Here is a 59,776-nt window from a genome sequence, read left to right as displayed (position 1 = left end):
CCAGGCACTGGTGTAACGGCACACGTTGGTCAAGGCTGTAGTGAACAGAACGGCACCTCACACTGCCCTTCTCTGTACCAGCCTTCCTACACCTCCAAAGCTGACCCTAAGGATACTGGTGGCACTGGGGAGAGACAATCATACTCCTACTGCCACCCCTACAGCCTGGATTCAGGGAAAGAAGGGAGGGAGCAGGAGAGAGAGAGAGAAAAGTATTGCCTATGCACTCTACAGAGAACAGGTCAAGGTCTATATATACAGCCAGGAAAATCCAAGTGAGAACAGGAAACAGCACTCGCATCCCAGGGCACTAGAGAGGGCACGAGGCGGGCACAAGCCAGGTGCGTGGCAGGGAGAGCATTGGCACACGTACAGAGTAAGACAGGAACGGGCTGCTGCGAGCTTACCAGCTTCTCTTTAAATTAAAAGCAACACATACACACAAGTGCTTTGCGCCACATCCCACCGCACTCATCACGCAGGCTCCGATCACACAAGCAGGCACTCTCTTCCCATACAACTTAAAAAAACAACAAAACAACTCAAAAAAACCCAACAACAGGTCCCTGGCTTTGATTTAAAGATTAAAAAAAAAAAAAAGCAACGCTTCTTCCTCGCTTTAGGAAAAGAACCCCCCTCTCGCCCAGACACGGTGTTTCCCCCCTTCCAGCCAGAAGAGGCCACGCGCTCTCCAAAACACGGATCCACAGGAGCATCTCAACTGCTTTTGTCCTCTGGAAGACTCCAGAGTAACCCGCCTGCCACAAACAAACGGCACTGTGGGAAGCTCCACATGCACGGTGGTGGTGGCTGGTCTTGTTTGGTGTTTTTTCTTGTTTTAAAGACATTGGTTTTCCTCTCTGTTAACTAAAAGGATCAGCCCGGAATATGCAATAACAATTTTGGAACTTTCTGAATGTGCTCCCTCTAAGATGGAGCCCCTTCAAGTCTCCTCCAAAGTTTAGAGCCCAAAAAATGCAGTTGTTTGAAGGCAGCTGTCAAGCACGCCAAAAATCAACCTTACGGGAGTGACTGTATCAAGTACTACAGTACGTATTTGGGGAAAAAAAAAAAGGAAATTAAGCAGTTCTCCAGTTTCGTCACACAACGGGGATGCCCGGCTACAAGTAATCTAATCGTGGCTTAGATAATCAGAGAGGCTAACGCCCAGCCTGCAGTCTAGCCCCCTTGCACCAGTTGTACTGACCAAGTCTGGCTGGCTCCTGCCTCCAAAGGTGTCCATCCAAGGACAGGGGCACCCAGAGCAGCACGTTAAACCCGTTCCCACAGAGGCAAGGAAACTCTCGTCTCTCCCACGAGGGGACAACACAGCAGCTGGGATGGCCTTGGTCCGGTCTCCATGGTCCATGCCATACAGGTTTTCTCCAGTATACAACACGAGGATTGGAAGATGCTGGTTTAACATTTCTCTTGTACCCGTTTCCCTTTATGAAGGATGAATCCATAAACCTTGAGTAGTTCCCTCCCCTCCCCAGCCCCATCCCAAATACTGCCCAGCGTGGTTCACAAGCACGTATTTAATTAGCATCCGTTGGGTCCATCCTCCAGTCCCACTGGCACTTCCTCCCCTTCTGGCTGATCGTTTGGGGTTCCATGCACACCAAGGTAGTGGTTTTATCCTGGTATGTCAGGCTGTAGTCTCCTGGGCCACAGTATCTGGGGTTTATCGTATCCTGGTGAAGAGGTTGAGAACGGATACGGACTCCTGACAAGGAAAGGCAAAGCAGGTGCTAAGTGCTCCACAGTTACGTTACTCCACGTGCTTTTGTTTATTGAAAAATAAAACCAAAACACAAGTGTGATCTGGTGAGGTATCTCCAGCTCAGGGCATGATCTGAGCTCACCACTCAAAGTCCAATGCTACAAATATTCCCATGGGTTTTTTCCAACTGGTAACAAGGAGCATGGCAGGCAAGTGTGCCATTCCCATAGCTCTGCAGGAAGCTGTGCCCCAGAGCTGGCAGAAACTGGGGGGACACCCAGCAGTGAGCAACGCAGCTGCCCACAGCTCATTCCTTAAGATCTCTCTGCCGTTCTCCACCGCACCAGCCAGACACTCGGAGGAGCTCTCCGAGCACCTGGCACAGGCCATTTGTGGTGACGGCAAGTCATCAGGGGCAGCACCCACGACCCTATCTCCATCCAAGCCAGCTTTTTAAGCAGCTTCCTAAGGAACTCAGGGATAACCAGCTCTGAGGGCCGGGTCAGGTCACAGCAGGGAAGATGGTGGGCTCAGGGTGAGCTCCCTGAAATGCTGCTGTGTTCAGCGGCCCTGTAACAGAAGGATGTTCTGTCACACTGCCTTGGGCACACAGAGGCAACCTTTCCTTTTATCTGATGACTCCAAATCCCTTTATGTCTCAGCAAAGTTTAACCCTTCACTGCCTCCAGCCCTCAATCTGCAGGATGTGGTGAAGAGATCAGAGGCAAGGCAGCAGAACAGAGCAAACTCGGACCGAATGCACCCCGAAGGCTGAGCCTCCTGCAGGACACAGCTGCAGACATCCACACAACTCATCCTTACCTTTGTTGAGCGAGTTTTACTGAAGACATTCCAGAAGCGCAAGGTTTCATCTCCAGCTCCTGTAACTATGGCCTCCCCATCAGGGGACATTGCCTAAGGCCAAGAGAGAACAACCTTTAGCATCTGTTACATTTTTGAGGTTGGAAACAAATCCTCATTGGAATGCACGAGAGATATTTAACTCTCCTTCCTACTTGGCTGGCAGTGAGAAACCAAACAGCTACCTCAGCTTTCACGTGCCTGTTCAGTCTCCGTAGGTGCCAGTTCAAGCACTTGCATCTTACTTATTCAGCTATGGAACACAGAGGTGGGATAAAAAGGATTCTTGTGTAAAAAAAATCCAAGCCCTCTGTAATTGGGGCTATTCCTCCCTGGATTACAGATGTGTGTTAAGGCAAGAAGTGTGATACAACTGGCATTTGCCAGCTCTGTTAGTCACATCGGGATCAACCTCACAGAGCAGTATCAGCATTTTTATCATCTGTTACAAATCTGCTGGAAGCCCTGAGTAACAGTGAGAAAGTGAGTACGAGATCAACGTGGATTAACTGCACCAAGCGTTTTAATGACAAATTAGGAGGACTGAAAGCACCAAATTCATCCCCTGCTGGCGGTCACCAGTGAAGAAGTGTACAAGTCTTAAGGGAACAAGAAGAGATGCTTGTGCCTCCTCAGAAGAGTTTTGGCAGGCTTTGCTGTTCTATAATCAAGCCTCACATTTCCATAGCAGCGAAGCAAAGTATCCCTTGCAGGCATGGAAACCGGATACAGAGCACTTTTCATCGCTTGTAGGGCAGCATTCATATCTCCACCCAGACTAGAGGCAGCTTCCAGTGCCCCTGGCACTGCGGCTTTGGGTCCCATCTCAGCACGTGTGCAGCCAGATAAGCAGCTACAGAAGCTTTCGGAGACACGGCCATCACTTACCAGGTATAAGACTCGGTACGAGTGCCCTGTGAGCTTTGCTACTTGAGTTAACGAGGGGTACTTCCAGACGAGGATCTGGTTCTGCGAGTATCCATGGGTACTCACCTGAAAGGGGAGAGGGAAACATGCACCGTGCTTCTTACCACATGACAGCCAGCAGCAGAACTGCACAGGGAGGAACTTACTAGCTCGTTGGCGTGTTTCGACCAGGCCAGGTTGCACACTTGCGACCCAGTGTCGATGCACTGCAAAGGCTGCCCGGTGAGTGTGTTCCAGAAGCGTATGCAGCGGTCAGCCGTGCCACCGCCGGAGGCGAGGAGCCCGTGCTGGTGTGGAGACCAGGCAATAGCTTTCACTGCTGCAAGATGCTCTGTGTATTGTTGGACAGGACTCAGGCTGGAGTGATTCCAGACGAGGAGCTGGCAGAGAGGAGAGACATGATGAAACTCGCAGCACAGTCATGTGTCTGCAGCACCCGCAAGCCACCAGTTGCACCGGGACTGACGAGGACAGTTGGGCAACCAGATGATTTCCCACAGCTCTGCCCAAGCAAGCGCATCTCCACTCTGCACTTGCAGCTCTGCCACCACACCCAACTGAGGAGCCGTTCTACCACTGGGCCCCAAGGAAGCTAACAGTCCTTCAGTTAAGCCCGTGAAGCCAAAGACTGTGTCATTGAACATGAACTCAAAACCTTCTTTTGTCTTTACAGGTGTGTTATTCCAGAACACATTTAGAAATCTGCTCAAGTTCATTAGATGTTATTCTGAGCAGGAGGAACTCGGTACAACTATGCTATCACACAGACACTGGACAAATTCACTACCTAGCAATTCGCTCCAAAGGGCTCTGAGCACTGCTTCTCCGTAACAGATGGTGCTCAGTGAACTACAAGTCTGCGTTACAGGTATTAGAACTTATACAGCTCTGAACTCAGTTTCCTTCTGCATAAATAAACATTATTGCAACAAACTTGACCATATGCAATCTAAACGAAGTCAGGAAGTACAGCTTAGCAGTAGCTTTGTTGAACTCAAACCCCTGAGTCAAGCTATAGATTTAATTAGTCAAACACAGAAGCAAAATTAAATTTGCTTTTTAAATTTTATTAGTGAGAGGAGACCAAGTAGAAGCTTAGCATGAGTTATGTTTGGACACAGTCCAACAACTGAAACAAAAGCCCCTTTCAGAGAGGTCAAAGATCGTTAAAGAAAGGAGGTCTGACATTTCTTGGTGAAGATCTAGAGACACTGAGCCTCACAGGACTCGTTGGAAGCACTATACCTTGTTATCGTTTCCTCCAGAGGCCAGGAGCTGGTGGTCCGTAGACCATTTGAGCCCACAGACCTCCTGCCTGTGGCCCTGGAGCCGCCGCTCAGACTGTAGGGGTGGGGTGCGGATGTCCCTCTGAAGGATCATCCTGTCTCGGCTCCCAGAAGACAGCTGGTCTGCATTCCACGCCAAGGCACCTGTAACGCAGGCAGAGCAGGAGAGGATGTTGTGGGAGTCCTGCAGGAGCGGGTAGGCAGAACACAGGCACCACAGTGGCCAAGATTAAAAAAAAAAAAAAAAAATTAAAACAAAATGCTTACAGACTTCCCTCATTATCCACTGCCTGAAGTCCTAGAATAGTGTACAAAGAAAGATTAACCTGCACAAACTTACTGAAGGTACCACTAATCCCATTTGTGATAAGCATAGAAATAGAACTCAGAAGGTGCCGACTTCCCAAATCTCACTCCAGTGTTCAGATTCACAACGCCTCTGAGCAAAAAAACCCAAACCATAGTCCCCACAGAATACGGGAACTGGAAATCTCAGCATAGCAGCCTGCCTGCAGGGCTGACACCGGAAGCTAGTGGCAGTGAAAAAAGATGTTGTAACCAAACCTAAAATGGCTCAGACATGGAGGAAACACCTGCTGCAATACTCAAACGCCACCACACCCAAGATCAGAACACCACAATTACTAGATGATAATATTTTGAAGACTGCTCAAGACACAGCAGGGGATAAATGTCCATTCTGGTACTTTCTGAGCTCTGCTATTTCAAGCAGATCCCTCGCTTACAAGGGAAAAAGTTCAGTCATGAAGAAACAAAACATGAAGCCTCTGCCTCCCACCTCCTTACCGACTCTGGCTGTGTGCCCCTCTAGCATGGAGAGTTTTTTTCCTGCAGCTGCATCCCAGATCTGTACAAAGCCCTTGTGAGTGCCAACAGCTACCAAGTTTCCCTAGACAAACAGAAAACCATCATCAGTAGAGCCAGTAAGTAAAGACAGACGTAAAACAAAAGCTAGAAGCTGAGCGTAAGACTTAAGATAAATCCCACAAGGTGGAAAGCATCCAGAGTTCTTACATCTTTTCCCTACTGAGAAGGCCAAGCAGCCTGGCTGAAATATATTTATTGTAACATTTTATTGCCAAGAGCTGGAGACGTGAACTGGCTCTTTCTCCCTCCCACACCTCTTGAGAACCTCAGGATACAGGAGGTTGCTCTCTATTCCCTCATTTAGCAGAGAAAACTAGTGCAGAGGGGAAAACACATTTGATTTGTGACACATACAGAGAGTTTGGGGAAATACAGGAAAGTATCCCAAGAAGTTAAAACCTGTGAGGAAGAGCTACACAGCTACAATGACAGTGTCTAAACTGCAAGTGTTTGGGCTGTCACTGCTGACAAGGTTATACTGACCCGTTCTGACCAGCCCACAGATGTTACAGAATCTCCTTCCACGGAGAGATCACAAAGTCGGGTTACCTTGAAAGCAGGACAGAAGAGAACAAGAAGCACTTGTTATTGTCATACTGCACTATTAGCTGTCTGATAAACTAATACCTAGTTTGGGACAGAGCATTACAAGCACTGAGTCCCTCACACAGAATGTTCCATAGCTCTGAAAGATGCTATGGCTGGAAGAGACCTTCAGCAACGAGTACTTCACTCTCCAGACACTGCTGATCATTTACCTGGCTGGTACAAGCGCTCCAGAGGTAAACACAAGTCCCAAGGCCAACACTGAGGACATTAAGAGAGGACCAGTCCACCAGGTTCAGGTAGAAGTCGTCCTGCAGCTCTGGGGCATCCAGCACTTTGAAAGGAATCTTTGAGATTTTCCGAGTTGGTTTTCGAGGTGATCTTAGCAGCTTCTGACTGTTTTTGTAAACAGATACAAATACAACTACAGGATCTTACACATCACAGCAGATGGGAGACACAGACGCAGCCACTCTTTAAAGCACACCTGCATTTCTATGAAATGCACAGGCAAAGAGGCCACAAAATTCTTTCCAGCAAGTAAGCGTGGAAGGAATTAGGTTCTGCTTCTATAAAGGAGCTAGGGAACAAAAAGGTAAACTGACTACTGAAAGCTGGCCAAGACATACGAAATATCTAGGCAGGCTGGGCAGGAATTCTTAGAACTTGAATGTCCATACTAGGGAGAAAACATTCATCCCAGATTTTCAAAACCAATTCACATAGCAGTTTTGGATGCATCAGGAAGCCCCAGAGAACCTCCGAATCCTCTGTCCCAACCCTTCCCTTCTCGCAGTCCATGGAGAATCAGCATTACCTTTTGTTGCTGACAGGAGACAGGGAATACGGTGAGACCTCGTTGCCATCATCTGGACTAGAGCGTTTTGTGCTGAGCGAATACTGCGTAAAGGAAACACATCTAGTAAGAACCCCAGCACGCCCAAGACCTAAGGGATCGCTCTCAACACGCGCTGCTGCCCAGTGCCTAGCTAACTCCAACACCCACAGTCAGATTCTCCAGACTTTTCAGTTCCTTCCTTTCCCTGGTGCTCCAGAACCACACAAAAACATCCTCATCTCCACTGAAGTCTAAAAGCTTCATTTGGTCATTTACCACACTGTCCAAAAAAGCTTGGTTCCAACTCAGCTTCCCTGCCAGTACAGAAACAGGTAGTACGTAGCTTGCTGCAGATACTTCTGTTCTCTTCACAGGCCACGAAATTTTCTTATCAACAGCTTATCTCAGTCAAGACACGCCACTAACTCACACGCACTAGCAGCTGGCAGAACCGTGTGCTTTGTTCCTGTGGCACACACGTGCCACCTCCGTTGGTTTTAATGCCAAGTAACCAACTTACAGTGAAGAGGGACTTCTTCTCCGGGGTGGACGGCTGCAGCCTCCTGTCTTCTGTCTGTGGGTCTTGCACTTTCTCGATCCCTGCTCCCAAGAGTTCATTCTTCAGCAAGGCAGAGTAAGCAAGGCCATCTGTGAATTCAAACACGTGCTTAGGCAGAGGACTCGGAAGCAGCAAACAGCTCAGCAGGGAGTGGCAGGATCATGTCTGCCTGACTTGTACGTTCACGGGGCCTCTCAGTAAGCCTGGGGCCCCAGTCTGGAATCAAGATTAGCAGCAAGCTTCCCTTCCTTCCACTCCATCACAAACGTGCTTCCACTGCACAACAAATCAAGGGATACAAGCAGCCTCTCGCTTCCCAGATGCTCATCAGAAGCCTGTTGAGGTGACCTGGTATTCACTCTCGTCATGTGGGCATTGCCTAAAACACCAGCATGAGTTTTTGCATAAGCACAAAAGCATCAGTGTTCCCTTGATTTCCAAACTTGCCAACAGTTTGAAATAAAAGCTATAGGTGTGACACATGCAGTAGAAAGGTGATCTCACCTTTGCCATTGTCTGACGTAGCATCCTTTGCTTTTCTGTTCTGACTTGGTGATTTTTCGTTTTCCTGAAAGGAAAATATGATATATGGTAAAATAACAAATGAAGAAGTCTCCTGGACCACAGGGGCAGCCTGTTTGAAGAAATGCATTCAAAGGAATGCTTTTGGGGCAGCAGAAGACAAGCAGAGCAATCATGGCAGTCAAAACAAAATGCATCATTTCCTCAGTTCTAAGACTGAGCTGCAGGAGAGGGGAGCAAAACTTACATTTATTCTGTGGAAGTTGATGCTCCAGTTGGCCCCAGCTCTTGAGGGAATGAATCTGTCACCATGCTTACTAGGAGAAGACATTGGCGAATTGGAAGGCGTCAGGGTTCTTCTCATCTCTGCTACCTGAATTAAAGAATAAAAGACACACACGAGAACAAACGTTGATCACAGCAGGGGTCTGAAAAACATCAGTGAGGTCTTGTCAAAGCTGAATATGCCTAAGTAGAAGAGCCCAGCATTAGTTTACTCCCTTAACAGAACTAGTAGGCACGTCAGAGTCCACCTGTTGTGGAAACTTCTGTCAAAAGAAGCAATTAAATAGCCTCTTTCTCAAGCTGACATTGTCAAGGCAAGCACGTGGAAGACTGGAGTGGGGCAAACTGCTTGCAGGATGAACAGCAGATTCCTCAACTGCAGTCACATTCTTTTTAATAGAATAATTTATGTTGGAAAGAAGCCCAGCTCAGAACAGGGCTGATTTCAAAGTTACACTGAAGGTCACAGCCTCATCCAGTTGAGCTTTCAGCATCTCCAAGGACGCTGACCCCGCAAGCTCCCTGTTGCAGTGTCTGGATGCCCTCACCGTCAACATTTTTTCCTGCTATCTAACTGGAATTCCCCCTGTTGCAGCTTGTGTCCATTGCCTCTTATCCTTCCACTGTGTATCTCTGAAGAGAGACTGGCTCCATTTTCTCCATAACCACTCACCAGGTAGTTGAAAGCAACAATTTCAATCCTCCTCAGCCTCATCTTCTCCAGGTTGAGCAACACAGGTCTCAGCATCTTCCTGCTCCAGCCCCTCGACCATCTTGGTGGCCTCTGCTGGATTTGCTCTATCTTGTCAAGCCCTTGTTTTGTTAACCCTCAACTTTTTACGTTCCATATGTACTTAGTGAGATTATTTAGTAAAAAGGCATTACTGAGCCACATAAAAATATCTTAACTCCTTTTTGCAACCTGAACTGAGTTTATATATTCAAAGCTTTGCTGAAGTCAAGTTATTTGGTTATTCCTGGAACAGCTCAGGAACTCACACCTGCTAGCAGCCCAACAAAAGAGTAAGGTTTGCTTCAAAGAGGTCACCTGCTTTTCCAAAGCTCAAGTGAAAACAGTCATGGGCAAGACAGACAACAACTTAATAGTCAGACCGAGACCGTTTCACAGACCACCTGTACTTACACAAGGCATTGTGTTTTCATTCTGTATGTTGATTTGGCGAAGGAGACGTCTCTCATAATCCTGGTCCATGGTGGAAAGCAGAGGGGCTGGGGAGTCCAGCAGGCTCAGGAATTTATGATCATCAAGCCTAATCAGCAATCAGTCTGCTGCAACAGAAAGCGGAAGAAAACATCGAAATATTACACCCCTTCACAGAGAAACAGCCTCTCTGGAATCTCCTAAGCCTGTTCTTTAAACCTGAGACTAATTTTACTCTCCAGAGCATTGGTATCAAACTTGCGTGACACAGCACAGGCTGCTAATGAAAGTGTTTTCTGTATTATTGCCTTTGGTTGCTGATTCACATGAGCAAGCAACCAGCATTTTGTGTCTGACGGGACCTCAGCCACCACAACTGGAGCAGAGACCAGCCTGTTCACCTGAGCTGTAGCAGCAGTTTATTGAACCTTCAGTACCTGGGCATGGGAAAACCAGACACCTACAGCCTATCCCACCACAGCCAGATCCACACCTCTGGCCAGAGGCACAACTGCAGCACACACCACTTGGCTATTATCATATTATATTCCATATTTTTAATATACCAGCTGCCTCATCCCTGGCAGTGTTCAAGGCCAGGTTGGATGAGGCTTGGAGCAACGTGGTGTAGTGGAAGGTGTCCCTGCCCATGGCAGGGGGGTTGGAACGAGATGGTCTTGAAGGTCCCTTCCAACCCAAACCATTGCATGATTCTATGATACATATTCACAGTTCTTCTCCATGCTCTGAAGGGCACAGACCAGCATTGTTAGTGCCCAACCTCCTCAACTCACACACACCTCATGCTCTGTTCACAGCTCACATTGACACAAAAATACCAACACCAGAAGAGACACGCCAAGCTGCTCTTTCAACCCAAGACACAAACATCTCTAAAGGGAAAGGTGGAATCTAACACACATGCCACACAAAAATCCCAGTACACAGCTATTTGGAAGCTGTGCAGAACATAAAGGGGTTTTCATTCGCTGTTATTGTAGAAACATTCACAGCATTCGGCCGGAGTCCCGGCTACACAAACGGTGTTGCCTTGAGATACAAACTCGTGGCAAAATCCAGGAGGCAACTGCGCCCAAACGGCTGTGCTGGGAGAAAACTGTCCAGGGACAAGCTACACAGTGCCACGCTCAGGGCCTGCCACGAACTGCCTTCGGCTTCCTCCCAGCACAGCTGAGGTTTGCTGCGGAAAAGCTTACCTGCAAGAACAGAGAACCTCCCCAGGGCTCACCATTAAAAACCAGAGGCGAGTTACCGAGCTAAGAGGGGTGCAGCAGCACACGCTGTAATTCGGCGAGGTGTGATTAGTTATTACAATATCCTAGGAAATCGGCTTGCAAGCAAGATGAAGTACACAAACTCTGGGCTACAGACATCTAGTGGCAAGCACAGCTAGTTTCCTTTTATCTACGCTGTTTGTTAGCACTGAAACTTGGACTTCTTACAAACACTGAAACGCAGAGGCCTGTTTTTTTCCCTTGCCATTAAACATGCCAACACTTTTACAGGAGCATCCCTGAAAAAGAGAGCGCCAAGCTGTCTCTGAGTACACCTGCTTACCTCTGCCACCTCCTCCCCTAAGCTTTTTTCCTTTTTGATTTAATACATTTCTCCCATATGTTCTTTCAGAGGCAAAACTGGAGAAAGCTACCGAATTTACCATAATCAGCTTCCACCAAACGAAGGGAAGAGTCAGAGATGGCATTATTGCGACTGAAAAGTTGCAAGAGTCTGGGATGTTATCAACCAAGGAGGTTAAAAAAGCGCATTCCATGACAAATACTCTCCCTCATTTTGCAGTTTACTTACCACTATCCACATAGTATACTTACCAGTATCCACGTAGTTTACTTACCACTTATCTACCCACGAGCTTCCAAATCCACCTTAGAGGTTCACAGGACCTCTCTAATCAAGCATTTCAAGAAAATGCTTCCCCCTCCTGTTTTTTTGTGTTTGTGGGAACACCATGAACAAGAGAGGTCAGCTTGCAGAACCCACAGGAGGAGCGTGATCAGTTGGGGAACACCACACGTTTGAAGCATCCTCCCAAAATGGCTCAGCACAGTATTTGTGAGAGATCTAGATCCAGTTACACAGCAACGTGACATTTTTAATTCTGGATATGAAACACAGTTGGTTTTAGAGCTTTTCATTTGAGTACGAATTTCAGCAGCAACTTCTAACCAGACATACAGCACACAGAGTGAATAACAGAAGAGACTGTATAGGCAGAACACGGCAGTAACGGTCATAAGCCCCAAACAGCCTTTTTCAGGCTTCAGATGCTTCAAAATAAAGCATCAACATAACATTGATTGTGTTTGAATTATCAAGACTTCCTCTAACCACTTTGGCCCTGTCGAAACTTGGAAATATATTCAGTTTTTACATTTAAAAAGTTCTCCTGCCTTTGGTGTTTGAGGAGTCTCTCACTTTCATCAGCACCTCTTGTGTTTAACACTTACCCACCCAATCACCTTCCAGTTTTAAGAAGGGCACAAATGATTTCTGGAACCAAAAAGAGGATTGTCTAGCTCTTGCTCTGCTCATGTAGGTCACATCTTGAACTGACAGAGCCAACACAGCCTACGTTGGTTCCCCCTACTTCAACACTTGCTGAAAAATCCAAATAGTTACCGACTGCCTCTCAAACGACAAAGAAACAATATTGCAAAATAACTGCATTCATTTCCCTGCCAAGCCCGGCACTCTGCACGCTGGCTTATTAAAAACACATCCATACCACGAAAAACACTGAAGTGTTTGAATACATTAAGGTTGGGTCAATAAAAAGAACAAAATGCACTTGTTCAGCACCATAACTCCTTTACAATACAAGGAGCATTGCTCTGCAAGGAACGTGTACTGTGGTAAAATTCAGGAGTTCGAAGACTGGTGCGTGAAGAAAAAGTCAGCCAGAAGACAAATTCTTCCCCAGCAATCAAAAACACTCCACCAAAACCCACCTTTCTTCTCCAAGCATAAGCTACATAATTAGTAACAAAATACATCCAAAAAAGAATATGTTACACGCATAGTTCTTCAAGATATTTTATTTCTTCAACCGAAGGAGAACTTACAGTCCACGTACTCCCAGCTCTTATGGCAAAGCCTTTCCTGTTGGCTTCACGGGAAACAGAAAACTCACCTACTTCCCACAGACAAATTTAGAGTCAGCAGGAGCCTACCCAAACCCAGAGACGCTACCTCCTCCTTGGGCCTGTATTTAACAGCACAGGTTTTGAGGTAAAACACATCATTATTCAGGTGCTGAACACTTACAAGCCCTCAGGAAGAATCCCATAATTTACCAAGGGAAAAAGGATGGAGTAAACAAGTACTTAGTCCTCTAAGTCACGAGCAGCAGGATCTGAAATCAAACCCAGATGTCCTGCTTCCCCAAAGCCCAAGTTTTAATCTTCCAGTGCTTTATCTAAAACCCCTTACTAGGCAACACTTGCAAGCCAACAAGTTAAGATCTCAGCTGGCAAGAGAACTGGTAGCCCATCTAGCCACGGTAGCTAAAGAGCCCCGCATCGCCTTGGTGCCAACTCAGCCCTCGTCTGACCACACCACGCACCAACGTGGCTCACCGAGATGACAAAAGACTAACTCAGCCTCAAAGGGCAGATGTTTTCTGCTGACTTAGTAAACAGCACCTCCACCTCAACCTGGAGTACTGTAAGAATAGAATCATGGATTGGTTTGGGTTGGAAGGGACCTCAAAGACCATCCAGTTCCAACCCCCCTGCCATGGGCAGGGGCACTCTCCACTACACCAGGCTGCTCAAAGCCTCATTCAACCTGGCCTTGAACACTGCCAGGGATGGGGCAGCCACAGCTTCTCTGGGCAACCTGTGCCAGTGCCTCAGCACACTCTGAGGGAAGAATTTCTTCCCTAGATCTCATCGAAATCTCCCCTCTTTCAGTTTAAAGCCATTGTCCCTTGTCCTGTCACTACACGCCCCTGGAAAAAGTCCCTCTCCAGCTTTCCCGTAGGCCCCCTTTAAGTACTGGAAGGCTGCAGTAAGATCACCCCGGAGCCTTCTCTTCTCCAGGCTGAACAGCCCGGAGAAGATATGGATCCTATAGAAGGATCCAATAGCTATGGATCCTTCTGTTTCCCAGAATTTTGAACAAGCTGTAAGGCAAAAAACACCTTAACCACAGCATTTCTGCTCTGTACTTGTGAAGCCTATTGCAAATGCGTCCAGAACACCAAAGCCAGCTTCACACTGACGAGGAGCGAGATGCTCTGCACTTGGCCAACCTCAAGTAGAGCTCGTCCACATTTAGCTCAGAGGAACAGAGTTTATATATTATGCTAAACAATCCATGCTTTTAAGTAACTTGCCTCCTTTCAAAAACAGCAGTAGTACAAAAAGCTAGAGCCTTGTGTAAATTTGACCAATATTTACTTTTTTAAAGCTACAAGTATGCAACTTCTTATCCAGCAACTCACTAAGGTATTAGTGTGAAAAGCATTTATAAAATCAACCATTGACAAAAGTAACTCCTATAAAATGGAGCCAGGGAAAGCTGTACTTCAAAATGAAATATAAACTTCGCTGCCTTGCACTCGCCAAAGAAGATTGTTCACAACTAGGTATGGCACAGAGCCCACCCTAACAGCAATGACAAAATTACTTCAGTGTTAGTGACAGACAAGATCTCCACCACCCTTAAGCCTCACTCCTGAAGGCTGCAGAGAGATTCAATACTCCACCAGTAAGTCAAGACGCTGGATTACTGCAAGAATCGTCACATTTTATCAGAGTATTTCAGAGCGTAAAATGTAGGTGACTACTCTTTGCTGAAGGTCCTGCAAAAATCTGTGTTATTTCTGCCTTTCCAAAGCATCCCACAAACAAGCACCTTCCACCGAGGGAGCTCGCTCACCACCATCAGTTCTAGAACGCCCCTATTCCAAAAACGCCAACTTTTAGTGACCAGCAACAGGCACAAACTGAATTCCAGTTCGATTCGAAAGGCAAAGTGGCTCAAAGGCACAGCAAAGAGTCGCTGTCATCCCCCGTCTGCAGTCAGCCCCTGAGTTGTAACAGTACTCCAGAAGCTCCAGCCGCTGCAATTCCACACTCAGCTTAGGAGACAAGTGGTACGCTCAGCTATTTGTGCCTCCTTTCACCTCTAGCGTCACGAAAACACCACCCCTTCCTCACAGGCAGGGCCCCAACCTGTAATTCAGATTGGAGGTGATGAATGTTTGACTTTCTGCAGCTCACTGCACCTCCACCTGCTCCCACAGACAAGCTACAAGGCGTCCCACGGCCCTCCAAGCCAGCTTCCAAAGCTAATTTAGGGGTTTGTACCTACCCTTCCCAACCAGCGTGCAGTCCTACCAAGATCAGAGGGGAACTCTGGCCAGCAAACCGCGGGCATGGCACTAATTTAGGACACTCAGGCCGTGGAGTGCTGCAGGAAGCCTGCATGAGCCAAGGGTGAAGGACTCACAACAAGGAGCTCTGTACACGTCATGGACTTTCACGGGTCAGCGGAAACCCAGGCTTGTAACACCTTCAGGAAACAGCAAAATCTCTGACTTTGGAAGAGCCTTTACTAAAAATAAACACCTCTCACAGGCTAATAAATCTTTTCAGTACACTATCACAAGTCCAAAGGTTTTGCACCAGGATTCTCATCCACAAAATAGTTGCTCTTAGATGGAAGCCCTCATCTGAGGGGAACACTCCAGGAAGTCTACCAAGAACATTGCTACTGCTGCCTCACTTACACAGACGATGCCCAGACATCACCACCGCTTTCAGCACAGATACTTCTCCCAAATCCCCCCTCCTCTCCACAACTGGAAGAAAAGGGAAGCTGACAAGAGTCAAGCCTGCCACACTGTACTCAAAAGACAAACACGTTTCCAACTGGCCAACTCAAGACTCAAACGCAAGCGCAGTGGTCAACAACAGAGATCAGAGTGGGCAGCCCCCTCTGCTGTCGTACCCACGCAGCAGCCAGCCCCGAGCTGAGGGGCTTCCGAGTTTGCTTCAGTCAGCTTTTAATAAATTAGGAGAATTGTAGGTTTGTTACTTTACCTTCATAAACGATGTTTTCATTCAATACACATCTCACTGCAGTGTACAGTAGTCCATTAGGACCGTAGGGTTTATCTAAGCAAACACGACAATCATGTACTCCGCAGGGGATTTCTCAGAAAATCATCACCATTAAAACCCTTTTTATTGCCTGCAGGTAGTGATTATTTCATCTTTTCACCATGCTGCTCCATAAATAAGAGGGCCACGCCTGCTCCCAGGGAATCCGAAATAAAATACAAAGTCTTCAGCAGTGCAGGAAGCCGTATGCTGGGAAACACACAGAGCATTAAAACATCACACACGCTCAACGAGGGGTCACCTCTGTGCCACCTCTTGGCAGCGGGTCAAAAGGCAATCTCTGCAGCTAATTAACAGAAAGTCTCATAAGAGGTTCATCTGGTATGAAAGAAAAACAAACAAGAGGCAGCAGAAAAAGCACTCCCTGGTTTTAGAGAGGCAATAATGAGCAAAGGTACATGGGTTAAACAGCGTTCGAACACCTCTTCCTTTCTGGCTGTGACAAAGGCTGGATTAAAGCTCTGAAGGCTGAGTTCAAGATCAGGTTCAGCTCTGGCAGGTGGTGCTTGAGAAATACCAAGTGCTAAACAAGTCCTGCTACTCCCATTTGCCCCGCTGCTCCTCAGGAAACAGGTTCCTGCTGGCTGTGCCTTTGCGCTCGGGCAGAGCGGGTGGTAAAACACCACCCCTTTCTGCAGGTGCCAGATAACACACACGCTGGGGAAGGGTTAACCTCGTCACATCCTGCTTTGAGATTTCACCTCAGTCCGTGACGTAACCTGTGCCAAACTGGTATGCCTGGGTGCTGGCGGAAGGAGTGATCAAAAAAAAAAAACCAAACAACCACCACACAGTCTTCTCTGTGCTACCTGGCCACCAAACGTCCCCTCGGACTCGAGAGCTGAGCTACTGGTAGTCACTGGCCTCGGCAGAGGTAGCTGGCCCAGGAAGCAGAAGGCAAGTTGCAGCAGCAGCACTTCTGTTTCCACGGTCACCTGATGGCAGTTTTCCCCACATAAACACACGTTTTGGACAAGTTGCTGGGCCAGACGGGAGAAACGGAAGTTCTCTTTTCGGCTGCTCATCAACTAGCACGTGATGGCACTCATTTTGGTGATTACCTAGAAGATATTTACTCATTTATTTATTCTGCACACCACAAAGTGTTTAAGAAGGAAGCAGGGATGGATGAAGCGAAGTACTTGGACTTTAGGGATACGGGGTCTTTATAAGGGTGGAGTTTTTCCATGTTAGGGATTCTAAACTCAAAGAGGACTGACTTAGGAGTAGAAGGAAGCACAAGAGAAAGGCTACTGAACACATTTTGCACCATTTTACAGAACCTTCAGGGTGCTTTTTTGTAGTTTTTTTTTTTTTTAAGTAGTTTACACGCTCTGTCTGAGCATGGCAATTTTTCATAAAGCTACTCTAATAATAGTCAGTTCCCCTTCAAAAAAATAGAAAAAACTCACAGAATACAGTTGTTTGATTTATCTTACACCTCAAAAGGGAGTACAAACAACTAAAAGCACCAGTTCTAGATAAAAGGTCTACTTTATCAGAAGCCTTATCAGAAGTCAGTGCACTAAAAGCTGGGATTAAGAATTCACCAGCCACCTTGTCCATGAAACTTTACTGGAAAGGCCAGGCAACTCAAGTCTGCTTCACCATAACACTTAAGCTACTGAAGGTGCAGTGGTGCCCCTGGTCAACTCACAAAAGTAAGTCACAGAATTTGGTAAATGCAGAGGCTTCAGTCTACAGCCCCCCAAAAAATCTGTTTCTGTATTAAAAAAAAATAATGAAATAAAAATCAGTCTTTAATACGAGATGTTGCTGCCAGCAGGGGAGTTGCTCTGCACAAAACACTACGCTAACACCCTTAAACACACTAACTCGGCAAGAATCAGCGCTTCGCAGGACAACAAGCGCAACAGCTACAAATCAAGGAAAAAAACTAACCCACGCCATAAAGCCTGCAGCACCTTCGACAGACGACTCCAACATGACCTGAGGGACCTCACTGTGCTTTCACGACTCCTCCAGCAGAACACCTCCCATCTCGCCAGGCGCAGAGGATGCTCAGCTCAGATTTTTCAGACCTCAAGCCTGTACCTTGCTGAACGTGCATACTACATCCATTTGCAAAACGTCAACAACATATTAAAAAAAAACCTAACGAAAGCCACGGTGATATTTAGCTCACCCAGACCCCTAAAAGCCATTGGACGGACAATGGCGCATCACCAACTTGTGTTGCCCATCAACGAGCGACTTCTGATAAAAGCTTCTGTTGCCATTTGGTAGTTCTGTTTAGTACTAGAGTCCACGCCACAGAAACCTCAGCTGCTGTTCGTGTTATCGATGGAATAATGAATCAATGGAATTCCAATGATCACGGAATCACGAACTCAGGAAGACGCTGCAGTGGAATCCCAGCATGTCAGGGATTGGAAGGGACCACAAAGGATCATCTAGTCCAATCCCCCTGCTGGAGCAGGACCATCTAGATCAGATCACACAAGCACACGTCCAGGCAGGTTTGGAACATCTCCAGAGAAGGAGACTCCACAGCCTCTCTGGGCAGCCTGTTCCAGTGTTCTGTTCCCCTCACTGGGAAGAAGTTCTTCCTTATGTTTAAGCGGAACCTCCTGTGTTCCAGCTTAGATCCATTTCCCCTTGTCCTATTGTTGGATGCCACTGAGAAGAGCCTGGCTCCATCCTCTTGACAGTCACTCTTTCCATATTTATAAACATTAATGAGGTCCCCCCTCAGTCTCCTCTTCTCCAAGCTAAAGAGACCCAGCTCCCTCAGCCTTCCCTCAGAAGGGAGATGCTCCACTCCCTTAATCCAGGAACCAGCCTCTGGCTCTCATGGCACCTTCCCAAAACAGGTCGGGGTACGCTGACCAGATAAAGGCTCTACGGCGAACAGCTTTCAGCCGCTTTGGATACACACAGGCTACACGACCCCCCTGGGGGCCCAGAGGATGACGCCCGGGAACAAACGCGTTAAGGCACATCTGGAAGCAGCTGTGGCAGCGACTGCGGCACCAGCCCGCTGCAAGGGCCGCGCCGGCGCGGGCGGGACGGCTCGGGGTCACCCAGCACAGATGGGGTCTAACAAAGCGCCGTGAAAAGGAAAAAAAGCACAAAAACAAAGAGGGGGAAAGGCGCAGCGGTCACGCCGGGCCGCGGAGCGCCGGCACTGCTCGCTCAGCACCCCCGCGGCAGGCCCAAAGGCCGGGAGGCCGCTGCCCTCCGCCCGCCGCCCCTCAGGGCCCGAGCTCGGGCCACACCGCCCCGGCAGTGACCGCGGAGGGAGGGCGCTCCGAGCCGCGCGGGGCACCGGCTGCCCCGGCCCCGCGGCCGGGCCCGCTCCGCCCAGCCCGGCCCACCGGGGACTCGCAGCCCCGCGGGAAGCGGCCGGTCGCAGCCCGCCCCTGTGACACCGGCGCAGGGCCGCGGCCCCGCCGCCCGCCCTACCTGCCCGGCCGGCCCGGCCCGGCCCGGCCCAGCGCCGCTCCGCCTCCTCCTGTCAGTCTCCGCCGGCCTCAGCGCTCCGCAATATGGCGGCCGCCCCCGCGGCGGTGCCCCCGCCCGCCGGCCCCGCCCCCGCGCGCGGCAGCACGGGAGCGCGCCCCGCCCTCCCGTTCGAATCCACACAGGAAGCGGCCGCGCGCGGCGCCATGGCAACGGCCGCCGCCCGCCCCGCCCCGCCCCGCCTCCGCCCCGCGCCGCGGCGCGGCGCCTGACGTCACCTCGCAGCATACTGACGTCATGGCAGTGAGGGGCTTCCCAAGGGGGGGAACGCACCCCCCGTTCCTCACTGCCTGACATCACCTCGCAGCATACTGACGTCATGGCAGTGAGGGGCGTCCCGAGGGGGGAAAGGCACCCCCCGTTCCTCACCGCCTGACGTCACCTCGCAGCATACTGACGTCATGGCAGTGAGGGGCATCCCGAGGGGGCAGAACATGCCCCCCACGCCTCACCACCTGACGTCGCCTCTCAGCATAGTGACCTCATGGCAGTGAGGGGCGTCCCGAGGGGGCGGAATGTGCCCCCCGCACCTCACTGCCGCCACGGCTCCAGGAGAGGGGCCTGGGCACAGCAATGGTGGCTGCCGTCCCCGGGGCCTCGCGCCTCGCAGCTGCGCTCCGAGTGCGGCCGGCCCTGCGCAGCCCCCGGCTGGGCGGCTGGGCTCCGGGGCTGTGTTCGGCGGGAGGCAGCGGTTCGGAGCGGCGCTGGGCCGTGGTGCCAGGTCCCACCACGACCCCCCCGCGCTGCCGCCACTCCCGGCCAGCGGCGTGGCCGAAACCCCCCAAGCGCTCTCAGCACCGCCGTTCCCGGCGGGCACGGCTTGGGGAGGGCAGCGAGTGCAGTGGCCTTGAGGAGCTGCCCCCAGCCCGGGGCTGATGCCCGCTGGGAGAACTTGCTCCCCCAACACGGGCACCTGTAGAAGAACCCGCCTGAGCTGCCACCTCGGCTCTGTGTGCCCCGTCCCCTTCTGCCAGGCTGGCGCGGGGTGGCTTGGTGCGTTTATCGTGGGCTGGAGGAGGCAGAGGGTCGTGTCTATCTGCAACACTCTGGTGCTTTCCCGACCCGATGCCAGTGTCCCGCTGACAGCCTGCCCCGTGCCAACGACCCATCCGGATCCCCCCTTTTACCCAAATCCCTCCTTTTACCCGGATCACTCTTTTCACCCAAATCCCTCCTTTTACCCAAACCCCTCCTTTTACCCGGATCCCTCCTTTTACCCGAATCCCTCCTTTTACCCGAATCACTCTTTTCACCCAAATCTCTCCTTTTACCCAAATCACTCCTTTCAAAAAAACGCTGGAGTCAGGGCCAGGGGCACCCCAGCAGCCTCCCTGCAGGGATATCCCCCATTCCCCGTTGTCACACAGGACCTCGGGATGTGGAATATCCCCCACCATGGCGTATCCTGAAAACCCAAGAGGCTTTGGGGAACTCGGGCACCGCTCTTGGGGCACCATCGGGGCATCGACACCACTTCGTTGTTGTTTTTCGGGTTGTTTTTCCGGTGCACGCCCATCCCCCGGAGCGAGCAGAGCCTTTTCGAGCCTTCCCGCAAATTAAACGGGGATTAGGACGGACGGGGCACCGGGCTCCATCCCTGCGGGCGCTGCAGCCCGCAGCTCCGGGGGAGACCCGCAGCCTTAACCCGCGTGCCCGGTGCCCGGGCGGGAGAGAGGAGCGCACCGGGGCGAACCGGGCGCTGCGCCGGTGATGGCCGCGGGGGGAGGCGGCGGTGCCGCCCCGTCCCGCCCTCCGGTCCCGCCGTGACCCCGCGGCCGATCACTTCCAGGGCGGCCTCGGCTCCCGATTTGAAAATGCAGGAGCGGCTGCTGGTGCTGCTGTGCGCGCTGGCGCGGCGGCGGCGGGCGGGCGGGCGGCGGGCCATGGCCGGGGCTGGCGGCGGCGGCGGCGGCGGCGGGGCCGGGGCGTGGGACGGGCCGCAGCGGCGCGCCTGGCTCCGCCACTACTACAGCCAGCGGCAGAAGCGCCTCATGACGGTGACCGGGGCGCGGCCGCGGGGGGACGCCCGGGGAGCGCCGAAGATGGGGCGCGATCGGTGGGGGACGGGAAGGTGGGGGTCGCGAGGGACACAAAGGATGGGAGACACCGGGGACGTGTGGGATGCGGAACACGCGGGCGGGAAGGATGCGGGACGCGAAGGACACGGGGGGTACGCAGGTCGTGGGGGGCAAAAAACGGGCAACAAGGGATGTGCAGGGCACAAAGGACGGGAGTGGGAAGGATGGGGGGCGCGGGGGGGACACACGGAGGTCACACAGGGCACAGGGACACAAAGGGTGGTGGCAGAGATGGGGAATATGTGGGACACGAAGGTGGGGAGGCAAAGGAGGGGGGTACGTGAAGGACACGGGGCTTGAAGGACACAGGGCGTGAGCTCAAGCACAAAGGACAGGGGATGCAGGGGACATGGGGGCGTGAAGGAGGGGCTGACATCAAAGATGGGGGACACAAAGGATGGGGGATACAAAGGGCTTGGGGACACGTGGCAGCAAGGATGAGCTGTTGGGGGGGGAACATGAGGAACCCGCTTCCCTGGGCAGTTGCTGAGGAAGGTGAAAGGAGCCTCTCTTCGGCTTAAACATGTTTTTTAAAATTTAATAACAGAAAAGCAACTCCCATGGAGAGGCCAGGAGCGCAGGCACTTGCTCTCCCTCCCAAATCACGACCGAGCCCGCAGTTCACTCGGTTGCAGGAAAACGAGTAGTGCTCGTTAAAAAATAAAACCGCAGAGTAAGTGGCTGCCCTGAAAGGGGACTTTTCCAGGAGGCTCCACATCTGTGGCACCTGGGCATCCCGTCCAGGGTCACAACTGTTGCCTAGTGGGTTTCCCAGGAACAGGATCATTTGATCAAGCGGTAGCCCACTTGGGAGCACCAGCCATGTGGCACTGGGCGTCCTCCCTGCCTTGAGCAAGTCGCTTGAGCTGGATGGTCCTCAGGTGGGGAGGGTCCCAGTGGAGTGCAGGGTGGGGACCAGGGAAGTGCTGTCTCATGCCCCTCTTGTCTCCCCGCCACGCTGCAGCTCCTGATCGCTCGCCGGAGGAGAACCAGCTGTTACTTCTACCCCCGTGCTTGGCCCAGTGTCAGGAGCGCGGACTGGTGGGAGCGGGTGGTCCTGAAAGAGTTTGGACCCCAGGACTGGCTGGAGAAGTTTCGGATGTCCAAGGAGACCTTCTTCTACGTCTGCAACCAGCTGCGGCCTGGGCTGGCTCCGCACAGCACCCACTTCCACCCCACCCTGCCCCTGGAGAAGAGGGTAGCCGTGGCCCTATGGCACTTGGCCACCAACGTGGAATACCAGACTCTCAGCCCGCTGTTTGGTGTGGGGCCCTCCACGGTGCAGATGTGTGTCCGGGAGGTGAGCTATGCCATCGTCTTGCTGCTGAAGCCCCTCTACCTCCGACTGCCCAACGAGAAGGAGCTGGAGAACATGGTGCGCATCTTCCGCACCCGCTGGGGCTTCCCGCACTGCATCGGTGCCCTGGACAGCCTTCATATCCCCATCCACCCACCCCTGCGCCTCAGCGCCGACTACTGCAACGGCCAGGGCTGGCACTCCATCCTGACGCAGGCCACTGTGGACGGGCTGGGTCAGTTCTGGGATGTCTCCACCGCCTTCCCTGGCAGCATGGAGAACAGCGCAGTCCTGGAGAGCTCCAGCCTGTGGGTGCTGGCCAAGGAGGGCAGGCTGTGTCCCAACCCTCCCAAGCACTTCATGGGGAAGGCGCAGAAGTATGTGCTGCTGGGTGATGCCACCTACCCCTTGCAAGACTGGATCCTCAAGCCCTACCAGGAGGACGAGAATCTCACCCAGCGGCAGCTGCAGTTCAACTACCGCCTGAAGCGAGCGCACAGCGTGATCGAGAACGCCTTCCTGCGCCTGAAGGCGCGCTGGCAGATCCTCCTGAAGTGCGATGACTGCAGCCTGGAGCTGCTGCCCACCCTCGTCCTCGCCTGCTGCATCCTGCACAACGTATGCGAAGCCCACGACAACCCCTTCAACGAGGAGTGGCTGGAGGGCACTGAACCCACCGAGCTGCCCAAGCCCTGCCAGCCTGCGCCTGCTGCCATGGAGGATGGCCGGGCTGAGCAAGTGCGTGAGCTGATGTGCCAGTACTTCGAGAGCTGCGGGGAGGGCTGAGAGGGCCAGTGGGGAGAAGCAGCCGTGTGCGTCCTTGCTCACAGACTTCCCACAGACTCCAGCAAACGTTGGCGCAGTGGTACCGGGCAAAGGACTGCACCCTCTCACCTCTGCCAAAGGCTGCTGGCAGAGTGGGGAAGGCCGCCGGCTGCGCTGGCTCTTCCTGGGGTGGGGAGTGGGGTGGCTGCATTGCGCTCGTGCTGGTTTTGCTGTGGTGGTTTTGGGCAGCGGAATGTATTTTGTGCCCTTGCTCTCTTCCAGGATTTGAGTGGTCTGGTGGTGTGTTGTGAGTGAGTAAAGCGGGCATCGGGGCTGGGCGAGGCAGAGAGCTGCCTGGGTCTCCCTTTTCTGGGACCGTGTCCCTGTCCTGAGGCCTTTCCGTCAGGCCAAAACCAGCAGGAGGCTTGAAATAAGGCAAAACCCCTTTGAAGGTGCAAAACTTGCTGTGTGAACCCTTGGGAGAGCGGAAGAAAGAGGCAGAGCAGGGACTCTGGAGGCTGGCACCAGCCTGGAATGAAACTGCATCCGCAAACTCGTGCCCCGCTGCTGCTCGGGCAGCGCGTGCTGCCCGTGGGGGGGCGGGGCTGCGGTTTATTCCCCTGATGCCCTCCCGCTGCAGGCCGGAGCCCGGTGCCACGGTGCAAGCCCCGGTGCCACACTGCAGCCCGGTGCCACGCCGCCTCCGCCGTGCCAGGGCAGGGCCTGCCGGCGCAAAGGCACCTCTGTCAGCACGGGGAGGGGGGGGGGGCAAGGGCACAGACACGTCCCGCCGCGCCGCCCTTCCCGCGGGGCCGGGCTGTCCCAGCCGGAGCACTGGAGGCCGCGGGCAGAGCCCGGTGTCCGCGAAGGCACCTCGGGGCTCCCCGGGGAAGCGGCCCCCCGGGCCCGCCGCCATGGACGGCCGTGAGGTGACACAGGCCCCAGCGCAGCCCAGGCCTGCGCTCCGCCGCCACTGCGCATGCGCCGCCGCTGGCCCCGGTCCCGCGGCCGCTCCCACTCGGCGGAAGCGGGGGGGGGGGGGGGGAGGACTCAAGGTCGTACCCCCCGTGTGGGCGGGCCCGGCGTGGCCCCGCCCTCCCCGGAAGAGTGGTGGTAGGAGCCGGCGGGGCGGTCACGTGACAGAGCAGCATGGCGGCGTTCGGTGAGTGCGGGGCCCGACGTGGGGCGTCTCCGTTTCCCCCCACCTTCCTCCCCCGGCTTGGGCCGTTCCCCTCGTTCCCTCCGTCCCATCACGGCGCGGCGGCTCCGACTGAACGGAGTCCGGCGGGGCGGGGGGGGGGGTTCCGTGCCCCTCCCGGGGATCCGGTCACGCCGGCTCCGGGCGCTCCCCGTGGGGTCAGGCCCTGCAGCGCGGCCCGGCTCTGCTCGCTGCGCCGGCACGGGGCCGGGGAGCCCCCTGCTCCCCCACGGCAGCCGCCGGGCTGCGCCGGGACCCGCTGGCGGCGGAGGGCGCCGCGCCCGGGCCTCCCCCGAACCCCCTTTCCCGTTGCGCAGGAGTGTGAGCGAAGGGAGCCCCGCGAGCGCCCGGATCCCGGCGCCATGGTGACGGAGGAGGAGGTGGAGGCCATCGGCCGGGTGCTGGTGGACGCGGCGCAGCCGCTGCCCGCCCGGTTCCGGGCCCTCTTCACGCTGCGCGGCCTGGGCGGGCGGGCGGCCGTGGGCTGGATCGGCCGCGCCTTCGGGGACGGCTCGGCGCTGCTGAAGCACGAGCTGGCCTACTGCCTGGGCCAGATGCAGGACGCCGCCGCCATCCCGGTGCTCGTCCGCGTGCTGGAGGACACCGGCCAGGAGCCCATGGTCCGGCACGAGGCAGGTACGGTGGTGGCAGCTCCTGCGGGAGCGGGGGAAGGAGCCGCTGGAGAGCGTTGTCCCCTTCCCTTGGGCCGGGCGGTGGGTCTGAACCGTGCCTGGGCTGTGGCCTGCCCCTTCCCCACTCAGGAGATGTTCACTCCCCTCTCCAGAGCTGTTCCCAAGCTCCAGGACAAGGCTGGCAGCCTGACTCTCCAGGATGGGAGAGCAGGACCCTGACACCCTGGGGCCAGGTCCCACCAGGAGACCCCAGCCAGCCTGCCAGTGGGACTGGGAGTGCTTCCCTCCCCGTACCGAACAGTTCGCGGTGGCCTGATCCAGGCTTGGAAAGCCCTGAGGCGTGTAACCAACCGCCTCACCACGTCCTGGCTGGACTGGTTGGCCGAGCCTTCTCCATCCTGCTGGCCATGCTGGCCGCTGCGGTGTTTATTCGCCTGGCTGTCTCCTTTAGGATCAGTCAGAATCAGGATCAGGCCAGTGTCCCCGCTTCAGAGCCGGGCAAGGCTTTGCTGGAGAACACAGCAGCGTCCTCCTCGTCTTGGCACCTTGATAACATCCTGACACGTCCTTCCTTCCTTCAGGTGAAGCCCTAGGAGCTATTGGGAATCCCAAAGTCCTGGATATCCTGAAACGCTATTCAGAGGATCCCGTGGTTGAGGTGAGGCTCTTGGGGGGGTGGGTGTCGTTTCCCCTGGGGTGCAGCACTGCTGGTCCAGGAGAGTGAGGCAGGTCTTTCCTGGGCAGCCCCTGGCCATCGAGTGGCATCCTGCTGTGTACTGGCACCCAGCTGCCGTCAGGAAACCCTCGGCACCCTTCCGGCACAGTGAGGTGCCATCCTGCAGCCAGGGCTGTGTCCCCATCCCTGCAGGTGGCAGAGACGTGTCAGCTGGCAGTGAGGAGGCTGGAGTGGCTGCAGGAGAACAAGCAGGAGCCGGGCACAAGCCCCTACCTCTCTGTGGATCCTGCTCCCGCTGCGGAGGAGACGGACGTTGCCAAACTCCGCGAAACTCTCCTGGATGAGTCGCGCGTGCTGTTCGACCGCTACAGGGCCATGTTTGCCCTGCGAAACCTGGGGGGCCGCGCTGCCGTGCTGGCGCTGGCGGACGGTGAGGGCCAGCGTGAGGCTGCCTGCAGTCTCCTCGCTGTAAATCCGTACAGGTTAATCTGGGATTAGCTCTTCCCAAATCCACGGCTGCCAGAGCTGCGGGACTCCTCGTAGGCTCTTCACGGGTTTGTTTCTAGAGCTGCTGTCCCCCTGCTTGCTTGCAAGAGCCACGTGGCAAAGCACTCGGTGCCCTCTGGAGTTTTGCAGCCCCCTTGCTGTCCTCCAGGCCTCCTTTGTCTGTGGGTCAGCGTGGGAGAGGGCACAGTCTGAACTGCTGTCTTTGGACCAACCAGTCTGACCTGGGGTCTCCTGGTGGGACCTGGTCCCAGGGTGTCAGGGTCCTGCTCTCCCATCCTGGAGAGTCAGGCTGCCAGCCTTGTCCTGGAGTTTGGGAATAGCTCTGGAGAGGGGAGTGAACATCTCCTGAGTGGGGAAGGGGCAGGCCACAGCCCAGGAACTGTTTGGACCCAGCCCCAGGGAAGTGGACAACGCTTTCCAGCCATCTGGGACAAGTCAGGCGCGTGTCCATGCTGTGAGACAAAGCGTGCAGAGATCCGTGAGCTCCTGCAGCTCCGTGAGATCCTGAGATCTCAGTCCTGCAGCACGAGAGGGCTTCAGACTGTGGCTGTGCTGCCAGTCCACCCCAGGCACGTCGTGCTGGTGGGACAGGGCCCGTGAGCAGCACAGGCTCCCCGGGGCAGGCACGGGTGCTGGCAGCCCTGCTGGGAGAGCATGAGAGGGCATACGGCTGCGGGCGTGCGGTGCCAGAGCTGCCCCGGGTGTGCGGGGTCAGGGAGCAGAGTGGGACACCCTTCCCGTAGGTATTTTGTCCCCTTCCCCAAAATCTCCTGTGGGTCTGGGGTGGTGACTGCTGGCTCTAACCCCCTTCCTCACAACTTCCCGTGGCTTTTGGGTGGGGGGCTCTGGCCAAGCATCCTGGCGTGCCCTGGGGACAGCAGCTGCTCACTCTCGCCCCTTCCCCGCAGGACTGCGCGCCGGCAGTGCCCTCTTCCGCCACGAGATCGGCTACGTGCTGGGGCAGCTGCGGGATGAGGCCTCCATCTCGCAGCTGACAGCCGCGCTGCGCAGCCGCTCCGAGAGCCCCATGGTGCGTCACGAGTGCGCCGAGGCCCTGGGCTCCATCGCCCACCCCTCCTGCCTGGAGACCCTGCGTGCCTTCGCCCACGACGAGGAGCGGGTGGTGCGAGAGAGCTGCGAGGTGGCGCTGGACATGTACGAGTACGAGAACGGCACCCAGTTCCAGTACGCCGACGGGCTCTGCAAGCTGCAGGCCTCTGCCTGAGCCCCTGGAGGGGCACAGGCTGGGCATGCTGCCTCCCACCTGCCCCCCGGCCGTGCTTTCGTGGCCGCCTCCGTCAACATGGATCCGTGCCTTGCCGCAGCGGAGGTGGAGGAGGAACTGGATTTGCTCTCTGGCACAATTACAGCCACCTTCTCCCTCCAAATCTAGGCTGAGCTGCTACTTGCCCCCTGCTGCCACCCCCCACCCTGTTTCCTGAGTCTGCCCCTTTTCTCCTGCCAGGATCAGCACTGCCTGCCCGCAGCCTGGCTCGGGGCTCGGACCGGGTGGGCTCCGCTCTGCACGTCGGAGCCTGTCGCAGGGCCTGGGGCTGCTTTGGGCTCGTGCTGCCGCGGCGGCTCGGTGCGAGACGGCTCTGCTTTCCCTGCCCGAGCTTCGCTGGGCGCCAGGGCTGGCTTGGGGCACTCGCTCTTGGAGGGTGTAGCAGCGCGATGCCTCGGAATAGCCCTCGGTGCTGGTGCTGAGCCGGGTTCCTCCTCGCCGCTGCGGTGGAGGAGCTGCGGTGGGTTTGGCCTCTCCTGTCGGGGCAGGCCAGAGCCGCGCTCGCGGCAGCCTTTGCCCTGGGATGGGGGTTGTTTCGTGGCAAAGCTTAGAAGATTTGGCTGCGCTTTTTCTTTCTGCAGGGAACGGCGCTGCCATTAGGGCATGTAGGGTGAGGCAGAGCCTGCCTGGACTTTCCCCCGCCTTGTACCAGACCTGGGAGGGCTGAGGCTGGTGTCTGCTGCCGTCACCCAGCACCCAAACCCCTTGGGCAGCTCAGTGTGGGCACGGGGGGGGTCTGGCAGGGAATAAAGTGCTGGTGGGGGGAGCTGCCATGTGAGTGGAGCTGTGATTTAGCCCTTGCCTGGATGTGGGGATGCGCTCAGCGGCCCTGGCGTGGAGCCCCGGGACTGCTGTAATAGAATCCTAGAACAGAATCATTTTGGTTGGAAAAGACCTTTAAGATCATCGAGTCCACAGGACGAGAGAGCATAGGATGGGGTCCCTGATGGTGTGGGGCAAAACCCCCCTCCCAACCCTTGAATGCCAGGGAGGAGGGCAGATGTTGCCCGTGGGGTGCCCCACAGTGCTGCCCAGCAGAGAGACTGGTGGGGTCCTGCTGAGGGGGCTTTCCCCCTTGACCAAAGTCTTGCCGTGAGTTGCTCCTGGGCTCCATCCTCTTAATCCCTAAAGCTGCTGCTTTGGGGCACAGCTGGGGTGGGGGGCCCGAGCCGCAGTCGTTTGGCCCAGTTTCAAAAAAAAAAAGGACATTTTACTGGAAACGTGACCACTTTTGGTTGCCAGTACACGCTTACTGGAGGTCAGACCTGCGCGCCCAGGTGCTGTGGATGGAGTCGCTTGTTTGCGACACAGAGGATGGGGGTCACCAAACCTCTGTTCCTCGGCGCTGGAGGCGAAGACCTGATGTTTCAACGCTGGTTTAGAGTCAGCAGCTGTTACGGGGCTTCTTGTCCCCCTTCCCTCCTCCTCCGTAGGCCCCGAGTAACGGGCAGGACCTGGCGAGCTCCGGAGTGTCTCTGTGCCCGTCTCTCCACCACGGGCGACGGGGCAGGGCAGTGGGATTTGCTGTTTCCCCCTTGCCGTGTTATCAGCTCCACACCCACGGGCTCCAGCACGCTGCCAGCGTGTTTCCCTGGTGTTTGCCACGGTGTTTGTCCCCACGGAGCACCCCCGCTGTTCCAACCCTTGCTCCCCGCTCTTCCCTGGCATTTACCATGTGTGACTCACTCGGACCATGCAGGGTTGTTGCCAAATCTCCGCACCAGCGTTTGCCTCTGCTCCCCCAAGCACCTTTTAAGCCCAAATTGGAACAAAACTGGCATTTTTGTGGCCAGGATCTGGCCAGGGCTGACCTGGGTGCAGCGGAGCCAGGATGTGTGCTGGGGTGGAGCAGGGCCAAGTGTCGAGCCCTGACTTCACACCGAGCCCTGTGGGCACCTTCATCCCTCCCTGGCCAACCCTCCCTGGGAAGCATTTGGGGTTTTTTTTGTTTTTTTTTTTTTTCTTTTTTTCAAGGCTGCTGCTGGTCCAGGTGAAACCCTGCACCCTCCTGGTGCAGAGGGCATCGCTTTCACATGGTGCCTGGACCCTGCACCCCTCTGCTGGCTGCATGTCACCGGAGGAGTGATGCCAGGCACTGGGGTGCTGCACGTGGTGGCCAACACGAAGCCCCTCGCCACGGGCCACTTTGCTGCAGGTGGACTCCAGGCAGCAAAGGGGACCCTGCAGGAGTCCCGTCCGTCCCCCCCCCGTCCTCCCCCCCCTAGGGCTGGGGCACCCGTCCCCCCCACCCATCACCTCCCGGCTTGGAGGGCACCATGTCCTCCCGGATTTCACACCATCTGCTCGAGGGATCCGGGCCCTGCCGAGGGATTTAAGCAAGCTCAGGGGAGCGGGGGGAAGCCTGGAAGCATCCTTCCCTATCCCTGTCTTTGGGGGTTTTCCAGCTGCAGCCGATTCCCTGCTCCCAGGAGGATGGAGGTACCTGGGGTACTGCCAGAGGGGCATATTCCGACCACCCTGAGCCATATCAGAGCCCACTAGTCACCCCCCAAGCTGAGCCCGCCAGGGCTGTGCCCGGATTAACGGGTGCTAAGCTCCTTCCCGCGGATGCTGTGTCCTTCGGTGGCAGTAGGCAAGCGGCTTCCCAGCACACAGAGGGTGAGCGGCCCTGCCACCGGGCACGGGGACCCCGCTGTCCCTGTGAGCTGCCAGCACCGAAGACCCTCGTGGACCCTGATGCCGCTTCTCCTCTGCAGCCCCCTGTGCGGCGGAGGCTTTGGTGGCTCGAGGCTGGGGTGCGGGGGAAGCTGGCGATGGCCCTGGCAGGGGGCACCCCACTCCCTGGCACTGGGGGGGCATGGGGGCCGCGGCACTTGCTGCAATCTCCCCCCGAGGAGGACGGGGTGCTGTACGTGGACTACAAGCCCCCTGCCCTGGACAGCATCCGCCTGCCCCGCTACGTGCTTTACCTGGTGATGGCGGCCACCCTGGTGCTGGTGGTGGCATACGCCATCGTGGGCCACCTCATCAAGGACCTGGTGCACGACTTCGCTGGTGAGTTGCTGCCCAGAGCAGGGTTGAGTTTCGGGGCACCTGACGGGGCTGACTGAGCAGGGGGGCAAGGGGTGGGGGTGTCCCCCAAACCCAGAGCCTTTGCCGCCGTGGCGGGGACGTGCTGCTGAGGGCTCTGTCTGGTCCCACAGACTGGGCGTTCGGGCCCAAGCCGGAGGAGGAGAAGGCGGTGATGGCTGAAGGGACCGTGCTGGAGGTAGAGTGGCTGGAGGAGGACAGGGTGCCAGCAGAGGGAAAGCTGGAGGGCGAAGGTGCTGGTGCCCTGCCTGGCATGGACATCCCGCCGGGGCTGCTCACCGTCGCCCCGCGCAGCTCCGTCTCCTTCGCCGACTCCCGCAAGAAGAGGTTTTTCTAGGGCCGGCGGACCCCCCTGTCACCACTGGGACCCCCTGTCACCACTGGGACCCCACAGCCATGTCCGGCTGTCGGGTCACAGCACGGTCTCCGGCCCCGGATTCGGGTGCAGTGCTGGCACACAGCTTCGCTGCCCTTGGCACAGCCTCACACGCGTATCTCGGGGCTATCGGTGCCCTCCAATAAAGCAGCCTGCCCCAGTCCCGCTTGTTTGCCCCGTAGCCAGGTGTGGGCATGGGGAGGTGGCAGGGCTGGGGACAGCGGTGTCCCTCACGGAGCCAGACTGGCCCGTGGGCATGTGGGGAAGGGACACATGTGCAGGTGCACACGCGTGGACACACGTGGGGATGTAAAGGCGGGTGCTCGGGGGCGCAAAGCTCTGACGTGGGGATATGTCCCGGGTGCGGGCACAAACACGCGTGGCCGTGGGGGGCACGGACATGGGAACACACACGTGTGCACATGGAAACATGGATGCACGTGCCCATGGGGAGGCTCGTGTCAGCACAACCATGCGCAGATGCACGGGGAGGGATGGATGGACAGACAGACGGCTGCACACTGAGGCTGGGTTTGCCCCTGCCAGCTCCCGCTCTGGTGCTGCCAGGCCGTGCCCCCTCCCGATGGGGCAGAGCTCAGTGGTACCCACAGGGGCCTCCAAAGCCAGTCTTGCGGGGGGCAGAGCACCCATCAGCCCCACTTGGGCTCTGGGTGGGGACGCTGGGGATAAGAGCTGCGTTGTACGGACCCCACCCCCCGCCTTGAACCCAGGCTGAGGCTGGAAACCCCCTCCCCCCACATCCCTCTGGTCAAACCCTGTGCCCACCGTGTCCCCAGGCTCCTTTTTCACTCCCTGGGGAATGGCCATGGGCAGGGTGGCCCTTCTGAAACCCCACAGTCTGTCCCTGGGGTGATGCCACCCACCCTGTGCCTCAGTTTCCCCTGTGCCCTGGCAGAGCAGCTCACTCTGCCAAGGTCTTGCTGATAACTCTGTTAATATTTACCTCCTCGCAGTACCCGGGCACTCCCTGGGCACGTGACGAGGTCCCGCCATGGAGCACCAGCCATTGCACCTGGGACTGGGTGGGGACTGGGGGTTGGCCTGGCAGTGTCCACCCCCCCCCCCACCAGTGCTGCCCCATCCCCATGACGTGCAGTGGGCTGTGTGTGGGGATGGGACACTGGCCTGGATCTGCCCCAGCCCCAACAGCAGGGATGGGGGTCTGGTGCCCCATGGGCAGAGGGGATGGGGCAGCAGGCAGGTGGGCACTCGTCTGCACATCTGCTCATCTATCTGTCTCTCTACCCACCCAACTGTCTGTCCATCCAGCTACCCATCCATCTGTCCATCTGTCCCTCCCTCCCTCACTGCCTCCATCCATCCATCCACCCACCCATCCGTCAGTCCATCCGTCCCTCCCTCCCTGCTTCCATCCATCCGTCCCTCCCTCCCTGCTTCCATCCATCCATCCATCCATCCATCCATCCATCCATCCATCCATCCATCCATCCATCCGTCTGTCCCCCCATCCACTCACCCACCCTGGGGGTGGATCCCAGCCCTGGGCACAGGGCTGCCACTGTGGTCCCCGAGGTGGTGGCCTCTGGGTGCCAGTGGCTGAGCCAGGGGAGAGGTGCCACCTCCCGAGGGTTACGGAGCCGCGTTGCCATGGCACTTGGTGGCACTTGTCCTCTTGAGCTCAATAAAAGGTGCCCGTTGGCCCCGGGTGCAGCACCTGCCCTCGGCCCCAGCAGCAGAGTGGGAGAGGAGCCCACGCTTCGGGGTGCAGGATCCAGCCGTGCCCACAGCCCTCTGCCAGCTTCTGCCCGACAATGCCGCGGGCCCCGCAGCCTCTCTCGCTCCTGGTCCTGCTCGTCTTCGCCGCCACTGCCCGGGGACAGGACGGTAGGTGCCCCAGTGCCCCCCCCCCATACTCGTGTGCCCCAGGGGTGCCCTGGGGAGGAGGTGCCCTGCCTGCACTGGGGCACTGGATCAGTTCCTGGGAGACCTCACCAGTAGGACCAGGCTGTCCCAGTGCCCCACAGTAACCATTTTGAGGGCAGAGCAGAAAGATTCGGGGGCTCCTGCCTGCTGTTCCCGGTGCTCCCCACTGTGCTGGGCACCCCCGGGCTCTGCTGGGAGTGGGTTGGCTGTGCTGGAGATGGCTTCCTTGGCACCCAAGGGATGGTGGGGAGGGGGTGGCGATGATCACCTGGCAACGTGCCCCGGCGTCTCCAGCGTCCCCCGGTGCCAGGCTGGCACCATCAGGACCCTGTGCCATGGGATGGGGGGGTTCCCGTCCCCTGCAGGATGAGGTTCCCCTGAAGCCGTCCTCATCATCATCCCTGTTCCCATCACCATCCCTGTCCCCATCCCTGTCCCCCCTGCCGTGCAGGCACCTCCACGCAGCTGCAGCCCTGGCTCATCGGCCTCACGGCTGTTGTTGTCTTCCTCTTCATCGTCTTCGTGCTCCTGCTTGCCAACCGGTTCTGGAAGCTCAGGATGCACAGGTGGGCAGGCGCGGCGAGGACGCATCCTGCACCCACCTTGGTGGGGGGTGCTGGCCCGGGGGGAGGCCTCAGAGCCCGGCCATGCCCGAGAGGCTGGATGCGGGGTGGGGCCGGGGCCATCCCCGGGCACCGCTCACCCCCTCTTTGCCCTTGCAGGAAGAAGGGTGGCATCCAGGATCCCGAAGGGACTGACAGGTACCATGACCCGGGCGCTGGGGTTGGCACCAGGCGCACCCTGCCCGGGCCTCAGTTTCCCCCTGGGGATGGCCACATGCTGGCAGTGCCGTGCGTGGCCCGGCAGCGCCATGCATGGTCCGGAGTGTCCTTGGCATGACCGAAGGCACCGGTGATGCCCCAGGGGAGCGGGCTGGGGGTGCCTGGTGGCGGGGTGCTGTGCCCTGCTGATGCCTCCCTCCTGGCAGGCTGGACCACGCCAGCTACGCCAACGCGGCGGTTGAGAAGGACGAGGACAAGGAGAGCGACAGTGACGACAAGAGCAAGACCACGTCCTTCTGAGCCGCTGCCCGGCCCCTGCCCACCCGCTGCCCGGCCCTGGGCGCTCCCTGCCAGGCCCCGCGCCCTCACTCCCGTCCGCGGGGCGCGGATCCGCGCCCGATTTTACCGGGCGGCCGCCGGACGGGAGAAACGGCCGCGGCCCCGGCTGCCGCCAAGACCCGGAGTGGATCGCGGAGGGCGGCGGCCGGGGCCAGGAGCGGGACTCCGCCGCACGCCGCAGCCCTGGCCCGCGGGGGGGCGGTGGGGGGGGGGGGGTGTGCCCCTGGCTGTACCCCAGTAAAGATCCCCAGCCTGGCGGGCGTCGAGCGTGTGGTGTCACCGTGGCGGGGACGGGGCTGGTCCGTGGCCCCCGCGGGGCTCTGCCCCCCCCCCCCGCTGCCCCCGAGGGTGCGCGGTGCGGGGGCACCTCGGGTGCCACCGGGGCAGGGAACACTGGCGGGTTCCTGGCATGCACCGAGCTGCCAGGCCTCAGCCCCCCCGACACTCCCAGGCCCGGGGGTGCTGCCCCACGTCACAGGGTGCTCGGGGACCAACGGGTGTCATGGGGGACTGGGGGGCCGCCTAGAAGGGGCGTCCGGCCTCGGCACCCCCAGCTGTCCCGAGCACCTCTTCGGGATGGGGACGGTGGGGACCGCGGGGGGTGACGCAAATGACGGCATCTGGGTGAGGGCGATGATGTCACATGCATGAGGTGGTGATGTCATGCGGACAAGGTCTTGCTGCCGAGGAGGTGGTGGCAGGACCGTGTCCCCGCGTGGCAGCACCCACCCGTGTCCCTGTCCCCGTGTGTCCCCTCCGTGTCTGCCCTGGCCACCCCACCACTCCCGAGCGGGGCCTCATCCGCGCCAAGAGCACCCATGGGTGGGGGTCCCCCCTCCGCCGTGACGGGCACCCATTGCCCAGCACGGCTCTGCTCCAGTACACCCCAGAGCCCACCCCCCCCCCAAGCTGGGACACCTGGCACCTCCCTGAGGTGCCGTGCCTCAGTTTCCCCCGGAGGCAGTGAAGGAAGGGCGGAGGCGGGCTGGAGTTGAAGCATAGCTTGTTTAATTTTTATACATTTTTTTTTTTTGTCTTTTTTTTCTTTTCTTTTTTTTATCTTTTTTTTTTATGTGTGTGTCAGTTTTTTTGATTTTTTTTTGCGTTTTTGTTTTTGTTTTTTTTTTCTTCCTTTTTGTCTCTTTTTTTCTCTTTTTTGCATAGGGGAAGGGGGGGGAACCAAAAAGAAAAAATCAAAAAAAAAAAAACAAACCCCAAAACGAAACAAAAGAAACAAAACCAAAAAGAAAACCAAAAAAAAAAGAAAAACAAAACAAAACAAAAACCCCCAAAAATCCATAGTCACGGTCAGTATGTAGGCGGGAGCGGCGGCTATCGGTAACGGCTGCGTACAATGGTATAATCAAATATTGTGAAGCACCAGGGGGGCGAGCGGGGGGCTCGGGGAGGGGGGGGGGGGGTCATGCAGGGATTTGGGGTGGGGGGCACAGCCGGGAGACGGGGGGTCCCAGCCCCGGCTCGCGGCCCTGGTGCGCTCGGCGGGTGTGTAACGGCTGCGGCAAGCGAGAAGCGAGAATCCGGCTAATTAGTAAAATATAACTGCGAGGGAGGGGGCACCCCGCGGGGCGGGGAGGGGGCACCCCCCGAAAAGGCGGGCGAGGGCAGCCGGCGGCGCGGAGGCACTGCGGCGGGAGTTTTTGGTTTGGGTGTGAAGTCGTGGTCCTGCCGGCTGCCGCCTCGACGCCTTTTTGGGGCGGTTTCTCTCCTTTTGCCGCTCTTTGCCCGGGGGTGGGGTCTCCCCCTTTCCCACCCACCCCCCCCCCCGAAAATCTCCACCTCCGCTCCCACCTGCCCACGGGCATCGCGTGGGGCACCCATGGGTGCTGCGGCACGGCGGGCACCCACGGGCGCTGTGACACGGGGCGCACCCGTGGGTGCTGCGGCACAGAGGGCACTCACGGGCGCTGTGGCATGGCAGTCACCCACGGATGCTGCAGCACGGGGTGCACCTGTGGGTGCTGCGGCACAGCGGGCACCCATGGGCGCTGTGACACAGGGCGCACCCATGGCTGCGGCAGCATGGGGTGCACCCATGGGCGCTGTGACACGGGGCGCACCCACAGGTGCTGCGACAAGGGGCGCACCCACGGGCGCTGCGGCACAGCGGGCACCCATGGGTGCTGCGGCACAGGGGGCACCCATGGGTGCTGCGGCACAGCGGGCACCCACGGGCGCTGTGACATGGGGTGCACCCACGGGCGCTGCGACAAGGGGCGCACCCACGGGTGCTGCGGCACAGCGGGCACCCATGGGCACTGCGGCACAGGGTGCACCCATGGGTGCTGCGGCACAGCGGGCACCCACGGGCGCTGCCTGCCCCGGGTGGCAGCGGGAGCCCAGGGGACACAAAGCAGCAATTCCAAACTCGTAGTACAAAAAAAACCCCAACATCAACAACAAAAAAAAAGAAACAAAACGACGAACAAGACATATATATATATATAGGGGTTTTATATATATATATTTTTTTTCCTTTGCGCTTTAAAGTACCTTAACTGCGTGTCGGCCCGCAGGGACCCGCACCCACCTCCGGCCCCTGCGGCCCCATATATATATATGTGGAGAGAGAGAGAGAGAGATATATATGTACAGGTTAATTTTTTTTTTTTCCTTTTTTTTTTATTATTTATAGGTCACAAGGACTATTTTTAATTAATGTTTGTTTTTTGAAGCCCACGAGCCCGACTAAAAATCCTCTAGGAGAGACTGTAGTGCATGAAACCCCCCCCCGCGGGAACCCCCAGCACGGTGATTGTCGAACGGACACCCCCCCTCCCCCCCCCATCACGTCCCCGTCATCCCCAGTGATTGAGGGGTGTCCTCCCCCCCCCCACTAATTTTGCACCACCCTGACTGTGGCCACCGAGCCCAGAGGCTGCGGGGGGGGGATAAAAAATAAGGGCGAACGATTCAAAAGAAAAAGAAAAAAAAAAAAGAAAAATTAGTGGTCGTCCCCCTCGCCCCCGCGCAGCAGGTGCCCCCCCAGAATGGGGGGGGGTAGTTTGCATATTCCCTTTGGGCAGAACTGGCGGGGCTGCGGCCTCAGGGTGGTGGGTGTTGGGGGGGGGGGAGCAGTGCAAAGACCCCCAAGGGTGACGTGGGCTTCCCGGCCCCCCCAAGGGAAAGCCCCCGGCCCCCGCCCCCGCCGCCCTCCAGGTTGGGGGGCGTCGAGTTGATTATTTTTTGCCTTTTAATTTTTTTTTTAACATGTTTTAAGGTGCTTTTCTTGCTGACGGCGGGTTTTGGGGTGCAGCGAGCCCGAAGGGGTACAGGCGGCAAAATGGGGGGGGGGGGGGCAAGGGGGGGCCCCGGGCAGTGCCCTGTGGGGCTGGGGGCTTCCTTGGGGCAGGGGGGCCCAGGCCCGAGGGGCGCCAGCGCCCCTCGCCACCCCCCCAGGCCCCACGCTCACCAGCTGGGGGGCTGGACGGGAGGGGGGGGGGGGGCTGCCACTGGCTGTCACTCTGGTCACCGCTGAGAAATGCTTTTTTTAATTATTATTAATATTTTTTTTTTTTGCTTTGAGCTAATCCTTTTCTAGCCTTAAAACTCCTTTTTTAATCTTTTTTAAAATTTTTCTCTCTTTTTAAAAAATTTTCTCTTTTTTTTTTAAATGTTCTCTTTTTTTTTTTTTTTTAATTTTCTCTTTTTTTTTTTCCCCTTAAATTCTATTTTCCTTTCTTTTCCCCCAGCTGGACGCTCCCCACCTTGCATTGTCCTTGCAGAAATCAATACTGCCCTTTGCATAAAGAAGAGTCTTCCCCCACCCTGTGGGACCCTCCCCCCAACAAACCATCACCGGTGGGCGAGACCCCAGCGGGACGTGACATTCCCCCCCTCCCCGCCATCCCCCGCTAATACTTTCGGATACCAAAAAAAAAGAAATAAAATTAAAAATTAAAAAAAAAAAAAAGATTGACGACGACGTTTCTTCATTACAAAGCAGCAGTAACGGCCACCAGCCCATCGGTGTCACGACCCGTGTCAGTCCTCAGCCTCGGGGGGACTTGGCGGGGGGGGGTTGTAGGGGTGTCTCTCTCTCCGGCTGGCGGGACGCTTGGGTTTTAAGGCAAATTCTGGCTTTTTTGGGGGTGTCGGGACCCCCCCGGGCGGTTGGCGCAGCGGGGAATAGCCAAAGTGATGGTGGGCGAGGTCATCCCACCCGGACTTTGCTTATTCTCTTCTGCGCCAGCCGGACCCCTGGAGATGAAGCCGCTGGGGATGGAGGTGGGGAGGGGGCTGGGACCCCCCCGCGCCACCAGCCCGGGCGGGGGGAGGCACAGCTACATTCACACGGTTCCATTCCTGTCACGAGAGCAGCTGGGCTCAGCCCTCCCGGCCCTACACCCCATTAAAAACCGATTAAAAGGGGGGGGGGTGGTCGCACAAGGAAGGGTGGAGGGGGGATGCTGTGACAACCCCTCCCCCCCCCCCCCCATAAGGGCTCAGCCATTGGGGTCTCCATCCTTGGTCCTCCCCGTGGGGACCCCCACTGCATCCTTGTCCATCCTGCCACACCCGGACGCCTGTGTTCCCCCGAGCGTTATTGGGGGGGGGTGTTATATATTGAGGGGGTGTTACCCCGGGGGGGGGGGGGGGTCCCTGCCGCCTCCCGCCTCGCTGCCTTTGGTTGCTTTAAGCAGAAAACCAAAAGAAAACCCCTCAAAAGGGAAGGGAAAAGGAAAAAAAATCATAATAATAAAAAAAATAAAAGAGAGGCAAAGCAAAGGGGTGGCCGGACCCCCCCCCAACCCCGGCCAGACCCCCCCCCTCCGGCGCAGCCGAGCGGCTATTGCATATTCTTGGTGTGTTGGCGCAGAGGATGCATCAGTTTGACCAACTGGAAGACGTTTCCAAAGGGGGAAAAATTGGTTCCAAAAGAAGCAGAAGAATCGAGAGAAAAGGGATTTTTTTGTGTTTTTTTGTTTTTTTTTTTTTTTTCCTGGCCGAGAAGAAGCCATGCAGGAGGCGAGGGGGGGGCGGCTGCCTCCGGCCCCCCCGGCCCCCCGGGAGCCCCGGGCATGCAGCGACTCCCTCGCACTGATATCGGGTCCGGTAATACTTAGTCTTCGAAGGCAAGGCACATCATGTGGTATAAAATTTCGTGCAAATTAGGAAAACATGGATTATTTTTTTGTGGTTTTTTTTTTTTTCTTGTGGGTTTTTTTTTCGCCTTTTTTTTTCTTTTATACAGAATTTTTTTTCCTCTTTTTTTTTTTTGTGTGTTTTTTTTTTTTTTTTTCTCTTTTGCTGAAGGGGGAAGGTAGAGCCGGTTAATACAGTCTGCCATGCACAGCATCAGCCATCCGCGGCTGGGTTGAGCCAGGTCACCAGATCCTGTTAAAGCACCATGCAGTTTATTTGTCCTTTTTTTGTCTTTTTTTTTTTTGTGTATGTGTCTTTTTCTTTTTTTTTCCCACGTCTTTCCTCAGATCTTTAAAAAAAAAGGTTTCCCTCTCCACCAAGCGCTTTTTTTTTTTGGTTGGTTTTTCTTTTTTTTTTTTCTTTTTTGGTGGGTTTTCTCCTTTTCTTGTCCTTTTTTTATTATTTTTGATTCTTTTTTTTCTTTTTGTCTCCCGGGATTTCCTGCGTCAGCCCTTTCCGAGGTGCTGTGCCGCGGGCGGGCAGGATCCGGCCTCGCTGTGCCGTCCGGGGGGTGGGTGGGTGGGAAGCGGGGGGTCGTGGGTGCGGGGGGGGCCGGTGGGATGGGGGATGCGATGCCGGTGGTCCACGGGGCGGCTGTGGGTGCCGGGGGAGGGGGCCAGGCGGGCGGGGACACCCCCAGCTACCGGCCATCCCACGGTGGCTTCTCTCTGTCGTCACCCATGGGGTGTCCCCCGGGGAGATGGGGGGGGGCGTGGGGTCCTTTGGGGACCACTCGTGGGAGCGGTTTGCTCCGTGGTCGCTGGAGACGCCGGGTGCCTTCATCATCTTCCTCCTCCTCACCGCCGCGTGGGTCCCTCTGCTCTAAGGCACTGCCACGTCCCCGCGTCCCCTTCCCGGCCCCGGGGGGACGGGGACAACCGGGGGCGCCTCCTCTTCCTCCAGCGCTGCCCCCCCCGCCGGCCGGGGGCTGCTCCGGGGGTCCCGGGACCCGGCCCCGCCGCAGTTCAGGCACTTGACGCGGGGCCGGGGGCTCGCTGGGGCGGGCTCTGCCCTCGCCCTCGCTCGGGCTCCTTTTCTCCATCCTTTTGGATTTTTTAACCAAAAAAAAAAAAAAAATGCCACCCCAAAAAAAAAAAACCCAAACCAGCCGGTCCCGGCAAACCAGTGCCGGTGGCTCCGTCTCCTCCTCTTCCTCCTCCTCCTTTTTCGTGATTTTTTTTTCTTTCCTTTCCTTCTCTTTCTTCTTTTTCTTTTTCTTTTTTTTTTTTGACGATTCCCTCTTAAAAGTGCATTTCCTACAAAATGTGCAACACGAGCGCACCCCCCCTCCTCGCCACCCGCCTGCTACCTGTCCACAGGAATGCATAGCTCAGACGCACGGACCCACGGACCCACGGACACCCCCCCTCCCCGTTCCCAGCGTGGGGACACGCAGGGGGACACCGGGCCACGCGTGGGGCCGGGCCGGTGCACGACGAAGGCATCGCAGAGACACAGCGACCGGTGGCCTGGAGCGACAGTGCCAGCTCGGGTCCCGCTGGGGCCACGCCGGGAGCACCCCCACACCAGGAGCACCCCCACACCAGGAGCACCCCCACGTCGGGAGCACCCCCACGCCATGTCCCTGCGGTAATCGGGATGTCACCGCCTCCACCACCATCTCCCGCCACGTCCACCCTCGGTGGCTCCAAGTCCCATCCACCTGTGACACCCACGGGCCACCGTGCTACCATGCCACCGTGCCACCGTGTCATGGCACCACCTCGTCACCGCATCACGGCGTCGCCCGTCCCCAAAGCGCTTCCACGGAGCGTCGCATCGCCCTGACCGCGGCCGCATCAGTCGGGAACGGGCGGCGGGGAGGGCTTCCCCCACCCCGCTGCACCCCAGCCCAGCCCCAGCACCCCCCGAGAGTCTGCGTGGGGACCGGAGGGGGGGCGGAATGGGGGCGCGGGGTGGGGGGTTTGATCTTTTCTACTCACAGAGAGGCAAGAATGAGAGAGTCACGAGCCGTTTGCATATCCGACCCTCCGGCGAGTGGCCGGCAGGGCTCTGGCGCTGCAGCCCCGCTGCCGCTCCAGGAGGCATCGCTGGCACGAGTTGTGTCAGGTCTCGGCGTGGCACCGGCCGACGGGGCAAATAATAGTGTTTTTTTGTTTGTTTTTTTTTTTTTCCTCTTTTTTTTATCTGTTTCTTTGTTTTCTGGCGCATCGCCGGGGTGGGGGGGAAGGTCCTCCTGGGGTGGGTTGTTCTGTTTGTATTTTTTTTTTTCTTTTGTTTGCCTTTTAAAACGTTTGACCCTTTTCCTTCTTCCTTTCCCTCGCTCTTTCCTTCAGGTGCGGGTTTTGCTAGTCGTCATCGTCGTCGTCGTCGTCGTGAGTCCACGCTCTCCGTCGTCACCGCAAGGCTGGGCCTGGTGCTCGGGGACGGGGGTGTTCCTCTGGGGGTGCCTAAAGCAGAGGAGAAGGGAGGCGAAGGGGCGGCACGGTGGCGGTTATCCCAGGTACCAGGACTGCCGGGAGAGAAGAGAGAGGTTGGCATTAGTGCCCTGTGCCACGGACCCACCGCCGTGTCCCCTCTACCCTGCCTGGCGCGCCTCGCTGCCCTGCGCGGCGCTGGCATCACCATTCCTGCACCGAGTTTGGCCGTCCTCTGCGCCGGAGCCACCCGCGTGCCCCTCGGTGCCCGGTCCCTCTGCACCTCCGCAGCGAAGGCGACGCTCCCCAGCTTGGTAGGGGGGTGGCAGGGCTGGGGACCCCACGGGGTGGCCCCCTGCCACCTTCCCATTGTCTCCGCCCCCCCCAAGCCCCAAGTTCAAGTTCGTTCCCGATTACCTCATGTCTGGTTTCCGTTGGCAACGAGACAGCTCGGGGCCGCCGCTTCCCTTAACCCTTCCCGGCCCCGCCACACATGACCCGAGAGCAGCAGGTCTCAGCTACCACCCCCATGGACTCGGGACACAACTCTGTTTCCCCCGTGCCTCAGTTTCCCCATGCAGAGCACCCCTGAAGCTTGGGGAGGCTCCTGGAGCCTGACTGGACACACGCACACAGCGACGGGGACCTTGGGGTGCCAGGACTGTGAGCAGCCATGACCCCGGGCAGCTAGGGGGGTGCAGGGACCCTGGCACCCTGCTCCCCAAGGGCTCTCCCACCCTCAAAGGCCTCGGGGTGCCTACCCCGCTGTGCTCTGCCCACATGGAGGATTGGGGAAACTGAGGCAGAGCAGAGGGCTGCAGTCAGTCGGGCACCCAGTGTTTGCCCCCTGCCACGGCACAGCACCCTCGGGTGTCCCACCTCACGGTCCCCAAGCGACCGCAACCTGGCACAACACAATACCCTTGGGTGCCCCACGGCATCACTCAGCGTCCTGAGTACTCACCCCCAGCGGGTGCAGCACCTCAGGGTGCCCCTGGCACGGCGCCATCCACACACCCATCCCCAACGTCACCCCCCGGGCAGGGCTTCAGCCATACGGAGCTGCCCCTGCTGAGATCGCTGGGGCCCGGTCAACTCGTATCACAAGTGAGGCAAGGTGCTGGCACTCTTGTCCTGGCCCTGTGGCACTGCCCACGGTGCCAGTGCTGGCTCACCAAGTATTGCTTAAAAAATACCTAGGACTAAGGAAAAGCCCCTGGAAAGTCACACACCACAGCCCGCAGGCTGGCGGGCACACTCAGAGGAGAGCAGGGTGCCCGTGCCCACCTGCTCCACCTAGAGAGGGGGCACATGGCCCTGGTGCCCCTCATTCGGTGATGCTGCGCGCACCTGGGCAGCCTGACTGTGCCGTGGTGCCAAGCGGGGCACAGTCAGAGCCCAGCAAGAGGAGGGCAAGGTGCCAGGCACAGGGACGCCAGTGACCTCCCTCTGTCCTGGGTGCTGAGTGGCGATGCCCACGGTGGGGACACCGTGGCGGCAATGCCCACAGTGGCAATGCCCACAGAGGTGATGTCAAGGCAGCGATGCTCACAGCGGTGATGCCCGCAGTGACAAAGCCAGGGCAGCGATGCCATGGAAGTGATGCCCATGGTGGCAACGCCCACGGCAGTGATGCCACGGCAGCAATGCCCACAGCGGCGATGTCCACAGTCGCAATGCCCACAGTGGCAACGCCCACTGTAGCAAAACCCATGCCAATGATGCCACTGCAGCAATGCCACGTCAGCAATGCCATGGCAGCGACGCCCACGATGGTGATGCCCATGGTACTGACACCCCAGCAGCGATGCCACGGTGGGGGTGCCCACATCAACAACGCCACGGCACCAACACCCACGACGGCGATGCCCACGACGGCCATGCCCGCAGCGGCGATGCCCACGGCGATGCCCACAGCAGCAGTGCCCGGGATGAGGGCAGGTGGTCCCCCCCAGCAGCATCCCCGCTCTCACCTGTGCCTGATAGATACTCCCAGGATCCCTTGGTCCTAATCCCACGAAGGAACGGTTCGCAGGGGGCGTGCCTGGTGCAGAGTAGGCTGGGGAACAAACGAGAGCTCATTAACGGGGCTGCCGGTGGCACAGCCATCGTCCCCCCCCGGGCCGAGCCCGGCCCGCTCCCTGGCACTGCTGGCACGGGCATCCTGGGCACCCGGAGCTGGTGATGTCCCCAGTTGCGCCCCGGCGGCAGCGGGTGAGCGGATGCCAGGGATGCTGCGCCCAGGGTGGTGGTGCCCGTTTGCTGCTGGAGGGGCAACCTCAGAGGGGTGGTGGGCTGGGGTGGGCGAGACCAGTCGTGTGTTCCCCGACTGCACCGGCGCTGCGGCCTCCCGAGCGGAGTGTGATGGGAGCCACCGGCTCCACTTGGCCACGTCCCCTCGCTGCCACCGCCACCCCCAGCTTGGGGGGTCCAGCAGCGGGACCCCCAGGCCCTGGGGAGCTGCTGGGCTCAACCCCATCAGAGGGAGGGTGCTGCTGGTGGGCGTGGGGGGCTCGGATCCCACTGGCCTCTGAGCCCCTTGGGGACAGCCAGTGTCCCCCATGCGCATCCTTCCCCGAGCCCGGGGTGGGGACTGGCACTACCCGGTCCCTCCTTGTGGCGGTGGCCATGGCCCCGTCACCGGCTGGGCCACATCAACCCGAGCTCTCCCCTCCCGGCTGGCTGGGCCACACCACATCACCTCCTCCCCTGCCAGCTGGCCAGTGGCATCTGGCAGTGGCCCGGATCCCGGGTACGGTGCCCCCACAGGGGGCTCAACCCTGTGAGCACGTGGCAGCCTCTTGGGGTAGCAGGAGGTGTCCTGTGGGCACAGCGGGACAGGGACATCCCCCTCGGGTGGCACAGCGTCCCACCACTGCAGCACGTGCCCCACGGCGACGCCAGCATCACCCCTCCGCAGCCCTGCGCCCAGCACCCTAAAATCCTCCTGGCCGAGGTGCTACAGCCCCCCCCGAGGCGAAGCAGAGGGCGACGAGCTCACCAGCCACCGCTGCTAACGAAGGCCCCCCGGGCACCTCCTGCCAAGGGCTCCAGGGGGGGTGTGCACACAGTCCTGGCACCTGCGTCGCTTCGCGCCCCTGACCAGACCAGGGTCCCCAGGGACCCCCGTGGCAGCAAGAGGATGGCAGCCCCGTGCGGCACAGCCAGGCACGCTGCCCCCAGCCCCAGTGCTGCACCCACACCAGCTGGTCCCTGCGCCAGCGGCAGCACTGCCGCTGGTCAGAGGGGAAACTGAGGCACAGAGAAGCAACAGCCTCCCTCACGAGCCCTGCCAACGCCGGGAGAGTCTGGGCAGGACATGGGCTTGGGGGAGCCCTGCCACGGCTCCGCTCCCGCTCCCCTGGTCATCTCGGAGGGACACGGGGCTCAGGCCGGTCCCTTGGACCAGCGTGGCATCCCCGGGCTTAGGGGACGCACCAGCTGCCTGCCCAAACCCTGCCCGTTCCGACCTGCCTGAGACCCAGCAAACTCATTGCGTGCCAGCTGCCGCCCTCTCCCCGGCTGTGGGGATGCCACCTCTGCCAACACCCCCCCCAGCAGCACCGGGATTGGCGGGGGGGGGGGGGAAACTTGGGAGGGCTGCGAGAGGAGGGGGCTGGCCAGGCCGGAGAGAGGGGGTGGGCGCCGCAGGGTGCTTACTGGGTGATGTCGGTGAGGTCGTCCCTCCCTCGGTAGTTGTCGTGGTGGATTTGGTGTCAGGAGAGACGGCCAAGCGGGGCATGCCAGGGGGAGGTGGTGGCGCCAGCATCTGCGTGGGCAGGTAGTGGCTGGGCACTTTCACTTGACCACTTCCATTTAACTGGGGACACAACACAGACAGAAAAACAAACAGCACAAGCCATTAGGAAGCATGCGCAGCACCAGCGGAGCTGGCCCGGTGAGTCCCTGGCACTGCCCGGCGCGGGCACGGAGCATCCCTCACCGCTGACACGAGTTTGTTGGGTCTCAGAGCAGCCCTGAACGGTCGGCGCCAGCCACGGGGGAAGTCACGGCGGTGCAGGGGGGCGTTCGGGCAAGTTTAAGGCGGGGGGTGGCGTGCCCTGCGGCAGCGGGTGCTATGCCCCAGCTCTGCGTGGCAGCGGGACGCCTTTGAAGCGCTCGCCTGCCGGGAAGGGGCACCCCGCAGCGCTGGCACGGCACTGGGCCGTCGAAGGCTCCTGGAGCAGCTCCCCACACCCAGCCGGGCTGGGGGGGCTACTCCGAATCCGGCTACTCCGAATCCGCTGCGCTGGGGACGGGCGGCTGTGCCCTGCACTCTGGCATCAGACCTCGTCAGTGAGGGGCAGCAGGTGGGCACGGGGCAGAGCTCCGAGGGGCTCCCTGAGACCCTCTACAGCCGGTGGGCAGAGCACAGCTGTGGGGCGCAGGAGGGCACGGGAGCAGGAATGTGCCAGCCGTGGTCCCCGGCTTCAGGCACAGAGGGAGCCTGGGGTGTCAGGTGCATGGGGTGCAGGGTGGCACACGGCAGCACGGTGTGGCCCTGCCATGGCATACTGGTAGGGCTGACGGGTCCCGCGGAGCCCATCGCTCTCCCACGGCGGACAGTGGCTCTTCGGCGACGGTCACACATCCCCCGCCGGACGCTCCGCTCCCCCCAGACACCCCCAGCCCCATCTGACGGCTCAGCCCCAGCACCCACTGCCATCTCCCCTCCGTGGCGGTGCCCTGTGCCCAGCCAGGGCCCAGCACCTCCACTACCAGAGGAACGACGCGCCAATCCCGACCAGGCGCAGCGGCGCTCCCGAACCAACGCGAGGCACCGGCTGGAGCCGCTCAGCCCCAACCGCAGCGGCAGGAACAGGCTACCGGGCTGGGTGCTGGCACCCGGGTGCCACCGGAGCACCCCAACCCCCTACACATGGCGGCGGCTGTGGCGGTGACGGCGGTGGCGGCACACAATCCAGGGGACGCCCCTCCGGCAGCCCAGTTGGCAGCAGCCCCTGGCACCCCAGGGTGAGGTCGGTGATGGGATGCAGGGATGGGGCCGGATCCTTACCGGTCCGGGCTGCTGGTTGGACGGGTCGCAGGCCAGCGAGACGAGATCTTTCAGCGGGTCCTGCGGGTTGAGATGAGGCGGGTACCGAATGGCCGTGTGCGGGAAGTAGGTGGAGGCCGTCTGAGGGAGGATGGAGGTGGTGGGGAAATGCAGCGCAGACGACGGGTGCGGGCTTCGAGCAATACCTGCGGGCGAGAGCGGAAGGGGGGACCCACCGGCGTCACTTCAAGCCAGCCGTTGCCCCAGTCCCCCGTCCGTTTGCCCGCCCGCCCGCTCCGTGCCTCAGTTTCCCCTCCAGGACACTCACCGCTGTGCACCGCGATGACGGGACGGTGGTGCTGCGTGAAGCTGCTCAGGCGGGGTGAGGAGTCCTGGGGCGACGGGCTGTTGAAGGGGGACTTGTCCATCTCTGTCTTCTTCACGGTAGGGGAGATGCCTGGCAAAGGCGGGCACAGCGTCACAGCCTGGCACCCACCATGGCAGCCCGAAGTCCCGGGGCTGCTGCCAGCCCGGCACAGGGTTGTGGCACGTGTTCCTGGGGTGAGGGGCACCCTGGGGCCAGGCTGGGCACGGGGAGGGTGCGTGGGTGTGAGCATGGGTCTGCACGTACATGTCTGCGTGTGCGCAGGCGGGTGTGCACGTGTGCGGGCACCTCTAGGCGTGTACCGCAGGTGTGCGCGTGCACACGTGTGTGCGCTGGCACAGCAGTGTGCACACACCTGCGTGTGCACACACGTGTACACGTGTGCACCAGCACGACTACGTGCACCTGCCTGAGTGTGTGTGCACGCACATGAGCGCGCAGGCGTGTGTTGGCACACGGGCATCAGCTGGAGCACGCGTGTGTGCACAACTGTGCACATAAGTGCGCACATGTGCGCACGCTGGGGCACACAGCTATGCTTGCATGCATGTGCCCACCCCGGTGGCAGAAGTGGGTGCCCCCATGGGTGTTCCCGTGACCTTGCAGCCCTCGCTGGGCACCCATCTCCCCTGGCACCTCGGGGCTGGGGGCCACATTCTGCCAGCACGAGGAGCTCCTGGGGGGGCAGAAAGGTGCCAGCTCAGGCGGTGACCCCTCCAGGCACCTGCAGCCCCGGCCCCCAGGACCCCCACGTGGCACCAGATGCCCAGTTCCCCGGGGCCACGCTGGGGCACCGGGCCGGGCAGGAGGGGGTGGCGGGCGTTAATCCCTGCCAGCGTGGCTTTAGCTCTGGCCGCTTGGCCCGGGCCTGGTAATGGGTTTAGCCCCTTCTCAGCCAGGGGTTAGGAGGATTTCCCAGAACATCCCGTACGGGATTGCCGTAACTCCCCGCCGCCACAGCTGAGCCCCCCCCACCAATCCCCCCCCTGCCCCTGCCCCGGATCATGCCCCTGGTGGGGCACAGGGACGTCCCTGCACGGCTCCCTCCTGCCACGCACACCCGTGTGCCCACGTGCAAGGCTTCGGGGAGGGGGGTCCATCTCCCGCTGGGACCCTCCTGCCCCCCCAGCTGCCCCTCCTGGCACCAGGGCACGATGGGGCACAAACGGGGCACCGTCCTGGGGCAGGACTTGCTTTACCCCATGTCTTCATCCAGCAGGATCGGTGCCTCCAGCCCCCATGCTGGGCACCCCCGGGCTCTAACAGGGCTGGGGGGCTGGGACGGATCCTGCCCGGCTTTTGCGGGGCACAGGGAGGCAGGAGAACAAAACGGGGGGAGAAAGACGAGCAGCTCTTGCCCGCAGCCCTGCGAAGGCACCCCGGGGCGTGGGAGCCGCCGTGCCAGCCCCGCAGCATCGCTTTAATTAGCCCGGCCCCCCCTTTTTTTTTCTTAATGAACAGCTAATTGGGGCTGTCTAGACAGGAAAGGGAAAAAAACCGCCAAGCAAGAAAGCAAGCAAGCTGTCCTGAGCGCCAGCGGCCACCGTGGGGCTGGGAGAGGCCGGCGTGGGGCTGGCCCTATAGAGAGCACCTATAGAGAGAGCCGGTGCCTAAATTGGGGGGGTCTTGTAGGGACACTGCGGCAACTATAGAGAGGGGGGAGCTACAGCAGCACCTGGAAACCTATAGAGAGCCTGTGCCTAAATCAGAGCATCCTGTAGCAACATCCCGGCACCTATAGAGAGCCCAGGACTTAATGGGAGGCCCTAGAGTGACACCACAGCACCTATAGAGAGCCTGGGATTTAATGGGGAGGCCCTGTAGCAACACCACGGCATGTATAGAGAGCCTGGGACTTAATGGAGGGCCCTATAGCAACACCACAGCACCTATAGAGAGCCTGAGATTTAATGGGGGGGCCCTATAGCAACACCACGGCACCTATAGAGTGATCAGGCTTTCACAGGGGAGGTCTGACGGCAGCGTTGGTGAGCTGGCTGGGGGACCCTATAGCAGCAGGAGGGCACCTATAGGGAAACACCTACCCCCTTCCATGTCTTCTGTCCAGTTGCGGCTGCTGCTGGTGGGGGAGTTGGAGGAGGTGTAGTACTCGCCCCCCGGGCTGGTGTCGATGTCGTCCTCCATGGACCCCGACTTGTGCCGTTTGCTCCTGGCGAGCAGGAAAGGATCAGTGCCAGCCCCGCGGCAGGATGCCCCCTGCCCTCCGCCTGCCCCGCAGCATGACAGCTGTGCTCGGGCTGCCTCCGGCATCGCCCTGGCATCACCTCGGTGTCACCCCGGCATCAGCCCGTTGTCACCCTGGCATCGCCCCAGTGCCATCCTGGCATCACCTACCCGCTGGAGGAGGTGCTGGGCAGCGTCCTCCTCATGCCGGTGCTGGAGGGGTTCAGGTCATATGCCAGGTGGCCCTGCAGCTCCCCCAGGGAGAAGTTTGGCCCCGTGCCTGTCACCACCGGTGCTGTGGGGAGAGAAGGGGATCAGGGGGGGTCTGGCATTGCCCCCCGCCCGGCAGGGAGGGGAGCCCCAGCCCACAGCTGCCATGGGGGGCACTGTCGGGATGGTGCTGTGCGCAGGAGGCTGGCAGGGAGGGGGTGGTGGCATCCTGGTGGCACTCACTTCGGGACACCTGGATGAGCTCGGTGACGCTGAAGACCCCCGAGGTAACGAAGCTTTCCTGGAAGTCTGTCGAATCTGGGCGGGAGAGAGGAGGGAGCTCTGTGCGGGGGGCAGGACCACCCCTCCTGCCCCACGCTGTCTCGTGCAGATGCTCGAGGGCACCCTGACACCCTCAAATCCTTAATGCCACCCACCTCCCCTCCTCAGCTGGCTTCGCTCCACTCCCCTCCTCCAGCATGGGTACCCCCCTGACTGCTCCCCTCTGCAGAGGACACCCCGGGGCTGCTCCGTGCCTCAGTTTCCCTGAGGGTGAGAGTACCGGCAGGGCTGGGGCTGCACCCCCACCACGGGACCTCCACGGCAGCTGCTGCCCCCGAGGGACATGGCCCCAGCAGGGCTCTGCCAGCCACAGGACGAGGCTGAGGCCATGCCCAGCTCTTTGCAGGTGCCAGCTGGCTGGGGGGCACCGGAGCTGTGGGGGGCATGACCATCTGTTGAGGGGGTCACCTCTGCCGCGAGGACCCTGGGGATGGGCTCGGGTGTCCCTTGCCTCCTTGCCCGAGCCCTGCCCGCCCCACTCACCCAGCGTGATGGGTTTGCTGTCCTCCTGGTCTGAGCCGATGCCTGTCCGGGGGCTGCTGCTCTGCTCTGCATCTGCAGGAGACAAAAACCCACCAGGGTGAGCCCCCCGCGCTGGCACCAGCCGGGGATACCCACCAGCCAACTTCCCCAGCAGCCTCCCTTGCTGCTTTGCTGGCGGGGGGAAACTGAGGCACGGTCTGGCCAGCGGCTCCCGCTAGTGGGCATGTCCCCAGCCACCAGGGAAGAGCCACTGAGCGTCCCCCCACCGGCAACAAGAACGTGGGCACCCCCGCATTGGCATGCAGGTACAGGTGCTGGTCCCCGCAGGAGCGGAACCCGCAGCGGAGGCAGGGTGAGGGCCCCCTGGCAATGCTCCTGCCTCCTCTCCTCCCTCCGGCTGCGGCCGTGAGCCATCCCTGCCCCACCAGGACACATCACCGCAACCGGGCATCGCCCTTGCCGCCCCGTGGCACCTCGTCCTGCCTCCTCCGAGCCCCCCCGGGGAGGGCAGCAGGGCTCGGGGACAGCACCCGCCTCCGACCCCTGAAGCCCCCGTCGTCCCCACTCCATCTTCATCTAAAAATAACCCCGCTCCGACGATGAGCTCAGTTGCCACTGCACAACCCTGGCACAACCCTGGCACGGCATGGCACAGCCGCGCACCCCCTCACTCCCCCGTGCCCCACCAGGGCCTGAGCTGCCCTTGGCACCCAGTCCTTCCTCCCCGGCGCGGGCTCGGCCGCGTGCCCATCACCCATCACTCGCTTCCCAAAGCCTTTCCAAAACTTTCGTCGTGTGTTTCCACCCCTCCCACGCCTCGTCCCCAGCCTCCTCCCACTCTCCATCCTCCTCCTCCTCCCACCCCTCGGCCTTGGCCTTCTCTTTCGCAGCTGTGGCGGATGCAGGAAAGGGCTGCAACGATCCAAACCCCACCAGGAAAAGCGAGCGGCCCGCCGCTGCCAGCCTGCCAGCCCACCCGCCCGCCGCGGCTCGGGTTTTTTTTCCCTTTTCTTTCCTTTTTTTTCCGCCCCCTTTCTGCCCCCCCGCAGCCCCGTCCTCCCCCCTCCAGTCCCTGGCACACACCCGGCTCCCGGGCAGTTATTTTGGCCAGCCAGGCTGAGCCACGCGGGCAGCGGGACTGTGCCACCCCCAACCTGCCACCCCCATGTGCCGCCCGCGCCACCCCCGGGGGCCGCTTGGCACCAGTGCCCAACGCAGCCATTTTGTCTCCCTCCCCAATTGCCAGCGTCCCTCCCCACCCTTTCCCCCACGCCGGCCTGGCAGCTCTTCCACGCCAGCGGCCCTGTGGCATCGTGCCCCGACGCCGTATCCTGCCCACCAGCCAGCCCCTGCCCGCGCGCTTGCCCGCGCGCTTGGCTTCCTCCAGGGCAGCCATTTTAGGGAGCAGAAATTCCCCCAGCGACGGGCGCTGGGGGGTTTTCCCCCCTCCTGCTCTCATTTTTTTCTCTTTTTTTCCCCCCTCGCTTTGAAAGTCGCCACGTGCCCAAGCGCGCGGGAGCGGGCAGCGGGAGCCGGCGGGGCCCGAGCGGGCGGCGGAAGGGGCCGAGCGGCAGCGGGGACCCTTCGCGCGCCCGCGGGCACCGGAACACGGCCCCTCCTCGCCTCTTAAAACAACAAATCTCGCCGCGGCTCTGGAAGTGGTTGGCCATGGACGCGGCCAAGGCGCGGGGCGGTGGCTGGTGGCTGCAGCCTCGAGGCCGGTCAGGCTCCCCGCTGTCCCCTCCGCCGTTGCGTTGCCCCTGTGCCCGCTCTTGGGGGTGCCATCAGGAAGCCCCTGGGGCTGTGCCCTCACCCCGTGCCCTCCGAGGTGCCCGGCACGGCGCTCAGCTCACCCCATCAACCTCCTCGTTGCTCGCCCTGCACGCACCCTGCTCGCCCTGAGATGCCCCCCATGGACCCTTCCTCACCCCTACCTGCTCCACGTGGACCTGTGCCCCCCGGAAAACCTGGCACAGCGCTTTGCCTGCTACCTATTCTGGCAGGACCCCTCGCTCGCCCGGGTACCTCCCCTGCCCCTCTGGATGCCCCCATGTCCCCAAGGCTTCCCACCAGCATCGCTCTGACCAGCACCGCCGATGCCACCCCACCCACCCCTGTTCCTTGGGGGCAGCACCCCAGTCCCAGCCTGGCACCCCAAGGACGTTTCCCAGCTCGGAGGTTTGCCAGCAGCACCGTTCCCTCCCTGCACCCTCGTGTGGGCTTGGGGTCCCGCCGGCACCCGGCGAGCCTCGTGGCTGGGCGGGCGAGCTTGCCAGCAGATTTCTGGCTGCCTCCTCCGGCGCGGCATGGCCGGGCCAAACTCTGCTCTCACACGCCATGTGACGGCTGCCGGCGGCCGGCTGGCGCGCGCTAAAATGGCGAAGGCATCGCCAGGCGCCCACCGTGGCCTCGCTCCCCGCGAGGGTCGTATTTTTTGGGGGGGACACCCCAAATCCAGCACCCAAGGAAGTGGCTCAGCCACACCAGGAAGGCAAAAGAACCCCAGGGAGCCCCCTGTGCCCCCCGACTTTGCCGATGGGGGGGGCATCCTGCACCCTCTGCACCCCCGGGCTGAGATGGCAGATGGAGGTGGGGGAGGGGGTTCGGTGCCGAGGTGCCCCCTGGTGTGGAGGGCTCCATGCCCAAACAGGTCGATCCGATGGCTTTTAAAAATAGCAAGCGTGTGCCCGGCGGAGGGGGGGGGAGTGATGGCTCCCAGCCGCGCTTGGCAGCCTGTCCCGATGCCACCCATTGAATTATTGGATCCCTGGCACCCAGCCCCGCTGGCTGGCAGGGTGCCGCCAGCCCCACGGCGACTCGCTGCCTGCGGGCCCTCAGCGCATGGGAACGACCCCTGGGCAGCAGGGCCGGCCCTGGGGGGGGGGTCCCTGCAGGCCGGGTGCCCCTCGCAGCTGGCGTGGCTGCGGGAGAGCCCTGGCTCCGTGCCTGAGCGCGACGGTAACAGGGCACGGTGTTACCAGCAGTGGCGCGGGGCGCAGGCGCAGAGGCTGGAGGGTGCCAGGGGCTGGTGTAACCGCTGGTGCCCGTGTGCACGGCCCAGGCCCCCAGTGAGGGCAGTGGCTTTCCGCCTCCTCCTCCAGCTCTGCCAGTGAAGGGGCAGGAGATGGGAGAGGGCTCGGCACCGAGGCCTGTAGGCTTCTGTCCTGTGCCGTCAGTTTCCCCTGAGGCCAGCTCAGGGCTGAGTCCCCTGGGGGAACTGCTCCCTGCCTCTCCCTCAGTGGCGGTGCAGCCCCAGGAGCAATGCAGAGCTCCCCCGGTGCCGCCAACTGGCCCTCCCCCACAGCATGCATCATTAGGGCCCAGAGTGAACAGCCTGCTCAGGATGGGGGGACACTGGGGAACCTGCGCGAGCCTGAGTACTGGAGGGCAGTGGCCCCACTGCAAGGGGTAGGGGTGGAGGGGCAGGGGAAGATTTGGAGGTCCCTCCCTGCCAGACCTCCAGCACCCCCCACCTCCAGTGGCCCCCCCCAGTGGGCTCCGCCTGCCCCACTGCCCCCCGGCCGCCCGCCTGGGGTGGCCCTTACGTAAACCCCGGACAGACACGCTTGTGTAACCTCTTTTTATATAATACCGCGAGAAACGCTGCGTGCGCCGGGTAAATCCGGCTCAGCGGGGCCAGTCGGGGCGCGCTGGGGGCACCAGACCCCTCCACCACCCTCTTTATAACACCCCGCTCCCCCACCAACCCCCCCCCCCGCCGACATGCCCGGTGGGCTGCGGTGCTACGGGGGGTGAGACGAGTTTGCTGGTCTCAGCCCGCCAACGCCACGCAACTTCTACCCTGGCCCAAGCAAAACCCCGGGGAGGTCCTGGCCGGAGGCATCCCCCGAGGTGGCGGAGGAAGGAGGAGAAGGGGGGGACACACGGACGCGCCCCGCTGCCACGTTCGCTGGCTGGAGCCAGCTGGCGCGGGCAGGAGGCCGTGGAGGGCGAGAGCACGTGGCCGGCGCCTGCGAGCGAGCGCCGGCGCGCTGGGAGCGCTGGGAGACCAGTGGGGTTGTCCTCCGTCGACCCCAGCCGCCGCGGGGAGGGAACCCCCCCCAGCTGGCGCGCGGCCGCCCCCTCCTTCACCTCGCCAGGTCTGGGCCATGGCCAGGGCTGTCGGCACCCGCGGAGGCGAGCGGGGACAGATGGCAGCGTGGCAAAGGGATGGGCGAGAGTAGGATGGACAAAGGGACAGCTGAGCCCCCTGCCCCTCCTGGCACCCCCTTGCTGCGGGTGCTGGCACCCAGCCCCTGTGCTTTTGGCTGGGGGCACCCCGGGGTGCAGCTGCTGGGAGGTGATGATAGGGGAGAGGGATGGGGAGAGAAAGGAAGGGAGGGAAGAGAAAGGAGAAAGGAAGGAAGAAATAAAGTGGAGAGAAAGGGAAAGGGAAAGGGAAAAAAGGGAAAGGGAAAGGGAAAGGGAAGGAAAGGGAAAGGAAAGGGAAAAAGAAGAAAAAGATAAAAGGAAAAAGGAAAAGAAAAAAGAAAAAGAAAGAGAAAAGGAAAGGAAAAGGAAAAGAAAAAGAAAAGGAAAAGAAAAAGAAAAAGAAAAAGAAAAAGAAAAAGAAAAAAAAAAGAAAAGAAAAAAAAAAAAAAGAAAAGAAAAAAAAAAGAAAAGAAAAAAAAAAAAAAGAAAAGAAAAAAAAGAAAAAGAAAAAGAAAAGAAAAGAAAAAGAAAAAGAAAAAGAAAAAAAAGAAAAGAAAAAGAAAAAGAAAAAAAGAAAAGAAAAAGAAGAAAAAGGAAAAGGAAATGGAAAAGGAAAAAGAAAAGAAAAGAAAAAAGGAAAAGGAAAAAGAGAAAAAGAACAAAAGAAAGAAGAAAATAAAAATAAGGAAAGAGGGAAAGAGCTGACAGAGGGAAGGGAAAGCAACGGCAGGAGGAGAAGGCAGATGGGGGGTGGGGGGACACCCCAGTGCTGCAGGTGCAGCCAGAGGGTCCCAGGCCTGGACCCGTCTGCCCTGGACAGACCCCTGTCCCCCGCCCTGCCCGCCGTGCCAGGGACCTGGCCCTGGGCAGCTGCTGGGGGCTGCCAACACCTCGCTGCCCCACCATGGCACAGCCCTGCCCCGGCACAGCCCCATGGCACGGCATAGCCCCATGGCACAGCCCCATGGCACAGCACAGCCGCGTGGCACGGCCTCATGGCACCCCCTGGCACGGCACAGCCCCACGGCACGGCACAGCCCCATGGCACAGCACACCACCCGTGGCACGGCCTCATGGCACAGCCCCATGGCACGGCACAGCCCCACAGCATGGCACAGCCCCATGGCACGGCCCCATGGCATGGCACGCCCCCTCGCTGAGTCCCCCGGGCCCCCCATACCCCGCCAAAATCCCCCTCGCTCCCCACTGACCACAGGCATCGCTCCCAGTGCATTGTGGGAATCTCCCACCGCAGGGCCCAGGGCTGAGGCCACAGGGCTGGGAGGGGTGGGGGGCAGGTTCATGCCCTCCCTGGCGCTGGCTGCGCCCCCAGCATGGGGGTCAGCGTGGCAGGGGACCTCAGGCCCAGGTGTGGGTGCCAGCCCAGCTCGGGGGCGCAGCGGCATGCTGGGGGGCGCGGTGGCGGCTGTTCCTCCCTTCCATGACCGTGGCCGTTGGGAGGGAACGCCGCGGGCATCTGCTGGCCCAGCTGTCCCTTGCCAGCGCGGCATGGAGCCGGGCACCCAGCCAGGATGGCAACTGCGGCCTCGGGGAGGGCATGGCGCTTGGCAGCACGGAGGGGGGACGGCAGGTGCTCGCGAGACAGAGCTCGCTCATCTTTTATTCATCAGGCACCGAACGGAGCGGGGAACCGCTCCAGCTCCTTCCCCCCCCACCCTGGCACCACAGGACGTGGCACCCCATGCCAGGTCGCCGGCAATCACCGCTCGCCCTAGCTGAGGCCGCGTGGCTGAGAACGGGGCAACTCGCTCCACTGGTGACACGGCGCCAAGGCTGCCCCTTGCCAGCCGAGCGCTGCGGGGAAGCTGGCCGGCCGTGGCACGCCGCCGGCTCCGGGCACTGCGGGAACGCTGGGGAAGCCCTGACCTCCCCAAGGTCGCCGGCACATCGATCCAGAGAGCTCCAACGTGCCCAAACCACCGGCGGCACCGGCTCATGGCGAGGCCGGGCACAGGGCTGGCAGGTCCCTTGGGGTGGTGGCACCCCAGGGGGTGGGGATGGCTGTGGTCATTGCACTCTGAGAGCCCTTCCCACCCTGTGCCACTGCTGGAACCCAGCCCCTGTGGATTCTCCGCTGTCTCGTACCCTTGTGCCCTTGCCCAGGGAGGGTGTCTCTCTTGGACCTGCTGGGCTCTGCCGATGGCTCCCCTCAATCCCAGTCTCCCCAGTGTTTTTCTGGGAGTAGGGAGCTACCCGGAGTGGGAGGAGGGTTTATCTCTAGCCCATTTGCCCATCGGTGCCCAGCTCTGCAACTGGCGGAGCCCAAATATTGAGCACCCCATCAATCTCCCTGCGACCCCGTCAATAAATATTTGCGCGGGGGCTGGCAGAGCAGTGCCGCCCGGGGAACACGCCTGCCCCGCCATCTGGAGGGGACCGCGCAGACGTTTGGCACGGCCAGCCTGGCACGGCCGGCGAGCGCGCTCGGGACCAGAGCCCTGGCACGGGCTCCTCGGCAGATTGGTGCCATCTGCCTCGCACCGCAGCCAGCGGCCAGGCTGGTGAGGGGAGATAAGGGGCTGTCAGGCGGTGAGAGCCGCAGATGCTGGCATGGCATGGAGGTTCCTGCCTTTCCCCGCCCCGGGTGCTGTCCGTCGCCAGCGGTATGGCTGGCTGCAGGCGGTAGCGTGCTGGGAGTGGGATGCCACCCCGGTGCCTGCTGCATGCTTGCCCTGGGCACCCATCTGCGCCCACCCTGCATGGTCCTGGAGGGGGCACAGCCAGGCCCAGTGCCAGGTGGTGCCAGGGGAAGGTGCGGGGCAGAGCCTTGTCCCCTTTGCCTTGCTGAGCACGTTGGCTGTGGGGTCCCTGCCAGCCCCGAGCACCCCAAAGGGTGAGAGCCACCACTGAGCCCGTCCTGCCCCCAGAGACAGGGGCTACCAGGATGGGGGTCCAGGATGGGGGTTGAGGGATGGGAGGTACCAGGATGGGCATGCAGGAATGGGGGGTACCAGGATGGGGGGCCAGGGATGGAGGTCAAGGGATGGAAGGTACCAGGATGGGCATGCAGGGGGGGGGGTACCAGGATGGGGGCCAGGGCTGGGGTATGAGGAAGGATGTCCAGGGATTGGGGGTGCCAGATGGGGGTTTAGGGATGGGGGTCGAGGGATGTGGGAAGCAGGGCTGGGTGCACGGGGCTGGCGATGCAGGGCTGGAAGCACAAGGGTGAGGGTGCAGGGAGGGGGGTACCAGCCCCCCCAGCCCGGCTGCTGCTGTTGGGAGCTGCTGGGAGGAATCTCTCCGTAATGCTTCGAAGGTCCTGGCACCATCGACTGGGGAGATTGATTACCATTTTACTGCAATGCTTTTGACTTTCACCAGCGACCTCCGAGCTCCCCCCCCCCTCCCCAGCCCCCCCCACCCGCTGCACACCCAGCTCTGGGCTGCAGCGCCATCCCCTCCCCCTGCGGTGTGCACAGCCCAGCCCTGCTCACAGCCAGCACCCAGTCCTGCACCCATCCTGCTCCCAGTCTGCCAACCAAAGCTGCATCCAGACCTCAGCCAGCCCTGCTCCTATCCTGCTCCCATCCTGCACCCATCCTATTCCCACCCCTGCTCCCATCCTGCACCCAGCTCTGCTCCCATCTTGCTTCCAGCACTGCACCCAGTCCACAACCAATGCTGCTTCCAGCCCTGCCCCCATCCTGCACCCAGCATGGCTCCTATCCTGGTCCCATACTGCACCCATCCTGCTCCCATCCCACACTCAGCCCTGCTTCCAGCCCTGTTCCCATCCCGCTCACATCCAGCACCCAGTCCTGCACTCAGCCCTGCTCCCAGTCCACCCACCAATGCTGCATCCAGACCTCAGCCCCCTGCTCCCATCCTGGACCCACCTGCTCCCATCTCACACCCTGCTCCCATCCTGCACCCATCTTGCTTCCAGCACTGCACCCAGTCCACCAACCAATGCTGCATCCAGACCTCATCCAGCCGTGCTCCCATCCTGCTCCCATCCTGCACCCATCCTGCTCTGGGACGGCAGCCCACCCTGCCCACAGGGGTACCAGGGACCCCAGGGGTGAGACCCCAGCGCACTGCAGAGGACCCAGGCACCCGGCACTCCCCTGCACCCCATGGTGACCCCCCTGGGGCCAGCAGGGCTGGGACAGTGCCACCCCTCAGCCTGGTATCGCTCATGCCTCAGTTTCCCCATGTGCACCCAGGGGCTTGGAAAACTGGGTGGGTCTTCCAGGCAGAGGGATGGGGGCCACGAAAGAGCCGAGAGGCAGAGCTGGCCCTTGGCATCAGCCCGGAGCTCAGCACCCCCCCATGCCCCCAGGCTGCCCCCGACCCCGGGTGGGGAGAGCAGGGCCGGGGGGCTCCTCCACCGCCTCCCCTCCCCCGGCGTTGCCAGAGCAGCAGCTGGGAAATTGTGCTGACACCAGCAAAACGGGCCAAGGCGTAGGCGGGGGAGCCGAGAGCCCACGTGCTCCGGCCTGATAATGGGGGGCCGCGGGGGCTGCGGGGGCTGCGGAGAGCCGGAGCTGCCCCCCCCCTCCCCGGGGGGGCCTGCACGGGCGAGATGCCCACCAGCCTCATCCCGCTCCCCCCCAGCCCCAAAGGGGGGTGCTGGGGGGGTGGGGTGGGTGGGGTGCAAAGCAGGGGGGAGCGTGCGGAGGTGAGCGGTGGGCAGCGGGAAGCGTGTGGGGCAGACTGGTGAGCAGGCGAGGCCATGGGCCACCTGGCACACCCCAAGCCGTTCCCTCACCCGGCCGTACAGCGCAGGGCACCGCTGGCGCGACAGCCACCCTGACGTCCCTCCTTGCCTCAGTTTCCCCACGGACGCAGCGGGTCGGATAAGCCCTTGCCAGCTGCAGCCCATGGTGCGGGCTGGGCGATGCCAAGCACCCTGCAGCACCCCGGGGGGTCCCAGCCCTGGCACAGCTGGTGCCGCTGGCCCGTCCCGGTCCCCCTTAACCGGGGCACGGAGCGACCTTAACAGGGAAAGTGAGCGGCTGCCAGGCCTTATCAGGGAGTATTTACAGCCGCCGTGTTCCCAATTAGACAGTCAGGTGACTGCGGCTGCGGGGGACCCAGACGCCGAGGTCAAGGTCGCTGGTGGGGGTGGGGGGTGGCAGAGAGGCAGCCACCTCCCTAGGGACACCCGTTGGCTGCGGGGTGGCCAGGGAACCCCCCCACGGCACGGCAGCCCGACGTGGTGTACCGGACTCCACCACGGTGTCCAGGTCCCCGCTGTCGGCACAGTCAGGGCAGGGCTCCCAGTCTAGCGTGGGGGTGCTCCCAGTCCAGCCCAGCGCAGGGGACCCCCAGCCCAGTGTGATGCTACACCTCCAGCTAAGCCAGCACAGGGTCCCAGCCCA

The 59,776-nt window shown here is 59.7% G+C and overlaps 6 protein-coding genes across 6 annotated transcripts in view; 4 read left to right on the top strand and 2 right to left on the bottom strand.

Moving 5' to 3' along the window:
* Positions 1-1,056: 1,056 nt before the first annotated feature.
* Positions 1,057-19,246, bottom strand: FZR1 (fizzy and cell division cycle 20 related 1). Its single transcript, XM_086627599.1, has 14 exons — positions 19,191-19,246; positions 9,580-9,725; positions 8,398-8,523; positions 8,133-8,196; positions 7,590-7,717; positions 7,049-7,131; positions 6,444-6,627; positions 6,169-6,234; positions 5,605-5,707; positions 4,757-4,941; positions 3,658-3,891; positions 3,473-3,577; positions 2,546-2,638; positions 1,057-1,726 (listed from the first exon to the last, which is right to left on the bottom strand). Exons 2-14 carry the CDS (start codon positions 9,646-9,648, stop codon positions 1,685-1,687), a joined length of 1,482 nt encoding a protein of 493 aa, XP_086483725.1. The 5' UTR covers positions 9,649-9,725; positions 19,191-19,246; the 3' UTR covers positions 1,057-1,684.
* Positions 19,247-21,556: 2,310 nt separating this feature from the next.
* LOC104377186 (uncharacterized) lies at positions 21,557-23,408 on the top strand. Its single transcript, XM_086627503.1, has 2 exons — positions 21,557-21,580; positions 22,290-23,408. Exons 1-2 carry the CDS (start codon positions 21,557-21,559, stop codon positions 23,406-23,408), a joined length of 1,143 nt encoding a protein of 380 aa, XP_086483629.1.
* A 1,539-nt stretch (positions 23,409-24,947) lies between these two features.
* Positions 24,948-27,961, top strand: DOHH (deoxyhypusine hydroxylase). Its single transcript, XM_086627772.1, has 4 exons — positions 24,948-25,221; positions 25,799-25,875; positions 26,086-26,323; positions 27,309-27,961. The coding sequence occupies exons 1-4, from the start codon at positions 24,948-24,950 to the stop codon at positions 27,623-27,625; spliced, it is 906 nt and encodes a 301-aa protein (XP_086483898.1). The 3' UTR covers positions 27,626-27,961.
* A 2,498-nt stretch (positions 27,962-30,459) lies between these two features.
* On the top strand, positions 30,460-31,073 carry SMIM44 (small integral membrane protein 44). Its single transcript, XM_086627554.1, has 2 exons — positions 30,460-30,700; positions 30,850-31,073. Exons 1-2 carry the CDS (start codon positions 30,460-30,462, stop codon positions 31,071-31,073), a joined length of 465 nt encoding a protein of 154 aa, XP_086483680.1.
* Positions 31,074-32,905: 1,832 nt separating this feature from the next.
* On the top strand, positions 32,906-34,099 carry SMIM24 (small integral membrane protein 24). The gene is made up of 4 exons (XM_086627502.1): positions 32,906-32,978; positions 33,469-33,583; positions 33,740-33,778; positions 34,006-34,099. Exons 1-4 carry the CDS (start codon positions 32,906-32,908, stop codon positions 34,097-34,099), a joined length of 321 nt encoding a protein of 106 aa, XP_086483628.1.
* A 7,452-nt stretch (positions 34,100-41,551) lies between these two features.
* Positions 41,552-59,776, bottom strand: part of NFIC (nuclear factor I C) — a 59,058-nt gene continuing 40,833 nt past the window's right edge. The window contains exons 2-10 of the mRNA XM_086627501.1: positions 50,280-50,351; positions 49,698-49,772; positions 49,416-49,539; positions 49,106-49,230; positions 47,004-47,132; positions 46,697-46,881; positions 45,340-45,499; positions 43,653-43,738; positions 41,552-41,774 (exon numbers count right to left, since the gene is read on the bottom strand). Of these exons, the coding sequence (XP_086483627.1) occupies positions 41,757-41,774; positions 43,653-43,738; positions 45,340-45,499; positions 46,697-46,881; positions 47,004-47,132; positions 49,106-49,230; positions 49,416-49,539; positions 49,698-49,772; positions 50,280-50,351 (974 nt within the window). The 3' untranslated portion in view covers positions 41,552-41,756. The remainder of the gene's footprint in view (positions 41,775-43,652; positions 43,739-45,339; positions 45,500-46,696; positions 46,882-47,003; positions 47,133-49,105; positions 49,231-49,415; positions 49,540-49,697; positions 49,773-50,279; positions 50,352-59,776) is intronic.

Source organism: Tauraco erythrolophus, chromosome 28 (assembly GCF_009769465.1).
Source record: "Tauraco erythrolophus isolate bTauEry1 chromosome 28, bTauEry1.pri, whole genome shotgun sequence".
NCBI lineage: Eukaryota > Metazoa > Chordata > Aves > Musophagiformes > Musophagidae > Tauraco > Tauraco erythrolophus.
This window is presented reverse-complemented; position numbering and strand designations above follow the sequence as displayed.

Coding starts and splice junctions, on each gene's coding strand:
- FZR1 (XM_086627599.1), bottom strand. CDS start 9,648: ATGGACCAGGATTATGAGAGACGTCTCCTTCGCCAAATCAACATACAG. Junction 6,628..7,048: donor TCTCCTGTCAGCAACAAAAG/GTAATGCTGATT, acceptor TTACAAAAACAG/TCAGAAGCTGCTAAGATCAC. Junction 2,639..3,472: donor CGTACCGAGTCTTATACCTG/GTAAGTGATGGC, acceptor TCTTGGCCTTAG/GCAATGTCCCCTGATGGGGA.
- LOC104377186 (XM_086627503.1), top strand. CDS start 21,557: ATGGGGAATATGTGGGACACGAAG. Junction 21,581..22,289: donor GGAATATGTGGGACACGAAG/GTGGGGAGGCAA, acceptor GCCACGCTGCAG/CTCCTGATCGCTCGCCGGAG.
- DOHH (XM_086627772.1), top strand. CDS start 24,948: ATGGTGACGGAGGAGGAGGTGGAGGCCATCGGCCGGGTGCTGGTGGAC. Junction 25,876..26,085: donor CAGAGGATCCCGTGGTTGAG/GTGAGGCTCTTG, acceptor CCATCCCTGCAG/GTGGCAGAGACGTGTCAGCT. Junction 26,324..27,308: donor CGTGCTGGCGCTGGCGGACG/GTGAGGGCCAGC, acceptor CCTTCCCCGCAG/GACTGCGCGCCGGCAGTGCC.
- SMIM44 (XM_086627554.1), top strand. CDS start 30,460: ATGGCCCTGGCAGGGGGCACCCCACTCCCTGGCACTGGGGGGGCATGG. Junction 30,701..30,849: donor CCTGGTGCACGACTTCGCTG/GTGAGTTGCTGC, acceptor CTGGTCCCACAG/ACTGGGCGTTCGGGCCCAAG.
- SMIM24 (XM_086627502.1), top strand. CDS start 32,906: ATGCCGCGGGCCCCGCAGCCTCTCTCGCTCCTGGTCCTGCTCGTCTTC. Junction 32,979..33,468: donor CACTGCCCGGGGACAGGACG/GTAGGTGCCCCA, acceptor CCTGCCGTGCAG/GCACCTCCACGCAGCTGCAG. Junction 33,584..33,739: donor TGGAAGCTCAGGATGCACAG/GTGGGCAGGCGC, acceptor TTGCCCTTGCAG/GAAGAAGGGTGGCATCCAGG.